This window comes from Cucumis sativus, unplaced genomic scaffold, assembly GCF_000004075.3.
Source record: "Cucumis sativus cultivar 9930 unplaced genomic scaffold, Cucumber_9930_V3 scaffold53, whole genome shotgun sequence".
Classification (NCBI taxonomy): domain Eukaryota; kingdom Viridiplantae; phylum Streptophyta; class Magnoliopsida; order Cucurbitales; family Cucurbitaceae; genus Cucumis; species Cucumis sativus.
In genome coordinates this window covers 96467-157414 of record NW_022279553.1, presented here as the reverse complement: position 1 = coordinate 157414, position 60948 = coordinate 96467, and the positions used below count along the sequence as shown (strand labels likewise).

At 34.6% G+C, this 60948-nt stretch overlaps 2 protein-coding genes and 1 long non-coding RNA gene across 10 annotated transcripts in view; 1 reads left to right on the top strand and 2 right to left on the bottom strand.

The window, feature by feature from the left end:
- Positions 1 to 1542: 1542 nt before the first annotated feature.
- Positions 1543 to 27091, bottom strand: LOC116405987. 7 transcript variants are annotated; one of them, XR_004219075.1, is made up of 15 exons: positions 26451 to 27071; positions 24617 to 24645; positions 24079 to 24481; positions 23944 to 23986; positions 23774 to 23859; positions 22955 to 23048; positions 21797 to 21937; positions 21615 to 21715; positions 21096 to 21155; positions 20034 to 20130; positions 19869 to 19958; positions 19724 to 19782; positions 19306 to 19371; positions 19143 to 19219; positions 1543 to 1740 (listed from the first exon to the last, which is right to left on the bottom strand). XR_004219075.1 is itself a non-coding variant. In XM_031889702.1 (6 exons), exons 3-6 carry the CDS (start codon positions 24120 to 24122, stop codon positions 22904 to 22906), a joined length of 318 nt encoding a protein of 105 aa, XP_031745562.1. In that variant the 5' UTR covers positions 24123 to 24481; positions 24617 to 24645; positions 26451 to 27073; the 3' UTR covers positions 22672 to 22903. The 7 variants fall into 7 exon arrangements, 2 of the variants coding, with proteins under 2 accessions (XP_031745562.1, XP_031745563.1); XR_004219076.1 differs by lacking the exon at positions 1543 to 1740 and adding an exon at positions 6662 to 6825; XR_004219077.1 differs by lacking the exon at positions 1543 to 1740 and adding an exon at positions 13354 to 13371.
- Positions 27092 to 29120: 2029 nt separating this feature from the next.
- On the bottom strand, positions 29121 to 32521 carry LOC116405985 (U11/U12 small nuclear ribonucleoprotein 31 kDa protein-like). The gene is made up of 3 exons (XM_031889700.1): positions 32284 to 32521; positions 31651 to 32188; positions 29121 to 29212 (listed from the first exon to the last, which is right to left on the bottom strand). Exons 1-2 carry the CDS (start codon positions 32479 to 32481, stop codon positions 31685 to 31687), a joined length of 702 nt encoding a protein of 233 aa, XP_031745560.1. The 5' UTR covers positions 32482 to 32521; the 3' UTR covers positions 29121 to 29212; positions 31651 to 31684.
- A 27817-nt stretch (positions 32522 to 60338) lies between these two features.
- Positions 60339 to 60948, top strand: part of LOC116405982 — a 1315-nt gene continuing 705 nt past the window's right edge. Inside the window, exon 1 of one of the 2 annotated variants that reach the window (XR_004219068.1) lies at positions 60339 to 60507. This is a non-coding gene — a long non-coding RNA (uncharacterized LOC116405982). The other variant, XR_004219067.1, reaches the window with a different exon arrangement.

The following is a 60948-nucleotide window of genomic DNA, read 5'->3' as shown; positions in this document are numbered from 1 at the left end:
TCTCAGAGTCATTAAACGTCACATATGGTCACCTCTCAGAATCCATATGATTAAGTGTGCTTAGGAGAGATATATCTAGAAGATTTCACTTATAAAACGTATAGAGCTTCGCAATTAAGGACAACAACCTCTCGGTGCCTAATGTCCACACTTGTTCATCTCTTGGTATACAAATGATGGAAGTTATCTCACTAAGGTGGAGTTTGTCGCGAAACTCCCCCTTGCACGTATTAGCCTTATCCTTGCTACTTGCCCTCTCGAGTAGTTGGCGATTGACGTTGGCTAAGCGATGAGCATAGCCTAACTAATGCGACGAGAATTATAAACTAAACTTCTTATCAATAACTTATCGCTAAATTAAACTACTAATAACACATTGACAAGTGAAAAATATCTAGTATTGAATTGAAAAGGTACAAACATGTAATATATTAAAGAACCAAGCGCATTTGACCCAACTGGCTTAACTTTTCTGCTTCGGCCAAGAGTGAAGAGTTCCCTACGAAAATTTTAATCCCGAAGGAACTCGACGCATTCTAACCTAATTGGCTTAACTCTTCGACTTTTACGGGCTATTTTTGCTTCCGCCAAGAGTTAAAAGTTCCCTACGCAAGTATTGATCCCGAAGGAACCCATCGCATTCTGATCTAATCGCTTCAACTCACCTACTTTCTACAGAAAATTGTTGTTTTCGCCAAGAGTGAAGAGTTCCCTACGCAAATACTAATATGGAAGGAACCGATGCATTCCGACCTAACCACCTTATCTTTCCTACTTTTTACGTGTTATTGTGGCTTCGGTCGAGAGTGAAGAGTTTCCTACCAAAGTTTGATCCTGAAGGAACCCGATGCATTATGACTTAATAGGCTTAACTCTCCTACTTTCTACTAGCTATTGTGGCTTCGACCGTGAGTGAAAAGTTCTGATGCAAGTTTTGATCCCAAGTGAACCCAACGCATTCTAACCTAACAAGCTTAACTCTCCTACTTTCTACGGGCTATTGTAGCTTCAGGCAAGAGTGAAGAGTTCTCTACACAAGTTCTCTACTTTCTATGGGCTTTTTATTATAAGTGTAAAAAAATAGTGTATGATGCAAGTGAAGCAAAACAATATTACAATATAAGATCTTTTTACCCTGATATTTATTAATCAACTAAGAAAAATTTGCGTTCAAAGTTGACCAAGAATCCAAGACTTTCAATCGGCAAAGGTAATATTCTGAACATGGTAGTTGGATGTGTTCCCTTTAGCATACTATCTTAAATAATCACTTTTTGTTATTTGAGAAAAACTCCATTTTCTCTTATTACGGAAAAAGGATTTGATAATAGGTAAGTATAATTTAATAGAAATTCTAACTAAAGAGAACTAATTATAAAAGAAAATAACGTCTAAAAAGAATAATTAAAAAAATAACTAAGGCAACTATACAATACAAATCTACACTTGGTAATCACAACTTTCGATCTTCCTTGTATGGAGTAACATATATTTTAAAGAGGCCGAACTAAGATAAAGATCTAAGCGAAAACTTCATCGATGGCATAAGAAAGATGGATGGAAACCTTATAACGATACATATTCTTACAAATCCAGATGTACGGGTGCTCGTGTGTGTTCAATAAAGTAAATAATAGAAAACTTTTCAAGCAAAAACCAAGCATAATAAATTTCTATGACCATTAAGACATACATATTCTTATCGCTTCTCTCCCACGTTTCACGAAGGCCCTCAGCCATCTGCCAATTCCATTTGAATTATTTTTTATAAAGCCCATTAAAAAAAAAGTTCAAAATGCGTGAAAAATGCACTTTGAGACCTAAAATGACAACCAAGTATGCAAGTGAAACAAACTTAGTCTTAAACAAGTCCCAAAATGGCAATCAAGTGGGTAAGTCAACAAACTTAGTATCTCTTGATTTGAAATTTGAAAAATATTTGTAAGGTGTGATAAATTCAAAATCAAATCATTTTATGTTTATGTTGTTGAATTTAAAGAAATCAAATGATTATAAATCAACTTTTAAAAAATTAAAAATTTGTTTCTAAACATCCATATTCTTACCGATTAAAATTCAACTTACATATTCTCTTTTTTACTTAATATCTAAAATTTACATATACTTTAAAATTTATTTCTTCTCTTTTCATTTTTTAAGATTTAAATAGTTTTTTTGTTTTATCTGTACTTTTTTTGATAGGTTATGAGTTATGAGCTTATAGTTTAGCATTGTTAGGTCGTTTTGAAAATTCAAGTGATACTCCAAGGTTATTCTTGGAATATTCTTTTACATTATATTTGTTAAATCACTATTTAATTTATTAAGAGCTTGATAAATAACCACTAAACTAAAACCATAGAGGATAATTGATAGACCACTAGTACATGTTCTATCAGTAACTAACAGACGGTAAAACTTTGTTATATTTGTGAATATCTTCAGCAATTTTATCATTTAAGACAATTTTTCGTATAATATCGACATGAACATCGTAAGAAAACTCAAACTAAGTAAGTTAAGTTAAAAAAAAAATTGTATGAATGTTTCGAGAACCATTAATTATAAATTCAACATTTTTGAATGAAAAATTGGATTGGTTTGTGGTGACGGCTAACATGCATGTCTAACAATTATTTTCAATTTCTAATACTTTCATCCATTGCCAAAATTGGAAACTAATGTTTTTATCTTATTAAATGAAATTTCACATTTCTTGAAAATTTTGGATTATAATTATTTGAAAAACAAAATATATATTTTTTGCTTTATCGTTACTGAAAATTTTATCTCGTAAAATTTGATTTTTTTAGTCTAAATTTTAAAAACAAAATATTTGTTTTAGTTATAAAGAAATTTTTTTGGGTTTTAAATGGGTTTTATCACAAATAATTCAAATATATTTTAATCCCTCATCTCCCCTTCTCTCTCACTCACGTTTCAAATTTCTTCCCCTACTTCTTCTCTAACGACTCTCTCTCTCTCTCTACTTTCTCGTCCTCTCCCATTCTCTTATCTTCTTCGTCTTCCTCAAAATCGCCCTAACAGCGCCAGATTTCTCAACTGTCGATCGAGTGACAATCATGCCTGCCTAATTTGAAATTCCAGCGGAGAAAGTCGAGAGCTCCTTAGTTGATCACAAATCCTTCAAAATTCTTTGTTCGTAGACTAATTTGAAATCCTTCCAATATGGATCCATGCTGTCTTTTATATCCATAAGATACCAATTAGATTGTGTTAATTATTGTTTATAAGAAAATATTTGTGTCAGAGTTGCAGTGGGTAAATCTTAATGGCTGGCAGAAAATTGGTTCGGGATATATTACTCTCAACACAAAGTATTTTTTATCAGTTTACTTCCCATCGGGTATTTGCTTTTCCTATGCTTTGTCCTTATCCCATCTTTCTCCGCTCAAGTCTTCATAGGATGGATTTCTGTGGTGTAAATTTATTCATCTAGTTTGTTTGATTTATGGTTGCATCTAGGGAGAAGATAAATTACATAAGCCAAAGTAGTTATGGAAAACATCTCCAATTTACAGCAAGTTAAAGAAAAAAAAAAAGAGAGAAAAACAGCAGTTCAAAAAAACTGGGCATCTTGCTTCTTTTTTATTGAAAGTTCTGCCGTTTCTTTCAAGTCAAATTGACCACAAAATGCTCAAATGAGATTCTTCAATAGGAATATGTAACAAAAATATAATATGTAAAAGAATTTTTGTGAAACGTCGGAGAGAAGCGATAACATTATCCTTCAAAAAATTCAGGAGTAAATATTTATGTGAAAGGACATATTATTTGGCCATTTGACCTTATTTGTTATTGAACTATTTGGTTGGAAATGATAAACTACACATTATTGTTTGCTTCAGTTGTGATCTTGATTATGGGCTATTTGGTATTTTCCCTACAAACTGTATAGTTAATTATCTGTTAGCTTTTGTTTTCATGTCACAACTTTATGTTTATGTGGCTAATTGTAGCCGAAAGTTTTATTTATCGATCTTATTTTTCACAACATAAATGAAACTGTGTTTCAAGAACAAGGTGCCGCTACATCATTCAAGGAAATTCGTCGTAGAGGTCCGTAAGTTTTTTCCTTTGGAGCTGTGATACTAACCTGTTTGAATAAAGGAATCTGACTTGGTCTTTTCGTCTTTAACATTATGGATTAGGTCTTTCTCTTTACCAGATTTCGTAGCTGAACTTTAAGAAGTAATCAAACCGGTGTTAACTTCTTATATAAAGGTTGCTAACTGCTAAGCTTATTTCTATGATGAAAGATGCTTTTATCCCCTCCCCAAAGAATATCATTACTATTTATGTTGTGTTTCTGCTAACTAATTCTTGCATAGCATCTGGTTTGATAATTAAAGTAAAGTTTCTGACATGGAGGTTTTCAAGTTGTAATATATATTTTTATGTTTTAGGTAGATTCCCAAACTTTGAAGAAACACTACAGTACTGGGGTAATTGAATGTTGTAAGGCAGAGCATCGGGCTTTCCAGAGCCAAGGTATCTTCTTCGATAACAAGGTAAGGATAGTCCTGATACTACCTTTCTTTTGTTATTGAAGTTTATTGTTCCTTTTGTTGGGGGCTTGGTGGTTGTGCACCTATATTGATTTGTACTTCTGTTAATTAATTATAGTCATTCTCTCTTGTCTGAGTAATTATTGTCAACCATTTTGTTAGCAAAGGCTTCCCATGGATATTCAGTTTGTTGTGCTGCATGTCCACGATGATTTTCGTGATTTTAGTTCTAGATACATAAAAAGGGCCTTTGCATCACAACATGAATGACTATTTTTTAATATGAACCTACAATGCCCCAAATGAATGCTGGATTAAATTAGATACAGGGTAGATAGAGAGTGAGATGGAGAGTGTTTGTGTGCTTTAGAGCCATCTGTCCCTAAAACATAGTTTCTTCCCCCCCCTATAAGAAGTAATTTTATTGATGTATGTAATTTACAAAAGGTTTGGTAGGTTATGAATTACAAACTTGTATTGAATATTTGTTAGGTCGTTTTAATAATTCAAGTGATGCTTAGAAAATGCAACCGAGCTTTAAACAATTCTGCACATTTTTCTAAAATTTTTAGTTTAACCTTTTAAATAAAATCGGATGCAAATTCTTGTTTCTTTTTGTAGAATAAAGGAAAATGAAATATAACCAAACTTGGGATCTTTGCAAGCAAGCTTCCATGAAGAAACTAGGTTACAAGGGGAGGTCTTCTGTTCTCCTTTTTTCTTTTTTTTTTCCATCCGTAGAATCTTGCTTAAAATGCTTTGAGGACAATGCAAATTTTTAAGTGGGGGGTGGGTTGTAGCCTTGCACATTCCATGTCCTTTGGGAAATTTTCATTTTGCAAATTTTGCTAAAAATGTCAAAATTTAGAAACTTTTGCAATGCTCTATGCTTAGAATAAGTACCATGTCTAGTTCGCTTTTTAGCATAAAAAAGCATGTATGCCTAACGCATGAGAACGGAGCTCGGATTTGTGATTGTATTTTTTATTTGAATATGTTACATATGTTGAAAATGCATATATTGATAGCTTAGAAATGAGTAGAACACTTGGTTCATTTTCTGAATATTGTGAATTATGTACATAATAATATGTGCGGTTGTCTTTTTTATCTCAATTTTAATCCCCTTTTTTGCCATATTCTAATGCATTTTTTATATTAATTTCAAATCCCTCTTTTGGTCATACACATTTGTATAAGATTGTTTGAAAGCAAAATATGATTAAGCAAAGTTGGCAAGTTCTTAGAGTTCTTCACCCAACATAACAGCCGATAAAAACAAAAGAATACGACCAAGCTGCTGAGGGTTGCAAAACCCGACCCCCGCCTAGTGGGTCACTAGAGTTCCCCAGCATGGCAGCCGATAGAGAGGGAGAGAGAAAAAAAAGAGGGACCCAAGCCAGCCGCTTAGGTCAAGTAAAATGCGCGCCGAGATCCCCCGGTTTCAGAGTTTTCGTGGGGATCCTCTCCGCTTTTCTTGCCTAAGCAAAACCTGACCCCGCCTAGTAGGTCCTTAGAGTTCTTCACCCAGCATGGCAGCTTGTAGAGAGGTAGAGAGCAAAAAAAGAGTGAGCCAAGCCAGCCGCTTAGGTCATGTAAAATGCGCGCGAGATCCCCAGGTTTCAGAGTTTTCGTAGGGATCCTCTCCGCTTTTCTTGCCTAAGCAAATCCCGATCCCGCCTAGTAGGTGCTTAGAGTTCTTCACCCAGCGTGGTAGTCTTTAGAGAGGGAGAGAGAAAAAAAGAGGGAGCCAAGCCAGCCGCTTAGGTCAAGTAAAATACGCGCCAAGATCCCCCGGTTTCAGAGTTTTCGTGGGGATCCTCTCCGCTTTTCTTGCCTAAGCAAAACCTGATCCTGCCTAGTAGATGCTTAGAGTTCTTCACCCAGCATGGCAGCCGTAGAGAGGGAGAGAGAAAAAAAGAGGGAGCCAAGCCAGCCGCGTAGGTCAAGTAAAATGCGCGCCGAGATCCCCCGGTTTCAGAGTTTTCGTGGGGATCCTCTCCGCTTTTCTTGCCTAAGCAAAACCCATTCTTGCCTAGTAGGTGCTTAGAGTTCTTCACCCAGCATGGCAGCCGGTAAAGAGGGAGAGAGAAAAAAAAGATATCTTTTCCACTTATCTAGTTTAACTTGGATTTTATCTATTTCTTAAAATTACATAAGGAGTAGCGAGAGGGCTCCAAGCCGAAGTAGTTGTGGAAAACATCTCTAATTTATAGCAAGTTGAAGCAAAAAAAAAAAACAGCAGTTCAAAAAAACTGCGCATCTTGCTTCCTTCTAATTGAAAGTTCTGTTGTTTCTGTCAAGTCAAATTGACCACAAAATGCTCAAATGAGATTCTTCAATAGGAATACGTAAAAAAAAAAAAATACGTAAAAGAATTTTCAATGTTTAATATAATATGTAAAATAATTTTCATATATAGGTTGTGCACCTATATTGATTTGTACTTCTGTTAATTAATTATAGTCCTTCTCTCTTGTTTGAGTAATTTTGTCTACCATTGTGTCAGCAAAGGCTTCCGTGGAAATTTAGTTTGTTGTGTTGCATGTCCAAGATGATTTTTGTGATTTTAGTATTAGATACATAAAAGGGATTTTGCATCACCACATGAATGACTATTTCTAAATATGAACCTACAATAACCCCAAATGAATACCGAATTAAATTGGAAACAAGGCAGATAGAGAGTGAGATGGAGAGTGTTTGTGTGTGCTTTAGAGTAGTTTTAAACACATTTTTTTAGGTTTGTTTAAGACTAAGTTTGTTTCACTTGCATAATTGGTTGTCAGTTTAGGTCTCAAAGTGCATTTTCACTCATTTTGAACTTTTTGTTAGTTTGTGAGTTACGAACTTACACTTAAGCATTGTTAGTTAATTTAAAACAACATTTTGTGTTTGTTTGGAACTAAGTTTGTTTAGACATTTGATTGACACATTGAGCCTCCAAGTGCTTTTTTCCACACTTTTTGAAATTTTGGTAGGTTGTGAGTTACGAACTTACGCTCGAGTATTGTTTGGTCCATTTGAAAGCTTATACACATTTTGAACTCTTTTTAAGATAACTTGAAACTAAGTTCATTGCACTTACATACTTCGTTGCCGTTTTGGGTCTTGAACCTTTTTCACACTTTTGAAATTTTGGTAGGTTGTGAGTTACAAACTTACACTTAAGCATTACTTGGTTGTTTTGAAAATTCAAGTGATACTTACACACGTTTTGAATACTTTTAGGTTAGATTGAGTTTGTTGCACTTGGTTGTCATTTTTGGTCTTGAAATGCTTTTTTCAACCTTTTTGGTAGATTATGAGTTACGAACTTACACTTAGATTTGCTTGGTCGTTTTGAAATCTCAAGTAATACATGGACACGTTTTGAGCACGTTTTAGGTTGGTTTGAACTAAGTTTGTTACACTTACACACTTGGTAGCCATTTTGGGTCTTGTAGTGCTTTTTCACACTATTGGAACTTTTTTCGTAGGTTATGAGTTACGAACCTACACGTAAGCTTTTTTAGGTCGTTTTGAAAGTTCAAGTGATACTTAGACACGTTTTGAACTTGTTTTAGGTTGGTTTGAAACTAAGTTTTAAACACATTTGATTGACATGTTGGGTCTTGAAGTACTTTTTCACATTTTTGAAATTTTGGTAGGTTGTGAGTTACAAACTTACACTTAAGCATTGCTTGTCGTTTGAAAATTCAAGTGATACTTACACAGTTTTGAATTCATTTTAGGTTAGATTGAGTTTATTGCACTTACACACTTGGTTGTCATTTTTGGTCTCGAAATGCTTTTTCAACCTTTTGGTAGATTATGAGTTACAAACTTACACTTAGGATTTGCTTGGGCGTTTTGAAATCTCAGTAATACATGGACACGTTTTGAGCACGTTTAGGTTGGTTTGCATTAAGTTTGTTGCACTTACACACTTGGTTGCCATTTTGGTCTTGTAGTGCTTTTCTTACAATATTTGAACTTTTTCGTAGGTTATGAGTTACGAACCTACACGTAAGCTTTTTTAGGTCGTTTGAAAGTTCAAGTGATACTTAGACACGTTTTGAACTCGTTTTAGGTTGGTTTGAAACTAAGTTTTAAACACATTTGATTGACATGTTGGGTCTTGAAGTACTTTTTTCACACTTTTTGAAATTTTGGTAGGTTGTGAGTTCAAACTTACACTTAAGCATTGCTTGGTCGTTTGAAAATTCAAGTGATACTTACACACGTTTTGAATTCATTTTAGGTTAGATTGAGTTTGTTGCACTTACACACTTGGTTGTCATTTTTGGTCTCGAAATGCTTTTTCAACCTTTTTGGTAGATTATGAGTTACGAACTTACACTTAGGATTTGCTTGGGCGTTTTGAAATCTCAAGTAATACATGGACACGTTTTAGGTTGGTTTGCACTAAGTTTGTTGCACTTACACACTTGGTTGCCATTTTGGGTCTTGTAGTGCTTTTTCACAATATTTGAACTTTTTTCGCTAGGTTATGAGTTACGAACCTACACGTAAGCTTTTTAGGTCGTTTTGAAAGTTCAAGTGATACTTAGACATGTTTTGAACTCGTTTTAGGTTGGTTTGAAACTAAGTTTTAAACACATTTGATTGACATTGGGTCTTGAAGTACTTTTTTCACACATTTTGAAATTTTGGTAGGTTGTGAGTTACAACTTACACTTAAGCATTCTTGTCGTTTTGAAAATTCAAGTGATACTTACACACGTTTTGAATTCGTTTTAGTTAGATTGAGTTTGTTGCACTTACACACATGGTTGTCATTTTTGGTCTTGAAATGCTTTTTTTCAACCTTTTTGGTAGATTATGAGTTACGAACTTACACTTAGGATTTGCTAGGTCGTTTTGAAAACTCAAGTAATACCTAGACACGTTTTGAGCATGTTTTAGGTTGGTTTGAACTAAGTTTGTTGCACTTACACAATTGTTTGCCATTTTGGGTCTTGTAGTGCTTTTTTCACACTATTTGAACTTTTTTCGTAAGTTATGAGCTAGGAATCTACACGTAAGCTGTTTTAGGTCGTTTTGAAAGTTCAAGTAAAACTTATACACGTTTTTAACTCGGTTTAGGTTGGTTTGAAACTAAGTTTGTTGACCTTATCCAATTGGTTGCCATTTTCGGTCTTGAAGTGCCCTTTTCACACTTGTTGAACTTTTTGGTAGGCTATGGGTTACCAACTTACACTTAAACTTTGTTAGGTTGTTTTGAAAGTCCAAGTGATACTTAGACACGCCTTGACCACTTTTTAGGTTGGTTTGGAACTAAGTTTGTTGCACTTGCGCACTTGGTTGCCATTTTGGGTCCTGTAGTGTTTCCTTTTTTCCATACTTCTTAAACTTTTTGGTATGTTATGAGTGACGAACTTACAAATAAACATTCTTAGGTCGTTCTGAAAGTTAAAGTGATACTTAAACACGGTTTGAAATTTTTTTAGATTTGTTTAAGACTAAGTTTGTTTCACTTGCATACTTGGTTCCATTTTAGGTCTCAAAGTGCATTTTTCACGCATTTTGAACTTTTTGTTAGCTTGTGAGTTACGAACTTACACTTAAGGATTGTTAGGTCGTTTTAAACACATTTTGCGTTGGTTTGAAACTAAGTTTGTTGCTTACACATTTGATTGAAATGTTTGGGTCTTGAAGTACTTTTTTTCAATTTTTGAAATTTTTTTAGGTTGTGAGTTACGAACTTACGCTTGAGTATTGTTTGGTCGATTTGAAATCTGAGACACGTTTTGCACTCTTTTTAGGATGGCTTGAAACTAAGTCCGTTGCACTTACATACTTCGTTGCCGTTTTGGGTCATGAAGTACCTTTTTCACACTTTTTGAAATTTTGGTAGGTTGTGAGTTACAAACTTACACTTAAGTATTGTTTGGTCGTTTTCAAAGTTGAAGTGATACGTACACACGTTTTGAATACATTTTAGGTTAGATTGAGTTTGTTGCACTTGTTGTCATTTTTTGGTCTTGAAATGCTTTTTTCAAACCTTTTTGGTAGATTATGAGTTACGAACCTACATTTAGGATTTGCGGGTGTTTTGAAAACTCAAGTAATACCTAGACACGTTTTGAGCACGTTTTAGGTTGGTTTGAACTAAGTTTGTTACACTTACACATTGGTAGCCATTTGGGTCTTGTAGTGCTTTTTTCACACTATTGGAACTTTTTTCGTAGGTTATGAGTTACGAACGTACACGTAAGCTGTTTTAGGTCGTTTTGAAAGTTCAAGTGATACTTAGACACATTTTGTTCAAGTGATACTGTTTTAGGTCGTTTTCAAGTGAACTTTTTTCTTTGTATTGATTTTTACTATTTCTTCATGGTTTGTATTCATGGTAATTTATTTCGTAATGAATCTTTCATGTTCTGGTAAACATTGTAGAAACACATAATTTCAGCAATCTGTCAAAGAGTTGAAGGAGAAGACAGAAGTACTTAAAGGTCACATGAAGACCTAAAAGTTAGGTAATTTTTTGAAAACTTTTTTCTTCGTCTTGCTTAGTTTTAGTGGTATTTGTTAACAGGCTGAGACATACTCTTGTATGCCAAGGCTGGGTGGCCAATTCAATGGATGGCCTGAGACGGTGAAATGACGAGTGTAGAACAAAGTAGACAATCGAGCAGATTTACAAGCAGGAGGATGGTGTTTGGTCTTACTCTAAAGCTACTGCTAGAAAGGTGATTCTCCCTTTATTTACACATGTTATCTATATTTAATTACTGTTTTTATGTGATGGTGAATAAATATGTAAGTCGTTTCAAGTTTGTACATCATGCTTGAGTTAATACATTTCCCAACTCGCACTAATTTTAAAGTTGAGACTAAGTTTGTTGCACTTACACACTTGGTTGCCATTTTGAATTTTGGAGTGCTTTTTCTACATTTTTTGAACTGTTTGGTAGGTTATGAGTTATGAAGTAACACTAAAGCATTATTAGGTCGTTTTTAAAGTTCGAGTGATACTTAAACATTTTTTGAACACCTTTTAGGTTGTTACAAACTAAGTTAGTTTTACATACAGCCATGGTTGCCATTTTGAGTCTTGAAAGATTTTTTTTCACACTTTTTGAAATTTTTGGTAAGTTATGAGTTATAAACTTACACTTAAGCGTTGTTAGGGTGTTTGAAAACTTATACGTGTTTTCAATACTTGTTAGGTTTGTATAGAACTAAGTTCGTTGCACTTACACACTTGACATTTTGGGTTTTGGAGTGTCTTTTTCAAAAATTTTGAACTTTTTGCTAGGTTATGACTTATGAACTTGTATTGAATATTTGTTAGGTCGTTTTGAAAGTTCAAGTGAAACTTAGACACGTTTTGAACTCGTTTTAGGTTGGTTTGAAACTAAGTTTTACACACATTTGATTGACATGTTGGGTCTTGAAGTACTTTTTTCATACTTTTTGAAATTTTGGTAGGTTGTGAGTTACAAACTTACACTTAAGCATTGCTTGGTCGTTTTGAAAATTCAAGTGATACTTGCACACATTTTGAATACATTTTAGGTTAGATTAAGTTTGTTGCACTTGGTTGTCATTTTTGGTCTTGAAATGCTTTTTTCAACCTTTTTGGTAGATTATGAGTTACGAACTTACACTTAGGATTTGCTAGGTCGTTTTGAAAACTCAAGTAATACCTAGACACGTTTTGAGCACGTTTTAGGTTGGTTTGAATTAAGTTTGTTGCACTTACACACTTGGTTGCAATTTTGGGTCTTGTAGTGCTTTTTGCACAATGTTTGAACTTTTTTCGTAGGTTATGAGTTACGAACCTACACGTAAGCTGTTTTAGGTCGTTTTGAAAGTTCAAGTGAAACTTAGACACGTTTTGAGCATGTTTTAGGTCGTTTTGAGTAAATGGTATGTATGTTGTGATTGTTTGATTGCATGTATAATACCTTATTGAGATGTTAATGCTTGATTGAGAAGCTGATAGAACACCAAGTAATGGTTCTTATTTGTTCATTAAGCAACCAAACTATTACAGAATACAATACTCAAACCAGTCTTGAAAACACAGAACAAATAAGTACTATTACAGACAATAACCAAGTACAAAATAAAACATTCAAACATCAAAAGTAGTTTACGATAATGGAAAACACTTTCTAAGATTAAAGTAACTGAACAACTTCTGTAATTCTGCTCTCCAGAAAATACAGCCCCTCCACTTCCATAAACTGATTAACCAACCCCCATCTTTCCTTCCATCTCTCCCTTTTAACCTCCCCCTGTAACTAACTGTTGTCCCCACTAAGGTGGTTTCCACTTCCTCCAATTCCATCACCTGTGCACGTGCAATTCCACTTGTCTTTCTTCTGCTATATTGTATTGCAATTGGTGGTCTATCATTACTCTCCCTCTCCAAAGACACCTTGTTCTCAAGGTGGGAAATGAGGAAGCTTTTGTGTAAAATCATCACAATTCTCCCATGTAGCCTCATGAGGTGGTATTCCTTTCCAACTAACAAGCACTTCCCACTTCTTTGTTGCTGGATTTTTAGGATAGCCAAAATTGTCTGCTGTAGTAACTCTTGAAATGTAGGAACATCATCAATTCCATATAGTTCGGTAAATGTCATTCCTCCCTCCATAGCTCGACATTTTGTCAAGAAACCGTAATCAGATGGTGTCCATGTCTCCATCATGTGTTACAGACTCACTCTAGTCTTTGTCAAACTCGGGTCACCCCTTATAACAACATTCTTTTCATTTTGTATGAAAGTTAAAGTGAGTTTCCGCCAATCCACTTCAGTTACCCCAACGTGTGCAGCCATTGCATTCCAAGGATGACATCACGATAGAACACTGATGTAGTGTTTCTATTATATTGACAATTCAAACACAACTTACAACATAAGCAAACCGTGAACCTCAGAAAATGAGTCACGTTACATATAATTCACAAACATCAAACAAAGAAAACCTCCTAATCCAAAATTCCAACAACAAAATACTAATAAGCAAACCAGAATATAGAACACCAATCTTCTGCTTCCCCTGTCTTTCAAGGAGTATTGCAGACCTTTTCCTTCACTCCGAAAACTCACTTTAACAAAGAGGCAGCCACATTTTCAGGTACAGAAAATAAAGTAGGTAGTATGTAGGAAGGCTAACCAGAACTGAGTTGCATAAGGTTTGTCTTCCGCTCTAGAGATGTTATATCTTTTCCACCTTTCAAGTTTCTTGTGAATTCGATCAATGACTGGTTGCCAAAAAACTTTTGTCGAGGTAGCCTCTCAAAGGAGACCTAAATATATAATCGGAAGCTGGAATAAAAGAGAAGAGTATCATCGACAAATTGAAGCAAAGGGAGGTGGATCAAGTCTTTGCCAACAAGGAAACCTTCAAACTGGCTGTTAATATGAAGCTTGTTTATGATTTCTCCTAAAACCTCACTTACTAGGAGGAATAAAAAGGGGGAGAGGGTCCCCTTGACGGATACCTCTAGATGCTGTTATCCGGCCTCTAGGCTTACCATTGATGAAGACTGAATACTTTGGATTTTTAGGCAGCCCATTATCCATGATATCCATTTGGAACTAAACTTTTTCAAAGATAAATTTTTTCTAAAAAGTTCCAATTCACCCTATCAAAGGCTTTTTCCAAGTCAAGTTTTAAAATCCATCCTTTTTTCCGTTTTGCCCTATAATCTTCCACGGCCTCGTTAGCAATTAATATTGGGTTAAGAATTTGCCTACCTTCAATAAAGGCGCTTTGAGTGGGGCTTATAATTGCATCCATAACTTGTTTTAGACGTTCAGATAAAACCTTTGCAACAACCTTGTATGCTAACGTAGTAAGGCTGATTGGACGGAAATCCTTGACTAGAGTCACATTCTCTTTTTTCTGCACTAAACAAATGAAGTTTTCTTGGATGCAAGCATTTAATCTTCCATTTCTGTGGAAATCATACATTAGTGATTTGAAGATATCCTTGAAAATAGACCATTGGGTGATTAGGAACTTCACTGTGAAGCCATCCGGGCCCGGAGCTTTATTGTTGCCAAGTGCCTTTAATGCCTTAAAGATCTCCTCCACTGAAAATTGGGTAACAAGAGCCTCATTCTGAATTGAGGAAACACAAGACCAATTACTGTTAATAGGGATGAATCTGTCCCCCGGAATTCTGGTATAAAGTGACTCAAAAAATTCCAGCACAAGCCTTTCAATGTCGCGGAATGAAGTCGAGACAACCCCATCATCATTTTTTAATTCAGTTATGAGGTTCCTTCTTTTTTTCGCATTTAGAAACCGGTGGAAGAAGCTCGTATTCTCATCACCCAAAGAAAGCCAATTGAGTTTACTCTTCTGAATAAAATTACGCTCTTCGTTTTGATAAATACTAAGTAATTCCGCTTGCAAAGCAGCTCTAGAATTCAACTCTTCTTGATTTAATCCAATCAACTCAGCCACAGAATCATATTTTTCTAATTTTGACATCAAGGATTTCTCTGTTTTTTTTTTACCTTAGCTTGCGCAGCAATATTCCAAGCTTTTACTGCCAATTTAACTGATCTCAACTGCTCATGAAGAATGAAACCAGCCCATCCCTGGAAGTTAGAGTTGCTCACTATTTCAACAATAATCTGATTAGAATCACTGGACACCAACCAGCTGTTACAAAACCGAAAAGGAGAGGGACCCCAAAGAAAAGAACTAGCCTCCAAGAATAAAGGAAAGTGATCCGAGAAGATGCGTGCTTTTCGAGAAACCCGAGAATTTTCAAAACAAACATCCCACGTCTGATTTATGAAGAATCTGTCTAATAATGATCTTCAACGAGAATTACCGTCTCTAGACCAAGTGAACCTTCCATTTTGCAATGGAATTTCCATGAGAGAAACCATGTCAATAAACTTATTGAATAATGACATTCTCTAGTACTTCTGCCAAAAGGAAATCTTTCCCGGGAACGCAGTAGATATTAAAATCCCCACCTATGCACAAGGCCACGACCGAACAATCAGCCAAGGAAGACAATTCGGGCCAAACCAATTTCCTTTCTCTGCAACCACAAGGGCCATAGACATTTGTGATCCAACAAACCTTTTTGCACAAAGTGAGGCATTTGATTTGACAAAGAGAGGCGTCTTTTAATGACCTCTGTTACAGATATTTTACTGTTGTCCACATTGGTAAGAATTCCCCCAGAAGATCCAACAGAAGCCACATAATCCCAGCCATATTCCTTAGAACTCCACAATGATTTTATAAAAGCCGAGTTCAAGGTGTTTAGATTCTTGAATCATGACTACAATTGTTGATGAATTTTTTAAGTGCTGCTTGGCAGTTTAGATGAGTTGTAATATGCATTATGCATATGTGGTTCTGAAGTTTTGTATAAATATTATTTCTTATAGTGTATTTAGTTTCTTTAAAATATTAATAATAATAATAATAAATATAAAAAACAATTTCTTTTACGAAATTTTATACACTGTCCAACTTTTTACTGAATCAAACCTTTTTTCTTAAATGCGCTTCTCACGCATATTGAATTGTGCCTCTTGGCACTACCCATAATGATCCTTCTCATTATTTAAGTGCATTTGAACTTCTAAGTCGATCTCTTGTGATAAATGGACATGATACCTTCTTACAGAAAGACAATTGTACCAGTTTGTAATTAGGTTCTGCGTTGAAGACCTTATTTGTAAAGCTCTCTAGAAAATAGATGAAAACGAAGTGAAAGAATTTCATTTTGATGCTTCACTCAATTTTTTGAGGTTGAAAAAGAATTGAAGGGGTACGATCGACCCACGGGGTGTGGCTCATGGTGGTTAAGCTAGTGGCTATCTCATTGCTTATGAGAATTTCACATTCATACTCTTCAGAAAGGTTTTCTCGTATTTGGCATCCAACCTGAATGACATCTAGAATGGTTAATAATTTCTTCATGCCTTGCTTAGCTTCTTCCTGATTCCCAAACTAACGACACAAAGGCAAGAAAAGAGGTTCAAAGAATATTGATAGTCGCGGCAAAGGTTGAGGTCTCAAGAATCTTCCCCTAATCTCATCTACTCTATGGTTGTCCTATATTCATGTATATCAAGAAAAGCTACAAGATAGACACCCATTCACTTGTCTTAGTGTACATAAAGTCAAATTATTCGATCTAACATTCTTCCATTTCCTAAAGTCCTAAAAACAAGGTGCGTGCAGACGCGAGGTTCTAATTGATCAGTAGTTGAAGGAGAGAAAGTAGCTTATTTCTAAGAAATTCTTATTACTATGGTATGATGAACAAGTAAGAAGGAGGGAAGGAAAAAGTCCCAACAAAAGGAACCTACGACAAGGAAGGAAAGCCTATTACCCACAAGAGTGCAGAATCAAGGAAAAGCTGCGGGTACGAGCTCTCTTTCATTCGTCGAACTCAAGCAATCTCCGTTTTACACCTCTACTAAACTGAATTAATTGGCTTTTCCAAACTAGTAAAAAGACTAGAAACCTTGGACCTATGGCTATCCAACCAGGTCTTTCCACATAAAGGGGAAAGAGGTAGAAAGGAATAGCGAAGATCAGTTAAAGATCAAGAGGCATCAAAATGAAATTCTCCTTATATCTTTTCTTTCGAGATGATTAACTTCCTTATTTTTATATCTTGAGTCTATCTTCTTCTTTCTTTATGTAGGACCCAAACTTGGGTAGTGTAGTCTTTTTCAAAGAGTTTAAGAGGTTTGAAAGAAGGAAAGTTTTTGGTTCAATATCAAAGAATAGTACTTTTTAGGCGTATTGGGTTGACTTGGCAAAATGGTTTTAGAGGTTAGAAAGGGTTTTGAGTGTTTAAGGTTGGCAAGAAAGAAGGATTAAAGAGGTTAGGTGTTTTAGCTAACTTCAGAAAGGAGTTTCTCACAACTCGAAAAATTACACTCAATCTAGACTTGAAAATTCAAAATTTGAGTCTAGTTTATTGAAGAAGGTTGCTGGACGTTTTGGATATGAGAAAGTTGACGTTTGGACAAAAGAAGGCAAGAGGGTTAGTTTGCGAGTGAATCTGAGCAAGCTACACTCATAGAACGCTACAGAATGCATCGTTTGGCGTTTTCTTCCCTCAAAATTTCAGGAAAAATTTTTTAGGGAAGAAACCACATTTAGAGAAACTTTGTAGAAGAAAGTTTTGTCAAAAGAGTTATGGATTTTAAGTTATAACTTTTCTAAGTTGGGTTATGTAGTTTGGGCGAGAAACTAGGTGAGATGACCTTGGAAGTTAACTATGCGTTTTGGACAACTATGTGGCATGATAAGGGCAAGCGGTTTAAGGTTTTAGTGAGGTGTAAAACCTTGTTAGCATGCATTTTAAGGTGTAAAGTAAGTAGGAGGTTCCTTAAGAAGGTTTAAGGTGAATTTAAGCAAGGATGAGGTGTCAACTTGTACTCATGCAATGAACTCTATAAATAGGCCAAATTTAGTATTAAGTTTCTCACAATCCACTCGAGTGTTTTGAGTGAAATTAGTCTTAAAAGTTTTCATTTTGAGTCTATTTTCTAAGTTGGGGTTTTTGATTTAATTTGAGTAACGAGAGTTGCGTTTTGGCGGTAGAAAGCAAGAAAGGTCAGAATACAGGTGGTTCTGAACAATGTGAACTTCCAGAGGGCTGTAGAGTACATCCGTTGGAATCTGAAGTTGAAAATTTTAGGTATGAATAACAAGACGTTTTTCAACAACTTTGTAGAAGGATATATGTTTATTTGAGTTCTGGATTTTAAGTTCTAAAGCTCTTCCTAATTATGGCTGATTAATCATTGATGTCCTTAAAAGTAGAAACGTGACATATCATGTATGCCCTTAAGTATCTCAGGCTTGTGTAGGCCAAGTTCAATAAAGAAAATCAATTATGTTTAATAAGGAAGAAATAAAATATAACTTGTACAAATATTCTGAAAATCAAATGAATAAATGGAGTAAACACAAACTACAATTATAAACATCCAGAAGGGTCAAATGTCTACGAATAGACTAATGAGATTCAAAAATACCAGTCATGCTTGCATAACTGACTGAAAAAAATGTAATGTTTCCAAAAGATGCCGCATATCTCAAGTCCATTATAAGAAAACCTAATGTTCTTCAGTTTGTAGTATCAACAATGCATGAGTAGTACTAGTGTTAAACATGTCATCTCATTTAGTTTGCGAACTACTATGGCCTTCCTCTATTCTCATTCATTCATCATCGATCAAACAAAGTTAAAGAAATTTGATCACAAAAGCTCTTTCAAACAAAAAAATAAAAATAAAAACAAACAAATAATTCAAAAAAAAATTAATTATACCAAACAAGGAATAATTAACTAAACAAAATGTAAGGGATGAATCTTAAGAAAACAAATTACTAAAACCATATCTGATACAAATTTAGGGGGTTTTTTGTCTATCAAATAAACCAATAAAACAATGAACTTCAAGAATTAAAATTCACAAAAATAATTCAATAAAAAAATGGCAAAAAACCTCAATATCACAAAATTAATAAGACGGAATAGATGCATTCTACAAACTTGTTTTATTGCATGCTCACCACCCCTTCCAAAATTTATTTGATAAAAATTTAGTAAACTTAAAACACAGACAATAACAAAATTGTTGCAAACCTGCATTTACTGGTCAATGTCTTTAAATAAGCATTCTCTGACGTCAATTCTTGATTTTTAACTTCATAAGCATCCACCTAACCATGAGACAATTATGAGAATATTTTATTTAACACTAAATCATGCTCATGCACAAACATTTAAAATAGAGGTTTTAACATACTATCCTTTTATAGAAATCGTTATCAGTTTTCTTGCCATTCCAAGTTCCATGTCGTCACCCCTCTTTCTGTTCATATCATACATTACAAAAGCCAGTAAATGAAAGGAATGATCCATTATGGGTAAAATATTGATAAATAACTAAAATATACTTGTAGCAAATTCACTATCTCCGTTCCTGATATAGATTCTTTCTTTTTCTCCATTAAGACTTGACTTGGTTTAGACATACAAAAACTCCTATATAACCTGAATCTATGGTCTTGGTGGAAGGGTTTGGTAGGAATTCTTTCTTTTTCTCCCTTAAGACTTGGTTTAGACATACAAAAGCTCCTATCTCAGCTGTAAATAATAAACACCTCTAACAGAGTCCAACTTGAGCCTAGAACCGAAAAATAACTAAAAGGTATCTCACACACAATTTGATGTACTCCTTTTCTTTCTTCTTCACCTCAGGTATTTGTTGAGTTCCTACTTGCTTTGCACACAAACAGAAAACAACATTAGTACTAAAATTATTACATAGAAACTAGTATCTATCTCACAGCATCCAACTACCATAACCTGATTGCCAATAACCCTTCTCTGGAGTTCAACATTTTCCTACTGTAGCTTGTCAATTTGAGCTTTAAAAGCAACCTTACCTTTGGCTTCCTGTGGAAAAGAACTTCCTTGTTCAATGTTAAATAGAGAGAAATCATAGAATTTAGGTAAGTCTCGAGATTGTACTATTCGTGTAACTGTTGCAATCTCCATATCTTTAACTTGTACTACCGACTTTAGCCTCTCAACTTTGGTCTCCAACCTTGATATATCTTAATGTAGCCTGCCACAAGAAAATAAAGGTGACTGAATACAAGGAACCATGGTTGTGTGAAGGAATATTAAAAAGCTTTGCAACATTATTACCCTGAAATGAACTACATTTATTCCATATCTTAAACCAATCTCCCATAACAAGAAATGAACCAAAATTAGACAACAGGAGCTCTTTCAACACTACCGAAAGACATAATCTCACGAAGACACTTAGCTAAAACTTAACTATGCATGGATAACAGAGTAATTTTTCTTTCCATTCCAACAAATGCAAAATGAAACTCAAAACAATCTCACATAATACAAATAAAAAATTCTTCCATTATCTTCTTAAGAACACAAGCATCTCTAATCTCCACCATCGACAAAGACCCAAGACATTAAAATTAAGAACATATAGAATCAAAAGCAACACAAAAGACCAAAGAGAGAGAGAAAAAGATAGTTAAGATCAAAACCATAATGATAGAACAATCAACAACAAACTAATCTCATATCTCATCAATTTTTTCAAAAAAATAAATAAAAGAAAACAAGTAAGAATCAGACAAGCCAACATACCATGTCTATTTTTCCATTTGAATTTTTCCTACCTCTGTTAAGTTCCAAACATGTTTTCGAGTCATTGGAAATTACTTTTTATGTTACAAAATCACTTTTAAAAGTATACACACAAACAAACTTTAATATGCCATGAAAATCACTTTGAACAAAACATTTATTAATAAAAATCAATTTTGTTAACTAGTTTCTAAAAACACTCTCAAATATGCCTTCCATAACCTGGTTTAAGTTTTCAAGAAAAATGACTAATGGGCCAGGATACTCATGCCATGGAGTGGCAAAAAAGAGGTTGAGCTTTGTATTTTAAGTATCATGATGAAGACATGTAAAAGGTCTTATGATACATATCAGTGGAGAAAACAAGTAATAATAGAGAAATATTTGAGTGTATCAAGAAAGCACCAATACATGTAAAAGGACTTTAGCCTCTCAACTTTGGTCTCCAACCTTGATATATCTTAATGTAGCCTGCCACAAGAAAATAAAGGTGACTGAATAAAGGGAACCATGGTTGTGTGAAGGAATATTAAAAAGCTTTGCCAACATTATTACCCTGAAATGAACTACATTTATTCCATATCTTAAACCAATCTCCCATAACAAGAAATGAACCAAAATTAGAAACAGCAGCTCTTTCAACACTACCGAAAGACATAATCTCACGAAGACACTTAACAATATTACTTTTCTTAGGGCTTCTCTGCTAGGTAAATAAAGCATCTCCATATAAGTTTGAGTGTAAGTTTTTCTCAAGCAAAAACTTGACAGAAATGAAAATCACAATGCTCCATGCAAATCCAGTTCAATTATAGTTTCTTCACCTCTGCTTCCACAAGTCTCCAACATAAAACAGACCGTTGGAGAGAGAAAATTGAAATACAAAATGGAAAATCTAGGCACATTATAATTTTTAAAGAGATGACTAACCTTCTTGATGTTACGTTTTTCACCGTCAAATATGTCCCATTGTATATTTTGTGTAAATTCAGAATAAAGTCATACCACTTGAAATCCTGAAGAATTACTACCTGCAAAGAAAAGCATCACATAGTTAAGAAGACAAGGAAGGAAAAAGTGATCAAATAAAATCCCACAGAAACGAATTATACCTCTAGACTCCTGTTGGAAGGATCGGCATTTGGCACAATTTTCATACCACCGCCAAAGTATTTAGCATTTCCAATGCATAGAGCCAGTTACTTGTGGATACAGCTCCCATTCACCGTCATCAACCTGTGAGTTATGGCATTCTACATAGATGAAATTAAATAAGATGGTAAAAATGCAGTCACCGCCCCTCCAAAATGGTCTACATTTTGAAACCACCTTGAGACGAATAGGATCGGTATTAGGGGTTATTTGGGTATGAGGGCATAAATAGTTAGGGAGTGGGTTATATTTGGTTATAAATAGAGGGATAGGGAATGGAGAAGAGAAGCAATATTTGGGTTTTAGGGCTTGAGATTGTGATCTCAAGAAGGGAGGATCCAAGTACCTCGAATAACTTGATTTATTGTTTAAATCTATTATCTTTTAGTTTAGGGATTGGAAAGAGAAGGATTGTGGAGTTTGTGATAATATTTTGGTACACTGGAGCTGGAAACAAAGAATATTAAAAAAACATACTGTTATACACAGTCTGATAATAATACGAATCACTAGCTTTTCTTCTTCTTTTTCTTTTTCTTCTCCTTTAATTTTTGTTATGGGTTTTGTATTGAGTTTTGTTGTTTAGATTGTGAAGTATGGGGTAGCTAAACTCTTAATCCTAGGATAGATGAAGACAAAGTTTATGAATTACTCTTTGTAATGCATCTCATTATTTGCTCTTAATCTTTTCATTTTTTATCGTGAATAACGTTTATAATATCTTGATCACAGATTAATTGTTGATTGGCCATGAACCCTAATCTTTGCATGACTAGAGTAGTTATGAACATGGAAAGAGATAATTAAGGATCCCTGAGGAGGTTGTTGAAAGAAGTGGACCTAAAAACTTTTGTTTATTAATAAAAAGAAAAATGAACAGAGATTCATATTCATTAGGGGTCTTGATGTTTAATTTAATTTAAATTGTGTATGAATTTTTAATTACGAGAATTTTAATATGTTGCAAGAGCACTATAGCCAAGGTATAGAGTGAGAGGGATAAGGTTTTATGTCTTAGAGAATGGAAAGATGGAATTTGTGCTAAAATTATTAGTGTTCAAATACAATTATGAATTGGGTATAGTTGCATTCCCCCTTCTGGATTGCATAGCACACACCTGAGACTCTGTTTGTGTTTCACTAAAGCCATCACATATGCCCACAGTCCCATCTTCAGTAGTAGAATTGCCGACATCTTCTTTTCTTTCAGCTCTGAGAAAATACAAGACACAAAGGTCTCAAAAACCAAGTTACAAAGGCAAAATTGAATTGTGTTCGAACATAATAGTCTTTCTCGAAAAAACACTAAAGCTTGCATTATGCTAAGATCCACTTAGAATACAGGGATATTTAATGGCTAGTTTTTAAAGAAATAACCTACTGCCTTTATTTCCAAACCTGGTTTTTCTAAAATGAAAAAGGAAAACTATATTGGGTGGCAAATTAGTTTAGGTATTTTGCAAAAATGTCTTTAAGGTTTGTGATTTTGAAAATATAGCAAAAATAATCAAATCCAGCTTTTATATGGGTGGGCTGGACTTTATTTGATCATTTTCACAAATAATAAAGTTATAACTTGTTTTACCATTTTTGCAAATGTCCCATGAAAAAAGTTAATGCTCAAGGATAGCATTTATTTGTGAATACTGGTTTTCAAGCATTGCAAACGGTGTGATTTGAGTTTTATAATTAACACTATTACTCAAACGAACCTATTTTGAAAGAAATTATAAATTATATTGTTCTAGGAAGCAATTCATCAGTAGAGACTAAAAGAATATAAAAAAAATATTTCTCTTATAGTGAAAATAAACTCTTTCATAACGACTTCGTTGAATGGTCTCACTATATTTCCAGGCAGCGACCGTTCTTGTTAAACACTTCAATTCAGCATGGTCTTTCCATAAGAAGATCAAGGAGACAACGGCAAAAATTACCTTTTTGACCACTGGTTAGATAAAGCACCAATTGGAGAAGTTTCTGAATGGTCTTGACCAACAAGCGAACAGTCTGGTAGGAAAATCTGGTACCATTAAGGATTAAACCAAATGCAAACGAAACCAAAAGTTTAAACATAAAAAACATCAATCCTAATAGAAGGATATACTTTTATCGCAGCCAGTCTTTCCAGGTGACTTCTGATCTTGAATCTTAAAAAGAAAGGAAAACAAAAGGATTTGAAGGAAAAAATAAAATAAAAATGGAATGAAGTAATGGAATTGTAGCTCAAACCAGATTTTACCTTAGTTGTCTGCTCCAACAAGTCCTCAATTGCGGAAGCGACATCAGGAACGTGTGAAGTTACTACAGAAGAATTTGATGTAGTTTGTTTTGTGGAATTCAAAATGCAGTCAGATTGAGTGGATCTGTTTCCAACAAAAGTGAATGCTTTTCTATGGCTTCGTCAAAGAACTTGCGCTTTTCTTCGTAGAACTTATTCGTTCAGCTGCTCCTATAAAGCTACTGTTAGTTCCAGCTGATTGGTCTCTCGGAATGGCAGAATGGATAGGAAACTGGGATATGCTTTCATTGGCTATCATTGGGGCAGCTTGAGTAGGAAATTGGCTGACAGTGCATAAGCCTGTCGCTCTGTCTTGAGCTTTAACTTCTTTTGGGCGATACAAATCAAGAGAGACAATCTTTCTCTGAAAGTTTTGTATTCAAACAAAATCATTCCATATCTAAGAGAAGAAATATCAACACAATGGGTCTAGAATTCTATCAGGATATGCATGTACGTGAACATATATAATTGAAAAGCAACAAAATCGCAAAGGTACCTGGCTGACACACTCATATATCCATTCAGCTGTAATGCATTGTTTCCCCATTTACAAGCAGCCTCATACTTTGTCCCATCGGTGAACTTGCATATTAGATGGGTTACCTTCTTTGTCAGCTTCTCCACAAACTTGGCCCCAAGTACAAAACACAGATTTCTTAACAATACTCTGTCTTTGTCATCATATTGTGAAACACAAAACCGTATGTTTTCAAATCCAGGCAAAGGGACACAGCAAGGAAGAGGAGAATAGAAAATGTGCCCATTGGTATCCCACAAACATCCATCCTTCATAACGAGTTTATTTGAAATAGTCAGTAAACAAATAAAAACAAGATAAATATTCAATTCTCATTTCAAATATCAGTTAAACATAATTAGGCTACGAAATTAATAATAATATAAAATTAAAATTAAAAATCATCAGTAGTATCAAATTTCATCAATAATGGCAGTTTCTACGCCAGCTATCCATTCAAAATTGGCTTCAAAGCCGTAATTTAACGCATTTAACAGAAGTGTGCATCAATACTTTCTCAATTCCAGAGAAAAATATATAAGAAGCATCTATTTGTTTGGCACAGGGATGGAGTGCAAACCTTTGGAGTTCAAGGGACAGTCATAGAAAGACTTCTTCAAATGTTGAACTCCAATTAATTTTGTCAATAAAGAAACCTCTCACACAATGATAGCACTCATATTTCCAAAATGTAGACAGAGTGAAGAAAAAAGAGAACAACCAAATATGTTTTCCAAGATAGACCACCCTTTTCTTTTCAGACCAACCTTAATGGATAGTCTGAGAAGGTAAATTTATGTTACCACCTTCCCCTAAACATCAAAAGGTCAAAATGATAGAACTGATTGAATCTCCATTTTCCAATTTAATAGTATCCACCATTTATGCCAATTGTTCTATACAGATGCAGAGTTAGGGAAACAAGTAGTAGAGCAGAAGCAGAATGAGTCATCGACCAGCCGCATCTGGTGGCCCAAAGGGAAAAAATAAGGATGTGACCATTTGATTGTGTGATGCCAGTTGAGGACAAGATCATGGCCATCACCTCATCAGACCAACAAAGCTGGGGTGGCAGAGACACTTGATGACTCAGTCACTATCACTCAGGACAAGAACAAGATCAACATCAACTCCAATAGCTACTTCTCCAAGAGGAATCTTAAATACTTGGCTAAGAAGAATTTCAAGAAACACAACATTAGAGATTGGCTTTGAGTTATTGCTTCAAACAAGGAGATGAATGTGTACGAATTGAGATACTTTAACATTGCCAAGAACAACGGGCGAGGGAGAAGACTGAGGTTCAAGTCCTATATTTCGGTACCGCCATTTGAGGTAGGATCAGTTGTAGCAGCCCTTTTCATCTAAAGGCTGTTTTAATTTATATTCCCATACCTTGTCTGCTTTTCCTATACATCAGCAAGAGTTCTCGAGTCCAACTCTAATTTACTTTTGATGATTTATTAACTATAAATCTTGCTCACATATTCCCCTTCTTTTGGTTGGTTTGAGGATACCTTTTTTTACACTGGGACGACAGTTGTTGTAATCTTAGAAAACTGATGTGCGTTTGGTTTTGGAAAAAACAGTATCCATCCTTCATATTATAAGAGCGTGGCTCAACAAAAACTAAAGTCCCTCAAAATTCAAAGCTCCAACCCAAACACAATCCAAACTTGCAGTGGCTAAATGAAACAAAATATGCTATTCAACCTTGTGTGGACTTTTATGTCCAAAAAGGGAAACACAAACAAAACCCAATAGTAGAGCTCTAAAACGGAAATCACAAATAAGACAATTAATTATCGCTTACCTCTAAACATGATCGAACCCGATGACTTGACACATAAGTACTATGAACGTCTGTACTCCTTGGTATCCCACCATGACATTCAACAGTGAAGTGCACTTTCTGCTTCATGTGATCTTCAACAACCTCGCCTCCCCCTTGATTTATCCATTCAACAATTTCAGCTCTCTAGTAGGAGAATTTCAAATATGATCTCAAAATATACATAAAAAATATTTGGGATTATGGAAGTCAAAAGTTGATGCATGTTTGTTAGTGTTCAAAAATAAAATGTAAAAAAAATTTGAAGGCATATTCCTCAAATGAAAAATGAAAATCGTAATTATTTCACATGCTAAATGACATTTGGCACTATCTTAAATTTTTTAGGAAAATTACTCCCCAAGTTTTGGTTTTGAAGAACACGTGTGTTTGGTTCTTGAGTTTTAAAAATGTACATTTTTAGTCTCCAGGTTTAGAAAAATAGACCCATTTGGTCATGCACCTTTTTAGTCTCTAAGTTTATAAAAATTGGTTTAGAAAGTCCCCAGTATAACTTTATACATTTTTAAGGTAGAATAACTTCTTCTAAAAATTGGTTTTGAGAGTCTCCAGTATAACATTAAGCACTCAAGGATTAAAAGAGTACATTTCGAAAACTCAAGGACCAATAAACCTATTTCTATAAAATTGGGGACTAAAAAGACCAAGCCAACATACCATGTCTATTTTTGCATTTGAATTTTTCCTACCTCTGTTAAGTTCCAAACATGTTTTCGAGTCATTGGAAATTACTTTTTATGTTACAAAATCACTTTTAAAAGTATAGACACAAACGAACGTTAATATGCATGAAATCACTTTTAACAAAACATTTATTAGTAAAAATCAATTTTGTTAACTAGTTTCTAAAAACACTCTCAAATATGTCTTCCATAACCTGGTTTAAGTTTTCAAGAAAAATGACTAATGGGCCAGGATACTCATGCCATGGAGTGGCAAAAAAGAGGTTGAGCTTTGTATTTTAAGTATCATGTTGATGAAGACATGTAAAAGGTCTTATGATACATATCAGTTGAGAAAACAAGTAATAAAAGAGAAATATTTGAGTGTATCAAGAAAGCACCAATACATATAGAAGCTTAAGCTAATGGATAGAGAGTAAATTTAACATAACATCCAACACTCTTCTCACTTGTGAGTTTGAAATATGAAAAGTAGAGCCACGCTAAGTGAGAATGTAAGTGCGTATATTCATGAAATAAGATGTTAGCTCGTAAGACATTGATTTGAAGTAAATAAGATATAGCAATATAAGAATAGATACGTTGTGGTACGTTATACCAACACATAGATTTTAACTGTTAAATCAAAAAAGAAAAAAAAAACAAAAACAAAACAAACAATAAAAGGCATTATTAAGGCGTAGTTAAAGTTTTGGTAATTAACATTTTTAAGCAAAGCTAGATGGACTCACTGGCTACAAGAAATAGACAATAATTTGGATAAAGGCAAGGCAAGGAAGGGATCTCGAGTGATAGAAAAAGAGACGAATGGTGACAATAAGGGTACCATAAAAGTAATGGAAATTTTTAATTGGACAAACCATTCAACGTAATTCCCCCCCACGGTAACTTGGTCCATAAATTTCATAAATCTAATCACTCCTTCCAACCTGTCCCCATTCATCTAAATTCCCTTTGACTCCTTAACAAAACAACACATTATTTGCTTACATGATCAATCATCATTTATATTCCCTCTCTTTTTCTGTGTACAAAACACCTAGATTCTCTTCTAATTCCACCCTAAGAGAAACCTGAAATTTATCACCTACTGCACAGCCTAATATCTTCCATTGTCATTGTAGCGTTTAGGCTTAGAGGTAGATGACATCCAAATGAAATACTTTAAAAGTACGAAAGTACAGCACTTGGAAATACCAATCTAAGATGTATAAGATCTCTACTCACCCCTAGTAAGCACAGAAATACTGAGAAATTAAAAAGAAACTGTAATAAGAACACAAGAAGAAGAAAATATTACGTATTGTTGATGAACTTACTTTGAGTCAATCACGAATTCAACACATCTCATCTACCATTTAACTTTGTTGGCATTTCAAACATGATGAACATTTCAATTCAACTCTTTTGTCTCTTGAGTACTGTAAGCTTTAGACTGATGATTATGTATTCTGCCTCTTCAAGGGAATTCTATGGTCTTGGTGGAAGGGTTTGGTAGGAATTCTTTCTTTTTCTCCCTTAAGACTTGGTTTAGACATACAAAAGCTCCTATCTCAGTTGTAAATAATAAACACCTCTAACAGAGTCCAACTTGAGCCTAGAACCGAAAAATAACTAAAAGGTTCTCACCTGCAATTTGATGTACTCCTTTTCTTTCTTCTTCATCTCATGTATTTGTTGAGTTCTTACTTGCTTTGCACACAAACAGAAAACAACATTAGTACTAAAATTATTACATAGAAACTAGTATCTATCTCACAGCATCCAACTACCATAACCTGATTGCCAATAACCCTTCTCTGGAGTTCAACATTTTCCTACTGTAGCTTGTCAATTTGAGCTTTAAAAGCAGCCTTACCTTTGGCTTCCTGTGGAAAAGAACTTCCTTGTTCAATGTTAAATAGAGAGAAATCATAGAATTTAGACAAGTCTCGAGATTGTACTATTCGTGTAACTGTTGCAATCTCCCTATCTTTAACTTGTACTACCGACTTTAGCCTCTCAACTTTGGTCTCCAACCTTGATATATCTTAATGTAGCCTGCCACAAGAAAATAAAGGTGACTGAATACAGGGAACCATGGTTGTGTGAAGGAATATTAAAAAGCTTTGCAACATTATTACCCTGAAATGAACTACATTTATTCCATATCTTAAACCAATCTCCCATAACAAGAAATGAACCAAAATTAGAAACAGTAGCTCTTTCAACACTACCGAAAGACATAATCTCACGAAGACACTTGGCAATAAAATCGAATCTTTAACGCATCACCATTCTCATCAAATGTTAAACAAATCTCCTCTTAATTCCAATTATTTGATAAGCGAGAAACAAAATAGATCATTAAGTAACACAAATTCACGAAAAATCAAACATAATAGATCATTAAATTGAAATGTGACGGTAGACTTGACTAAGCCTGATCCTCTTAGCTCAGAAGACAAGGACGGGTCGTGTTATGAGAAATGTCAAGGTAGACTAAATCTCATGTAAGTCACTAGTCAAATAAACCAACAGCTAAAACAAAGCAAAACAATAACAAAAACCCACAAAGATGTTGTAACGACAGTAAGACGTATTGGTTATGATAAACATATACTACTATGAGTTAGGAAGATCATGGATCCAGCCAAAATTATAGATGAATCAGTGATAATCAAAAGTTGAAATCAGTGATATCGAATATTTCTTTAACCCAATATGTTTAAGGTTGCATTTTGTTGTTTCCACACACATCTTGTGACTATGATCAAAGCATTGAAAGTGCAAGAATATAAGTTATAGAATAGATAGATTCAAATATATTAGCAATATTTTTTGCGGTACATCAGAGATTTAGAAGTAAGAAATTATATGAATGATAAATCAAAATAGTTCAGAGACATGGCACCTTTTCCTCACGTAGCTCCACTAAAACAAAGTGGTAAAGGGGAGAAAGCTAAAATGTGGCAAATGCCTTCTTCGCTAAAATGTGGCAAATGCCTTCTTCTTTCAAACATGAAGAGATTGATCACAAAGTCAAGTTGAAAGCTAAAAAAACTTAAGCCTCTATTTGGCAACAATTTTGTTTCACAAAATTATGCTTATGAAAATTACTTATGACTAAACTTCTTTGAACAATTGATAAAAATGTTCTTGAAAACTACTTTTTCTTTCCTAGTCTTTGAACAGAAGAAAACAAACAAAACTAAAAGCAAAATTATTAGAAAATGTGCCTAAATGGACAAATAGTCAGTAGGAAGAAGAGGATTACAATATATTAGGTTAAAATGTTGAACTATGATGCTAACTAGAAGAGAGCAGACCACCTAACACTGATCCAAACCACAAGGTATGAACCTTAAAATTGGTGAACGTGTATCCACTTTAAAGGTTTAAGTAATGACTTCACTCTCATTATCGATTGATGTCATTGGATTGATTTTTCTCCCAAGTCCCTTGGGTTTTCTGGAGTTCCCCACCCTTGCTTTTCATCTAATCTTAGTGAAGAGTTCTCTTTTGGCTCATCTGAAACAAATGCCACCATCGTACTTTCAAAGATAAGGAATCCGACTTCACTCACTTTTCGATCATCTTTTGTATACAACCTTCACTTGGTGTAAATTCACCCCACACTTTCATTATTACAATCTTACTTCTCTTATATCACAATGGAATAATCTTTGTAATCTCTCGCAGCATATGTGCTCTTTTGTAATTTCATCCCATCAATGAAATTATTTATATGTTTCTGATAAAAGAAATGTCTCCTCAAAAAGAATAATAATAACAATAATGTTTGATCAAAGAATCCTTTGGACAAGTCTTGGCACATTGGGAAATCAAGCCCTTGGCATTAAACGCCGAGATCATGATATGGGAATTCCAAAATGTACAAAAATACAAATATTGCTCATGCTCATGAGATTGAATAAGCAACTTATACTCTCTGACTGCAGAAATCCTTAACTCTTAAAAGAAAACAGGAGGCATTGGAAGATGAGTATTTATTACCACTTCCAAATTCCAGTGTAGTGCTCATATACTGTTAACAGCGGTGCCTAAATCCTTGGGTATTCGGTAGACCGTCATCGGATGAGATTGTAATGTAATGTAATCAATAACCAATGGTTGGATTCAGCGTTTTAGAGCCGATTTGTAATTAAACTCATACATTTCAGCTCTCCAAAGAGAGTCTTTGAATTCAACATAACATTTCTAGTTTCAATTACTAACCTATTGGTGGAGAGCAAGTGCCATAGGTTAAGAGTTAGTATTCCAATCCTGACTACTCCTGACATTACCACGAAGTGTAGACTACATACCTGTAACTCATTATTACTTATCGCACCCGGCAGCCCAAAATCTAAACTCTGTAAGCTTTATCTCATCTAACAATGCCACCCAAAAATCATGCACCAAAATCAACCAGAAATAGAGGTTCAAAATATAATGGAACGGCAGATAAAAACAATACAATAGTAAAAACCACGCACCTTTTACAAACTCTTCCCAAAGAGACAGGCTCAGTTAATCATCTTCGTCGCTCTCGTCACTGAAATAACTTGCTTTCTTCTCTTTTTTCTTCTCTACAATGTTCTCACCGCCAGTCAGGAGTCTCTGGTCTGCATCTCCGTCCACCACCGAGGCCCAATTGTCATCCTCAAACCCTTCTCCAACATCCGATCCCCAATCCTCCTCGTGCCTAGCACCAACTCCACCCCTTCTTACCCGCTTCGGTTCTGGTCGCTCCCTTGGCCCCAATTGATTTTTAGGGCATTCATAAGACAAATGCCCATCAATTGCGCCGCACTCGTAGCACCTACTCTTATCCTTATAAACCCTCTTCCTTATAAACTCAGCGGCACGACCATTATCAGTCGCTATAGCAGCCTTAAGAACACGGCCATTCAAAATCTTCCCGTGCATCTGTTTCGCGGCCTTCACCGCGTCGTCCTGAGAAATAAACTGGACGAAGGCAACGCCGCGAGACTTGCGAGTCTGTCGATCTTTCAACACCGTAACACGAGCGATCTTACCAAAGTTGGAGAAGAGAGTGTGGAGGTCGGAATTAGTGAGTGAATAGTCGAAATTGGAAACATAGAGAGTAGACTTCGAAGGAACCAAACCTCCAGAACCACCGCCAGACTTAGTGGAAGAGTGTGAGTGTGAGTGTGCGATGAGTGCGATTGCGATGAGAAGTGCGACTGTGAAGACGACGGCAGCGACGGGTCAGAAGAGGGGGCGGAGGGATACCGGTAATAGAAGGTTTCGTCCTCGTCGCTGTCGCTAGTAGGGCTATTGGTTTTCTTTCCCTTGGGCGCCATTTTTTCACCCGAGTGCTGTAAACAAAACCTATAGAATGAAAATATAGACTTAAGGTTTAGGAAATCGACCAAATCTAGGAACGAGACAATTACTATGAGCGGTTTGTTTTATTTAATATTAAATAATAAATAGATTTGGTTAATTTCGATTGTTTGAATTGATTTTTTTAAAGTCAATGCTCACTCCTAAGTTTCACTAACTTTTTGCAATATCACTCTCTATAAATAAATTGTTTCTTCATCTTTAGAGAGACATCATATTCATATAAACAAATTCTTTTAGGAGAAGTTTGGTGCATAGTATTATAGTTTAAGTTGTTATAGTCGTGTTTAGGGTACATAATATTATAATATTAGTTATTATAATTTGTGTTTATGTGTAAATTATTATAGTACGAGTTATTATAATATGTGTTTGAGTATAAATTATTATAATCCGACAAAATTGAGAATCAAAGTGACCATTCTTATTTTGAAAAAGAAAAAAAATCCAAAAGAAGTCAAAAGGAATAGAGAAAATTGTTCAGTCAAATGTTAGTTTACTTTTATTACAAAAAAATTATTTATCTTTTGGGTTTAGGCTAATCTTCAATGATCATGGTCGGCCAATCTCCCACCATCATCTCTAGTGACTCCATCGACGAACTTCCGATAATCAACTTCGACGACCGTTGTCATCGATTAGTCTTGAAGATTTTTTATAAAATATTTTTTAGTATATATAACAAACAAAAGAAATTTGTACGTATAAATATTTTTTAAAATATATATTTTAAAACACGATTGTGTTTTTATTTTAAGAAGTTTTTAGAAAAAATGTTAAACAAAAATGAGTTTTTTTAGGTTATTCAAGAAAATACTTTTAGTTTAGTTATAACAATATTTTATAAAATGCACTTTTTCATACTTTTTTTTCTTTGTAATATTCTCCTAAAGATAATGTTTGACCAATCCATGACTTGATTTGGACTATTATTCGATAGTAAACAATGTTGGTATGTTGCTTTTTATTTTATGTTCATGTGTTGTTTGAGTTCGGTTTAAATTTTGTGATTATGGTCACTACGTTTGTATTGTTGCATTATATATTTAAACTTGGTTAACCATATTCTCACTGTTCACACGAGATTTCGAATAAATGTATTTCGTGGAATTGAACTTTATATATTGATGAATATTGTGCATACAACCTCTAGTATTTACTCATTTGATGCTTTCTCTCGAATACAAGTTAAAACTTATAACTTTTTGATCTTCGATCTTTAGGATATTGTAGTTGCAAGTTGATTTGAACTTCGATCTTATGGAACCCAAGGAAAGTTTAATCTTCCAACTTTCAGAAGTTGTTGATCTCCAGGTTGATATGAACTTTGACGTCTTGAGAGCTTGTAGAAGTTTGAATCTTCAATTCTTCAGTACTTCAGAGGTTCAATTCTTTATTCAACCAAAGACCCCTTTTAAAATGAATGGCAATGGTCTCTATTTATAGAGAAATTTCATGGGCTTTAGGTGAACTTGGGCTCATTTGCTTGCTAGACTTGGACTTGGGCCCATTTGATTGTTGGGCTTGGACTTGAGCCCATTTGTGAGTTGAGTTTGAACTTGGGCCCATCTGCTTATTCGACTTGGGCTTGAGCCCATTTTTTTGTTGGATATGAATTGAGTTGGGTTGAGTAAACTTAATTATCCAAACTCAAACAAAAGTATAATCATCATCATATTTATTGTGATGATGTGGCGTAATTTAATTGGTCAAAATTTCTTGCTCAACAAATGTCTCCTTTTAGAGATTTGTGCACGTTTATATGATGGGTGAATCTTGAAAACGATAAGCTGAAATAAGTGAATTTGTTCTTGGATTTGGTTCTAGTTAATATGTCAATTTAATCATACTATGCATTTGGACATAAGTGTGATTAAAATGTTATACGAAGTTTGGTCAATTTATATGGTGGAGCACACCAAGCTTGATCGAAGACAAAAATGGAGATGGAGATCCGATCGGCTGTAACACATCGAAGACGAAAATAGAGATGGAGATCGATCGGCTGCGACACATCGAAGACGAAAATGGAGATGGAGATCTGATCGACTGCAACACATCGAAGACAAAAATGTAAATATAGATCCAATCGACTGCGGCACATCAAAGACAGAAATGGAGATGGAGATTCGACCGACGGCAGCACATGAAAGACCGAGATGGAGATGAAGATCCACATATCGAAGATGGAGATGGAGATCCGATCGGCTGCAACACATCGAAGATGGAGATCCAATTGACTGCGACACATCGAAGACGAAAATGGAGATGGAGATTCGACCAACTGGAGCACATGGAAGACGAAGATGGAGATGAAGATTCGTACATCGAAGATGGAGATGGAGATTTTGATGACTGCGACACGTCGAAGATGCAGATGGTGACGACTGCGGCACATCAAAGATGATGACAACCGCATCGAAGATGCAGATGATGATGGCTGCGACACATCAGAGATGCAGATGATGATGACTGTAACACATGGAGATGGAGATTCTGATGGCTGCGACACATCGAAAATGTAGATGGTGACGGCTGCGACACATCGAAGATAATGACGGCCACATCGAAGATGCAGATGATGACAACTGCAACACATCAAAGATGCAGATGGTGATGACTGCAATACATGGAGATGAAGATTCTAACGGCTGCGACACGTCGAAGATTCTGATGGTGACAGCCACATCGAAGATACAGATGATGACGCCTGCAACACATTGAAGATGCAGATGATGACGGTTGCAACACATCAGAGATGCAGATGATGATGACTGCAACACATGCAGATGGAGATTCTGACGACTGCGACACGTCGAAGATGCAGATGGTAAGGTTGCGACACGTCGAAGATGCAGATGGTGACAACAGCGACATATCGAAGATGCAGATGATGTCGGCAGTGACACATCAGAGATGTAGATGATGACGGTTGCAACACATCGAGATGATTGATCTTCTCGTCTGCAACACGTGGAAGAAGATGATGATGAATCCTTTGGCTACAGACATGAAGATGAAGATGAATCCTTTTGACTATAACACGTGGGAGAAGATGAAAATGAATCCTCTCGGCTGTAATACGTGGGAGAAGAGGAATCCTCTCGGCTGCAACACATGGAAAAGATGAAGATGAATCCTCTCGGCTGCAACACATGGAGAAGATGAAGATAAATCCTTCCGACTGCAACACATGGAGAAGGTGAAGATGAATCCTCTCGGCTGCAACACATGGAGAAGGTGAAGATAAAGATCCTTTCAGCTGCAACACTTGAGAGAAGATGAAGATGAATATCTTTTCAGCTGCAACACTTGCGAGAAAAGGTAGAGCTCGCTACTTTGACTTTGCCCCATTTGTCCCATTTCTTTTCTGTTGTAACTGTTCATGAATTTCATTTTCTATTGAGATTACATCATCACGATGAAGCATTTTTTTTTTTTCGTGCGACTGAACTTAAAGTAATCTTTAAGCTGCCTACGTATCCTTTTTATAACACAGAGATCAAGTCATAACGTAGTTCAATTGAGTTGTTTTTTTTTTTTTTTTTTTCATTCACCTTTTAAGCTCTTGTGGACTAAGAGCATCATGCAATTTAGGCTCTTGCGATAAGGAGCTTTACACATTTAACAAATATTTTCGTAAAAAATTTGTTCACCTTCTTCATTTGTAGAATTGGTGAATATAATAATTTTTGGCTTCACGATCAAGGGACCTTCTGTGTTTATGTCAACAAATAACTTCCTCTTCATGCGTGATGAGACACAACTGCGTATCTTCTCGCCATTATTTTCTTCATGAAGTGATTTTACCTTCAAAGTTTTCATCTCTTTTTCATGTTGATCACTTGTCATTTTAGTCTATCAAAAACAGATGTTGAAGGTTGATATTTCTTTGATGTGGAGATACTTAGCCTTTTGAAAGCTAAAGTTTGAGTGGAAGTAGATGTTAAACATTGGTTTTCTTCTTCTTTCATGGTCATACTCAATCTTTGAAAAATTGAAGATTGAGTAATTGAAGGCTTGATACGATCAAAGACAAAAGTCCTTTGCTTAATTTCATTTGAATTGTCGATTTCTTCAGAAGATGCATAATTGTTGTCGACTTCTGTTATACTGACAACATGACATGCAAGGGACTTCTAATACTTTCTTTGGATGATCATCAAGGAAGCTTCTTGGGAGAAATTCTTTCAAAGTTATCGACCGTCGATGTCGGATGAAGTCCTCGTCTTTTCCTTTGATAGGCTTAGACTTCCACATCTTATTTCTTTTCTCATTTTTACGAGAGTTGCTTCCTTTTCCATGCTTCTGATGGAAGTGCGACTTCGTTTGTACGAAAATTGATTGTCTCCCCTTTTTACGAGTCATGACTATCCATCCTTCGCAAATCATCTTCAATAGGCTTTTCTTTGTTTTGAGATTTCTTTGTCACGATCCTTTGTTGGAATCGAACATGTACAGGTTCAAAAGTCCCAAACTGGACCAAGTTTTTCCATTAATCATAAAGGTTTGTTGATGGCGGAACACTTGAAGTCATCTCAATTGCAACATGATTTGTCTGAGCTACTTCATCCATATCTAACTCGATCTTCTTTTCACGAGCCAACTTTATAATCAGCTCCTTCAACACGAAACACTTTCCAACAGGATGACTAATGACCCGATGGTACTTGCAGTAGTTAGGATCATCTACTTTCTCTGCTTGTTTCGGTCGTTTGCATTCTGGCAGTTGAATAAGTTGCTTCTCTAACAGCTGCTCTAACATGTCTGCAACATCAGAGTCAGGAAATGGATAAAAATTTTCTTGTCTTTCTTTAAGGGCGTCGCTTTTCCTCTCTATCATGCTTTCCTTCAAATTTTGTTTCTTTTTTTTAGAGAAAGATTTCAAAGGGGTTGCATGAACAACCATAGACTCATTTATGACACTATCTGTAATCTTTTTAGTGTCATCAATTTAATTCTTGTCACTCCTCATTTTTTGAACCAAAAAATCTTTTGCTCCTCTACGAGTGATACTTAGTTCCATATCATGGGCACGAGTCGCCAACTCTTCAAACGTGCGTGGTTTTATCCCCTGCAAAATATAGAGAAGTTCCCAATGCATGCCTTGGGTGCACATCTCGACTACAGACATTTCTATGAGCTTGTCTTTGCAATCCAGGCTTAGAGCTCTCCATCGGTTTATGTAGTTGATGACTGGCTCCCTCTTTCGCTATTTGCTATTTGTCAACTCCATCATGCTGACGATACGCTGGGTGCTGTAAAAGCGATTGAGAAAGTCCCCCTCAAGTTACTCCCAACTATCAATGGATTCATGTTCCAGGTCGATGTACCATTTGAAGGCGTTTCCTTTCAGAGTTCGAACGAACTGCTTTATCAACAAATCTCCTCTCGTACTAGGAGTTTCACATGTTTCAATGAAGTGAGCAACGTGTTGTCTTGGGTTACCCTTTTCATCAAACTGTTGGAACTTGGGTGGTTGGTATCCATTCGGCATTATGAGATTGTCGATCCTCTTCGTATATGGTTTGGAATATAGAGAGAGAGTTTGAGCAAGTCCATCATATTGAGTTTTGATGGAGTTTGCAATCATCTCCTGCAATTGCTGAATAGATATTGATGCAATTGAGGTTGAATTTTGTGGTTGACTTTCTTGCATAATTGTCTTCCTTTTGTCAGTATTTTTGATAGTATGTGTATGACTTGATTCAGCATCATGACGTTCGATGTGATTCTTGAGAGATGCAATCTCATTATCCTTTTCTTCAACGACCTTCATGAGCTGTTGATCTTCTTTTTAAGCTCAGTCATTATGTCTTCACTTGTATCCACGTCAGTCACCATAATCGACATGATATTTGGATGAGGCATCTTCTCATTCGAGCGTTCACAGGAGGAAATTTGTTCGTCAATCACAGGATTTTCTTCGACTATAATTCCACCTTTTGGTGGCTTGGACAGTTGCTCCCAAATGTTCTTTGCGGCCTCAAAGGATGGCATTTCCTCAGATGATTGAGTCTCCCTTGAGCGGCTGTGAGTATTTGGCTGCTTGCCGATGTCATTTGTTCGTCAATCGACATGATTTCTTTAGATGTTCTTCAAAAGAGAAAGAGATGAAAGGTAGAGATTGTCTCACTGGACGTGTCAAACTGTTCACACGAGATTTTGAAGAAATGTATTTCGTGGAGTTGAACTTTATATATTAAAGAATATTGTGAATACAACCTCTAGTATTTACTCTTTTGATGTTTTTTCTCGAATACAAGTTAAAACTTAGAACTTTTTGATCTTCGATCTTCAGGATGTTGTAGTTGCACGTTGATTTGAACTTCGATCTTCTGGAATCCAAGAAAAGTTTAATTTTCCAAGTCTTCAATCTTTCAGAAGTTGTTGATCTCGAAGTTGATACAAACTTGCACGTCTTGAGAGCTTGTAGAAGTTTGAATCTTCAATTCTTCAGAGCTTCAATTCTTCTTTCAACCAAAGACCCCTTTTAAAATGAATGACAGTGGTCTCTATTTATAGACATTTCATGGGCTTTAGGTGAACTTGGGGTCATTTGCTTATTTGGGCTTTTGGATTTGAGCCCATTTGCGAGATGAGTTTGGACTTGGGCCCATTTGATTCTTGGACTTGGGCTTGAGCCCATTTGTTTTGTTGGATCTGAATTGGGTTGGGTTGAGTAACTTAATTATCCAAACTCAAACAAAAGTATAATCATCATTATTTACTGTGATGATGTGACGTAATTTAATTGGTCAAAATTTCTTGCTCAACACTCACATTTTTGTATTGTTTTCCATTCTAAATAATTCATCTATGATTTATAGAGATTTATCTCTTACATAATTTAAAGCATAGTATTAGAATAATGTTGAAAATCATTTTATCTATTTGTTAAACTTGTTAATAATCCTATATGAAATTTTCAAAAAATTGATATTTTATATATTGAATATATGTAAAAAAGAATAGAAAAAAACTGTCACAAATAATAAATTCGACAAAATATTTACTAGATTATATTAATAATAGATATTGATAAGCCCTTATATGTTTAGTGACATTGATCGATCTATCGAATATCAAATTTTAAAATACCTTATAAATATTTTAATTAATTTGGCTATTTTTAATAGTAATAATAATAAAAAAAACAATATAACACAAACAATTATACTTATATTGTACTCCAAAATTACAAGTTCCTAAACATAAATTAGAGTTAGTTGGAGTTTGGTTTAGAGATAAAATTTAAAACGGGAAAAAGAAAGAAGAAGAAAAAAGAAAGAAATGAAAAGAAGTAAGCCTGATGTCACATGTGAAGCTTTGACCCCAAAAATCACTCGCAAAATTGCGCCAATACGTGCCACGACTCCTTTAGCATGGCCCAGGAGTAGCCCAACATGGTCCCGAGAAAGCCCAAGGGTGACCAGGACATATGCCCACAACATTGGCAGGCACCTCTCGAGGACAGCTCACAGGCCCCGCACGCGTGCCACGAAAAGGGTTGCTTGCAAAGAGTACAACTAATGCTCGAGCGGGGATTCAACTGGTATGCCTCCCCTATAATACATTTTGAACATTTTCAGCTCTGGCAGGCTTGCATATGAAAATGCCGAAACGTCACACCCAAGCTTTATGACCTAGAATGAAAAGCAAACACCTATGGTGGGATTTTAATTTCCATATTAATCAATTAACATGCATACAATACAATATAACCTTTATATCATACATTTTAATGCATGAACATGTTAACCTATGGTGGGATTTTAAATCTATATGACATTCAAAATGCACATACAAATTTAAAGTAATTTAATCATACATCACATGCATAAATAAAAAAAAAACACCCTAAAATGGACTGATTTTTGGCTCCTAAATTAAGCTAAGTACTAAATTATTACATAATTACTTTGGTGTAGTACAGAACCACTCCCAAAAACTTTGAACCAGCTGAAAAACCAACCGAAACCGCTTGAACCGGCCCAGGCGCACACGGGTCGGGCGAAGGCAGGCGCGCGGGCGCATGCGGGCGCGCAGATGCATGCGGACACAGGCGGGTGCGCGGGCGCAGGAGGGCGTGCGGGCACAGGCGGGTGCGCGGGCGCAGGAGGGCGTGCGGGCATGCGGGCGCGCGGGCGCGTGCGAGTCGCGAAGCGGGTCAAGGCGGGTTTTCGGGTCTGTGACCTTCTTTTCTTCATTTTTTTTCAATTCTCTCACCCGGTTGAACCAGTTACAGCCTAACTTCAACTCTAATGACTTTTTTTTTTTTTTAAAAAATTACAAACACTTTGCAACAATAAAAATAAGCCATTAACAAGGCTAATTACAATAATTAGAACAAAAACACTTAATCTAGAGCCAAAATCATAATATATCCATTTTAGTTCAAACCAAAATTTATCTAATAAATATGAACCCACCACATGCAATTGGGTAAAAATGAAGCATGCTCTGATACCACATGATAGAACTAAGTCATGCACAGCGGAAAAAGAATCGAATTTCTACCCTAATTGCCACAATTAACATGTAACCATAAACTAATCAAATTAGGGTTTTAAGAAATATTACCTTTGAAGCTTTCAAAAGGTTTGATATCTTCTTACCAATTCTAACCGAGACCACCACTAGTACTCAACTGCTATCCTCTAGACAAAGAACCGGGTTGTGGGACCCAATTTTGGTGTAGAAAGTAATGGAGATAAAATGAGATTGGAAGCTTTCTTTTTTCTTTTGTTGAGATGATGAAAATGATAAAAGAGGCAAAAGTTTTTTCAACATTTGAAAACACCTCTATTTATAACCTAATTACATGAAAAAATGCATGCAATTCATTTGCCAAATCTCAACACCTAATGTTCCACTAACAATTAGTGGAACTTAGTGGGCTAGGTGTCTATATCTCATATAGCCACATATCCCACTAAGAGTTAGTGGGATTATCCAACAAAATGTTGGATTTTCCCACTAACTTAGTCCAAGGGTAAAATGGTCATTAGATATTTCTAGTCAAAAGTCAAACTTTGACTTTTCTTAGTCAAAAGTCAATATTTTGACTTTTTACCATTTTGTCCGTCTTGACTAATTCCAACCTCCCGAGCATGAATCCGCATTCATTTTTCCAAAATTCAAATCACATTTGAATATAAGGCCGGTCAAAGTTTGACTTTTCAAAGTCAAAAGTCAACATTTTGACTTTTTACTATTTTTGACCAATTCTATCAATTCGAGCTTCTTAGTATGAATCCGCATTCATACTTATAGTATGTAAAACATAAAGCTCTATTTCTAATTAGAAGACCGACGACTATATCACTATATTTGTCGGTTTCCCTTTCTTCTCCCAATTCGAACAATTCGACTTATTTCATCACACTGTTCTAAGTTTAATCCATATGAGCTAGCAGAGGAACCTAATGGACCTATAGATCATGGGCTCCAACGATTCAAGATTAACTAGCTAAACTCTTTTAAACCGAGTTAATCAACATTCGTTAACTAACGGGTCATTCCACTAAAGTCCCGTAGTTGCACTCCCCTCACTATAGATATATTTGTGTCCATTTGATAAAACCATAATCAGTAAGTTAATCCTTCACAGGTTGCTCGTAACCTTGGCTAGGTCAAAATACCGTTTTACCCCCAAGATTACATCTTGCTCCTTAAGTCCCACTAATCCACTATTGAACAATTGGTTTAAGGTTCAATCCTATAAACTTAATCCCTCTCGGGCCAATGAGAGGGTGGGGCCCCTTGTTCAAGACTTGGATTCAGTGCTTAAGAGAACAACCTATCTACTAACCCTAAAGCGGGTAGGAGTGAATTCCATCTTGTAACACCTATGTTCCCAGCTATCCACCCGATCTTACCCCTGAAATGGGAGGCTTATTGGCCAACGCTGATGAGCTGCCCTCACCTATGCAGATCTAAGGATAATCTCGTGTGAACAGGAGTTCATAGTTAACTCAGGATTAAGTCTAAGTTACCTAGGTCATCAATAATTGAGATAGTCAGTTTTAAACAGTAAACGGTGTTATAACGTAAAAAAGACTAATTCATGGTTCAGTCTTATGTAAACATTTTACATAGGATGCCCCCACTTTCATGTCTCTACATGAACGATTAGGATCACCTCGTTTGTACTACAAAGTGGGCCGCATCCATAGTTTCTCTAAATAAGGCGCCCAACCTTTATTTCATATACTATAGACTATTTAGGCTATATACTCGAACTTGATCCACGTTTATGTTTACACATAAAGTTCAAGTTTATTCAAAAATAGCCTTGGAACTTGATTTATTGGATTTAAGATTATGCCAATACACCCGAACACAAGAACGTAGAAATTTCTTGATTGTCGAATGGACGTGGAGAAGTTTCTTGATTGGATCAAGAACGTAGAAATTTTTTTCGACTATGCCAATACACCCGAACATAAGAAGGTCCGATTAGTTGCTCTCAAACTTCAAGGTGGCGCAAGCGCTTGGTGGGATCAATTACAAAACAATAGACGATTATTCGGTAAACAATCTAAAGATTAACTGAATATCTTATAAAAAGATGTTGTCGTAGGCTTAGTGGTGACAGGTGAGAAAGTAAGTTGTGTCTTTTATGACTCTTAAACGTTGAAGTCAACCAATGAGTTCCAAATCCAACCATAGTTTATGAAGTTCAATCCAAATTTTATAAATTTTCTTTAAATTTGAAAATGCAGAAAGTGATTAGTTGTCAAATAAGTCTAAAAAGATTGGAAGCAAGGACTGAATTCACGAGCTCAAGCCAAAAAATAATTAAATGCAACAAGTGAAGAGATCACAAGTGGAGAATGACTCTCGTTCTATGAAGCTATAATAATATATTTATAGATATAATTGATCTAATTTTTACCCCATAAGTTTTTATCTAATAAATACAATTGGTTATTTTTCTAGGCTCCACCTTTTAAGTGGTACATTGGTTTGAATCTTGACAGTAAAGCTCTTTCCTATGAGGCTATTTTCTTGATCTAATTGTGTTTGCCCCTATTTGATGTTGTTGGTGTCATTTGTTTCAAAATCATCCCCTAAAGAAACAAAATCCTAACTAAATATTTTGAATAGATAGCAAAACCAGCCAACATAGTCGGATACCCCCAATCCGACACCAAAGAACTATTGGTAAGTTGCAAGGGCTCTTGGAGCATGAAACCATATGAACGAACATAGATGATTTTTGCCCCCAATTTTCATGGTACAACCTTGAGGAAAGGACAAGGTTCATGTGAACCCAAGATATTGCACATGTAATAATTAAGTTAGGAATGTTTTGAGGAGATTGTTAGTAAACGTGGAAAAAAAATATTACATGCTTCTTCAGTTGGGCTTTTCTCTTTTGGACATTTCTTCCTTGATATCACAATATTTAATTGCATATATTCTCAAATTTGATACATCAACTACTAATGATGCCGCTTGTAAAAAAAAAAAAAACGATGCCCAACTTCGGTGAACATTCTAGGGAGGAGGTTAGATATATTCGATATTATATTAGTAAGTGTTTCAGCTATATATACATATATCTAAGTATAGATAGAATTGACAATCAGACACACTAATTAGATTTGCACCAATTATTCAAATTGGAAATTATTTTAAAGGGTGTGGAATTCCTACTTCCACATCGCATTTAAACCTCTAATTGTCCTTCTATTTGTAGCAATTTGGCTTCAACCATTTTCCATTTGTTGTTGTTTGGATGTACTTTCAAAGATGCTCACACCAATCCCTACTTCAAACTCATCCCTTATGTGATACTCCTTCACCTGTACAAGTTTGGAATATGATGTTCTTTTTTCTATTCTTCTCAAACTCATCTCAATTTTTTGTTTTGGTTACCTTTATACTAAGGCAGTAACGAATATTCGACAAACTTGATGTACGAATAGGGGACGGAAGCAGTAATGCCATCAGAAAATTCAAAAGAAATAGTCTCACCAGACCGTACAAATTCCCTTTGTATTATTAGATTTTTCAAGTCATTAGCTAATATATGCAAGAACATGACAATCATCTCTTCTACATCTGTAACTTATGTTCCAACTAATCTAGCAGTCGTCCTAAGTAAATGGCATAAAATGGCAAAACATATTCTATTCATTATTGTACTTTGACAACAGGAAAGATCATACTCATGAATTAGTCGAAAATATGATAATTGTCTACTATCAAATGATGTATGTTCTATCATCTTATGATCATCCAATAATAATTAAAGTGTCATAAGTAACTCATGTTTGGAAGTTGTAAATACGGTAAGTATCATAACTAGTTATTGTGGATCCATTATGTGGTGACAACTGATGACCTTACACATCAAAGACAGATCGCAAGACGACAAACAAGAAAAAATATGTTTATTTTACTTGGCCATTTGCTTATAATAATATTGCTATGGGAATTTATTAGTAAATTTATAAATTTAGCAGTAATATATATCTAATTTAGCCAAACTTCTTAAACACTCTATAGTTTGTGTGTTATTCATGGTTTTTATACCAAATTATAATAGCCCAAGAATAGAATAGTTTGTGTAATCAAAGTAAGTTTATGTGTGGTTGATCTAAAGAATTACATTGCCTAAACCTATGAATTACCCTTTTAAAAAGGTAGACTCTATAATGTGTGATAAAAATGTGTAGTAAAGTTTTCTAATTAATTTTTTTTTTTTGTAATTAATCATCGTTGAAAAAAATAGTTTGTGTGTTATACTTTCAAATGACAATTTTAGTTCAAATACTTAAATTAATTTTAAATTTATCACATAGTCTAATTGTTCAAATTTGAAAGTAAATTATTGAATTGAAAGTGTTATTCTCATTTTCAAATATTTGAAAAACACCCCCTAAAATGCATTACAAATTATTTTTAATATTTGTTTTTCTAACGACCATATTTGTAATTCATTACTTTCCTAGAATGATTTCGCATTTATTATTTGTAACTTATTATTATCCACGGAAATTGTGCAATACTAAATCATGTGTGTTTGAAAATTATTTCCTAACTTAATTCTACATAGTTGATATGCGGAACAAATAATTTGTAATGAAATTGCAAAGTCAAATTTTCTAAAGTGTACATGGAATAAAGTTTGGAATAAAGTTTTGCACATTTTCTAAAGTGTAGCTTTGGATGGAACGAAGATTATCAATGCATCGTTGTAGAGCGAGAGTTGTTTGATAGTTGGGTCAAGGTATTAATTTCACAGTACAATTTTATGTACTTTTATAATCCCAATCATCATCTAATATGTCTTAATTATGTTTGTATAGAGTCATCCTGGAGCCAAAAGCCTTCTACACAAATCATTTCCACATTATGATGATCTGTCCTATGTCTTCGGCAAAGATCGGGAAACATGAGCATGTTCAGAGACCTTTGCTGATGTGGGATGTAATGTGCATTACAATTTTAATGATGGTGTTCCCTTGGGTGATTCACATGATCAAGACATCCCGACAATGTATAGCCAATGACTTGATATGTCACCAGATGAGATGTTAGAAATACGTGCAGGTTGATCAGATGAAAGAAGAAATTATTGAAGTGAAAGTAAGAGAAAAAAGAGTGGCCAACAATATGAAGGGATAGATGTGATAAGTAATGCAATGGAAGTTAGAAATGACAATTAAAAGCAATTGCAAATTGACTTAAAGAAAAGTGTGTAACAGAGGTTGAATTGCGTGCTAAAGTCGTGAAAGAACTGCAAGATATCCCTGAACTATGGAATCGAGACAAGGTAAAGCTTATGCAAATCATATTCCATAGGGTGGATGCCATAGAGGTAAAACTTAAATTGGAGTATTGCAAGGTTCTCTTAAAAGATAATGTTGGACCAGTTGTCGATTTGATGACTTTCTACTTTTATTTTGTGAACTTGTTATCTTGGTTTGGTTTGTATTGTCCTAAGTTTAATTACAAGTGTTATATGAAACTTTATATATTTATATTTCACTAAGCACATATTTGAGCTTTCGACTTCATAAATTAAAACAAAATAAATTGAGAGCCACTCTTTTCAGTGGTCTTTTGTACTTGGGAGCTTTCCTCTAAAATCACTCTCTTTATATAACCAACTTCTTGCATGTTTTGGTTGGGTAGAATTTTTTTTATAAAAAATTTAGCTTTTTTCTTTCTTTCTCTATTATTATTATTACTAATTTGTAATGTTGTGGTGAAGGTGTGGGGATCTGCCAAAAGTCTAAAATGGAGTTTATTGTAAAAAAAATGGATAAATGTGATTAAAGTGGAATTTTTGTTTTCTTCATAAACCTTGTTTCTGTGTTTCTTTGTGGGATAGTTATAGTTAAAGACAATATGTTCTTTTTTCTCTATTTCTACAAATTTCTATTTACTATCAATTTTCTACATCAAATTATTGACTAAATTATACCATCAAGAGACTAAAGTATAATAATAACACATCCATTCATATATCTTTTACCATGATATTGAAAGGTAAGCTCTCTTAATTATGTTTTTGAAAGGTAAGATTTCATCTGCTTAGTAATTATTTTAATTTCTTTTTTTTTAAAAAATTAAACTTACTTTCTTCCATTTTTTTACTATGTTTTGTTGATCTTTTAAGCATAAGAATATTGTGTTTGTAGGAATTAGTCAAAATTCCAAAATTTTAGTTGTCAAATTTTGAGTTGGTTTTTCTATAAAAAAAAAAAAACATGGATATCGAAGTACTTGATTTAGAAGTGAAAGATGTATTTTCACCTTCACTCTCAACTCTTTCACTCACTGTGAGGGGTTGCTTAGCATTTAAGAAATTTTTGCATGTCAACCCTGCAAATCATGGTACAAGTAGAATTGAACGCTCATTGGCATAGACATCAAAAGTACAGTAAAAGAAAAACTCAATCATACAACAAAAAACAAACTTACATATGAGCTTAAGCAACCAGAAAGGTATAGGTCAAGAATTGGAAGAAAAAAAAATCAATTATGTTTAATAAGGGAGAAACAAAATCCAACTTGTACCAATATTTGAAAAATCAAATGAAACAAATGGAGTAAAAAGAGTTAAAGAGAACAACATTATCCCAAATTAGGGAGGAAAAAGAAAACAAAAGTCCTTACAGCGATCCTCCCTAATCAACAAAAATACATTTTATAAAGACCATTAAAGGTTTCAATAGCCACATGATAGAGGTATGAGAGATTGAGGGTCTCTAAAAGGTTCAATCCTTGGTGGTCTCCAATCCAAGGTCAAACGTGACATAGAGACAATAGACTTTTTAGAGAGGTTTTGAGAGGTCATTAATATAACACCTTTGTGAGGGACTCGACCACTAACACGTTCTGTACTAGTCTATTTGGCCTAATTATCTCTTGTAGTAGTTTGGACTCCTTTGGTTGGCTTTTCATTTTCTATGTCCCAGTGCATTCATTTTCTCCGTGAAACTCTTGTTTCTCATTTCTGGAATTTAAATACACGACGGGTACTATACATAGAAAGGTAATAAAAAGAATTTGGCCATCCTGTACAAATAATTTAGCTCGCATCATAACATAAGCGGTCAAATTCTGGTTGCAACATGTTTATTGCTCTAATGATTTCAAGATACCTACTATTGATGAATGCATAAAGTATTCATAAAATGCACGAGACGAAGTGTATCAATGGAATGCACGCCAAGCCAAACATAATGTCGAACCTAGTTGTGCATCAATGATCCACGACTTCAATAAATGTTCTTGTTTGCTGGCTAAAAGTAAGATTAAGGTAATAATCACATAAACATAACTTGTAATACAGGACCTTGTGATTTAATATGACTTTCCACAATGTATCAAACTCCCAGCCCCTAAGAAAAGGCCAAATATGGCAGTACTTCCAAGTGTTGTTTTTTATCCAATATATCTAATTTTCAATAGTCCTAACACCTGCAACAACAGATACAAGTTTAGTCAATAATTCATTCTCATCTATCATCATCAAAAACTGTTTCAAGTCTTTTTTTTTTTCTTTTTTGTAAACCTTTGGGCTTTTAAAACTAAAACTTAACATAATAAGAATGGAATAATTGAACCAAACGTAGAAATATTCAGGAATACGAATAATTTCCTATAATCTATGAGTTTTCCTCTCCTCAAAGTCATTTAGAATGACATGAAGAAGAATATAAAAATATGAGAAAAGATTATGAAATTTGTTTCGACAAGGACAAAATCTGTAGTATTTTATTTTTCACTTCAAAGTTGGTTGAGTGCGAATTTTGATCCCATGCTAATAAAACATAACTTTGGTAATCTCCCATGATAATAGAATTCCTAGCAAGGCAGTGCCGAAATCTCATATTAGTTTCAAGATGCTTAGATAAAACACTAGTTAACTGGAAAAAGATTAACTATTCATGATAATTTGATGAGAAACTTTAGATTGTCATAACAGAGTTAGAGAGCCATGGTTGAATTTATGGGAGATAGTATTACCTTAAATCTAATGGCCTCATACCATAAACAGCACCTAGAAAAAGAAAAAGAAATCTGTTAGTTCTAGAATCCTCAGCCAACACATACTACATACTTCAAAATTCAGATCAAAACATAGAAAGAAAAATATATAGAGAGAGAACTTTGATCTAATATTGATGTCATCAAGATTGTTGCACTAGCTAGTTCATAATGCTCGACACTCATGGGGAGTTTGATACTTAAAACTGGAATTTATCACATCCAAACAACCAAAAAGGTTTATTAGCATGGGAAGTTGTACTAATAACAAGGAAAGCAACTGATTAAATTCCAACATCCATGATTCATGACTTTGAGGTGGTCTCGTTCGTTACAGTTTAGGTTGGTTTCTACACAACCAACACCATCAATATTATTACTATCAACTCCACCTCACGGTAAACGAAGAAACTTCCAAGAATGTCAAGTTTCTAGAGTGGCATAATTAGAAGCAAGGACTTTGCGTTAGGGAGTTAACATTATAGATTATATCAGATATGCTTCCTATAAAAAATGATTATATATAGGGACAATCTTCCTTTGTGTTTGGACTGCACCCATGCATTTATAGCACGAGAGCATTTAAGGAATTAGATCACATCGCATCCTTTAGAGATGGCAGTTTGCTACCTTGATTTCCAACTTTTGTCGAGCCCTTTAGAGTTAGTTTGGTTTGAAATAGAGATTGTAGTCTTATGTGATCAAGGTTGTGAAATATCTCACTAGATTTTTTTTTAATGGAACATGTGACTAGAAGAGAGTAAGGGTTTTGAGAGGTCTTGGGAGGAGTTGAGACCATTGATGGTTTAAGGCATTTTTAGTTAAAAACATTACTTTATCTCTCGTATATCTAAGACAAGCCAAGCTTATTTTCTTCTTAAAACATACTATAATTAGTCAAACAAAAATTGTTAATACTCAAATACAGTTTTTATTTGACAATTAATTGTGTTAATTACAACAATAACTATAAAAATTGGTTATCCTCCTGGTTTGTTTAAAAATCAAATCAAGAGTTTAACTAAATGAAATGCACTACAATGATAATTATGCTATTATCAACAATACACAAACCTTGGATATTGAGTGATGAGGATCTCGAAGATTGACCAGTAGATTATCACTTTTCAAATCAAAGTGCACAATATTCTTTTTGTGTAGGTGTTCCATTCCAAAAGCCGCATTCATAGCAATCAAGAGGTGCTTCCGCTTTTCACGACTCCTGCATCAATTGTATTTTATGCTTAATATAAGGGTGAAGATACATTATACTGCAACTAACTTCTAACAAATTAAATTAAACATATGAAAAGTGAGAACAATTGTTACTTTTCATTCTTCAACAAAGCATTTATGAGCGAACCATTAGCCATAAATTCTGTTACTTCTAAAAATCTTCTCACTGGTACAATATAAAACAATAAAAAGGACTTGAGTCAAGGAACAAAAAGAAAAATACACAAATAACAAAAGAAAAGAATAGCCAATTAAACAGCAAACAAATGAGAACAATTGTTACTTTTCATTCTTCAACAAAGCACTTATGAGCGAACCATTGGCCATATGTTCTGTTATTGTGGCCATAGATCTCCCAAGCCCATCATGCACGACACCATAAAAAGTACCACATTTGGGTGGTGCAAATCAGCAAACTTAATTGCTTCATTCTAAAAATCTGCTCATTGGTACAGTATAAAACAAAAAAAAGGATCTGAGTCAATGAACAAAAAGAAAATACATGAATAACAAAAGAAAAGAAAAGCCAATTACTTAAAATGAACAACCTTGCGATCTTGTTTAGAAGGCTTCCCAACAAAACACCTATCATCGACTCATTTTATAGCAACATTAGTTCCCCTCCATTTTCCATGATAAAAAGTGCCAAAGGTGCCGGACCCCAATTCTCTTAATTCTTCAAGGTCACTATTCTTTATTACCCGAAGGAAAGAAGAAAAAGAAAAAAAAATATGTTCGGATGGACAATTTAAACATAAGGTGCAACCTTAAGGTTGAAAATGGAAAACTAAGTATTACCTGCAAGCAGCCAAGGCCTTTTGACAGTGGAAAACCAAGATTTGCTTTACCTGAAAGTCTTGTCCTGCCATCGTGGGCAAACATGAAACAAGAATAATTATGGCAAAAAACGTGACATATTCCCGTTGAATAGCCAAATGAATGATGTGTATGTTGCATCTTGTTTTGGAGAATGTTCAACATTGTATTGGTGTCTTATTTACACTTTGTATAAATTAGTCAGATGTCTTGAATGGTGCTTTTGCATTGTTTTGTTTGCATTCCACTCTCAGATAATGGAAGACAATAAAAATAATCCTCTTGTTTTACTTGTGTTTTAGTATGCTTCCTTTTATCCATTGTTTGGAACTTTCCTTCAAATGGTTGAGCTTCCGGTGTCAAAGTACCATCACATTTGTTGTAATTTATTGAGGCTCTTTAGTTATTTTATTACTCTAGTTGAATGGCATAACTTTCGGTTAAATTTACATTCAAATCTAATCTTACTTTAACCACCAGTATATGTATGTATATGTGTAAACAAAATCTTGTAATATTGTGTTATCTTATTAACTATGTTGTGAAGTTTATGTAACATTTCACTAGATTGTACTTTTTTTAAAAATAGGACTTTTTTTCAAACACAACTAATATCTACTTGGACTCCTTGTAAATATAGTGTATTCTTGATTAACTTAAATACTTAAATTTGTTTACAACACATATCAATTACTAAAATTTCATAATATCAAAATTCAACATATCCATAAGTTAAAAAACATATTTTGTAATAATACTCGAAATTTGGGATGGGTAGTCTGGGTTGTTAGTGTTGTCAGTGTTAGAATACCCCTAGTGGTTTGTGTAAAAAAAGTCTCCTTTTAAAAGTTGAAAGATGCCCTTAAACTTTCGAAAACGGTTCAAAAATACCATTGTCTTTGGTTTTAAATGAAAGTTGCTAAAGTTTTGTTTAAAAAATAATCATCAACTATTGAAAAGTTTTGTTTAAAAAATATTGATGAATTATTGAAAGTTCCATAAGTATCCATTTAAGCTTAAAAAAAATTCAAAAAAATGTTCATCAATCCAATTCATACACCTATTTTTTTACACTTATAATAAAAAGCCCATAAAAAGTAGAGAACTTGTGTAGAGAACTCTTCACTCTTGCCTGAAGCTACAATAGCCCGTAGAAAGTAGGAGAGTTAAGCTTGTTAGGTTAGAATGCGTTGGGTTCGCTTGGGATCAAAACTTGCATCAAAACTTTTCACTCACGGTCGAAGCCACAATAGCTGGTAGAAAGTAGGAGAGTTAAGCCTATTAAGTCATAATGCATCGGGTTCCTTCAGAATCAAACTTTCGTAGGAAACTCTTCACTCTCGACCGAAGCCACAATAACACGTAGAAAGTAGGAAAGATAAGGTGGTTAGGTCGGAATGCATCGGGTTCCTTCCATATTAGTATTTGCGTAGGGAACTCTTCACTCTTGGCGAAAGCAACAATTTTCTGAAGAAAGTAGGTGAGTTGAAGCGATTAGATCAGAATGGGATGGGTTCCTTCGGGATCAATACTTGCGTAGGGAACTTTTAAGTCTTGGGGGAAGCAAAAATAGTTCGTAGAAAGTCGAAGAGTTAAGCCAATTAGGTTAGAATGCGTCGAGTTCCTTCAGGATTAAAATTTTCGTAGGGAACTCTTCACTCTTGGCCGAAGCAACAATAGCCCGTTGGAAGTAGAAAAGTTAAGCAAGTTGGGTCAAAATGCGCTTGGTTCTTTTATATATTACATGTTTATACCTTTTCAATTCAATACCTCTTTACTTTTCACTTGTCAATGTGTTATTAGTAGTTTAATTTAGCGATAAGTTATTGATAAGAAGTTTAGTTTATAATTCTCGTCGCATTAGTTAGGCTATGCTCATCGCTTAGCCAACGTCAATCGCCAACTACTCGAGAGGGCAAGTAGCAAGGATAAGGCTAATACGTGCAAGGGGAGTTTCGCGACGAACTCCACCTTAGTGAGATAACTTCCATCATTTGTATACCGAGAGATGAAAAAGTGTGAACATTAGGCACCGAGAGGTTGTTGTCCTTAATTGCGATGCTCTATACGTTTTATAAGTGAAATCTTCTAGATATATCTCTCCTAAGCACACTTAATCATATGGATTCTGAGAGGTGACCATATGTGACGTTTAATGACTCTGAGAGGAGCACTTCTTAATTATAAGTTAGTTGAGCGAGATATATCCTATTAAAGTTGTCGTGTTACTTAATCGCATTATAACACAAAGACATTCCTTTGCTCTTTCTTGCATACAAGTTAGTTCCCATTTCTATTTTGTCATCCATATTCCCTTTTATAGAATCTCTAAGCGTAGATATCTAGTGGTAGTTTGTTCTTGTATTTCTTTTATACCATTCGTTATTCTTTAATTCTTTTATACTGCCTAGATGATAAGTAATACCTAAAATTAATATCTTGAATCAATTCCTTATGTTCGACCCGGGATCACCCCGGTAAACCTACCATTTCACTTGCACTTGGACAAGTAGTAAGAAAACTTGTACTCAAGAGGACTTAGTTGCCACACGATATGAAGGTCTAGTGAGCAATTCACATGCAGTTAACATGCTTAGTGATATATCGCCTAGATTGAGTATAATTTTCATTCACCATTTACTAACACTAAGTCCTGATTGTTGAAGAGAAACAACACCTCAATAACCGGAGCGATCGACTTCTATCTTTAGTTATTCGATCTTGAACCTTAATTGCACCGAGAGATGGCCTGGGATGAAACAAATTTACCTTTATTTTATTCAGTCTCGAGCATACATTGTCCTAAGATGCTACATTATGAAAGACTTCTGCCTTTAGTTATTCGATCTCAGGCCTTAATTGCACTGAAATGGCTCGGGATGAAAGAATTCTGTCTTTATTTTATTTAATCTTGGGCATACATTACATTGAGATGCTCCGAAATGAAATTTTTTTGCCTTTAGTTATTCGATCTCGACCTTAATTGCATCGAGATGACCCGTTATTAATAAATCACAAAGAAGATATAAATCGCAAGGACGTCTATGGAATTTGTGAAAAAATAATCTCGCATCATGGACTTTTCTTATTTTGTTATACGAACCATAAATATTTTGGATTTTTCTACATTTATGTAAATTACTCTTAAATTAATCTAATTAATATTTAATTGGAAATCACCGCCACTTGGATATAGGAATACGGGAGCATCCCACATTCTCTAAATAACACCCACATATGGAAGTTATTATCTTAATTTAAATTAATGATCACAAATAGCAAAAAAGTTAAAACTATTTACAAAATATAGCAAAAAATTGAAACTATTTACAAAAAGACTCAAATGTGCTATAGAGAATTTAATTATTATGCTAATTAGTTTCAATTTAATTAGTATATTTGAAAATTCCACTTAAATTTGATTAACACTAAAATAATTAGTTAATATATATAATAATTATTTAAAATCACATTTAAATGAATATCTCTCACATAACCAATAGTTTTAATTTAATTAAATAGAATTAAACTAAATTATTAATTAATTCTTCAATTATTTAATTTCTAAATTAAATATTTTATATTTGATTTAATATAGATTTGAATCATACTCATATATGAATTTCTCTCATAACCTATTGTTTGAATTTGTATCATATACGTATTAAATTTTAATCTATAGTTTTATTACAAATTTAATTCATATTAAATTAATATTTGAACTCATTCAAATATTTATTATTTCATAAATTAATTTTAAATCATATACAAAATTAAATTTATATAATAAAGTTCAATTAAAAGATAAATTTTATATTATAATATATCACCATACATTATACTAATTTTCAAAGTAAATATGAACATTTCAAATTACAGTCAATATGTAATAACCTTAATACCCTTTACATACTAGGAAGGGACCTAATAAATTTACATTTCAAAGTGAAATCAATTTATTTACTTTAGTTGTCGTATTATCCTTAAGAGCACCTCATGCCTCCACATCAATAATCATTTTATCTCATTGCAACAATCACCCATATAAATATTGAATCAACATATGGTTCTGTACCTAATGATGAAAAACTTGGCACTGAGCCAAGTATCTCCCCCAATAATCGTAAAGTGATTCATCCTTTCCTTGTGTGATGCCATAGATTTTCTTCCTCACACTAGTAGCATAAAAGGTTGAAAAGAACTTTTCCAAATATTGTCTCTACATCTACTCCCATGAAATAATGCTCCCTGGTGACAAGTAATAGAGCTAATCTTTCACTTCTTCGTGTTACGAGAAGGGAAAAGCTCTCATGTTCGTCTCCTCAAGGGTTATAATGTGAGGACTCATTCCATTGCAAACAATATGGGGCTCGGCTATCGAGAATAATATGGGGCTCGACTATCGAGAATATAACGACTGAACCCTAAGTGGAAGTCCATAAGTTCACTTTAGCAGTTAGCTAAATGAAAATCTACTTATAATATGGAGCAAACACTAGAAGAAATTTGCTCTTTATTGTCAGTTTAGAACCGACATTAATGGCCTTTGGTGTCAGTTCGGAATTGACATCTATGCTAGCGTTATTAAAGGCCTTTAATGTCATTTTTGCTTTGATGTCAGTTTAAAAATGACATCAAATGCATCATTGATGGCCACTGATGTCGGTTTTAAATCAACATTTTTTATGGCGTAATTGTTGACCTTTACTGTTGGTTTTCCTTTAATGTCGTTTTTAAACCGACATCAAAGCCTTGTTTGTTTTTTTAATTTATTTATTTTAATTATTTTTCATGGTGTCGAAATCGACATTATTTGTTACGAATTACGACATGAAATGTTCGTCATCGAATATTAAAAAAAGTATAAAAAATAATTGTTGCATGATTGCTAGCTGTCTACCACTCCATGGCAAACCTTATATATTACTTCCATATTTCACCTGCAAGGCAGAAGATCAACACCTACAAAACAAGCATACACTTCCACACATCCAATGGCAAACTAATACTATTTCTAGCTATATAGAATTCAAACCTACAAAACCAGCACATACACTTCCACACTTCGATGCAAACTAATAATATTTCTAGCTACAGAATTCAACACCTAAAAACCCAACATATATACATTTTTCCACACTTCCATAGCAAACCAATATTTCCATTTCACCTACAAGGAAGAAGATCAACACCTACAAAACAAGCATACACTTCCACACATCCAATGGCAAACTAATACTATTTCTAGCTATAGAATTCAACATGTAAGAAACCTACAAAACCAACACATACATTTCCACACTTCCATGGCAAACCAATATTTCCATTTCACCTACAAGGAAGATCAACCCCTACAAAACCAGCATACACTTCCACACATCCAATGGCAAACTAATACTATTTCTAGCTATAGAATTCAACATGGTAAGAGGCCACAAAACCAGCACATACACTTCCACACTTCCATGGAAAACTACAAAAATACACTTTTCCACACTTTCATAATACTACAAAAATACACATATCAATCAAGTAAATAATATGTAAAGTATTAAAGTATGTGTACAACAAATTCCTCCACTAATACACACTTTCCACATAGTACTACAACAAATACACTCTAAAGTCAACACCTAAAACACTACAATACAACACTTATTCATAAACTACTACAAGCAGAAAACCTCAAAATTAAAGTATGTACAACAAGTAGTACTAGAATCTCGCAGCTTATATATTAAAACAATTAGTATTAGTACTAGTAACTTATATACTACAAAAAAAGTGTAAAAGCTTACACAAATCGGCTAACAAAGCTTGCATATTTTGTTCGAATCTCGTCAATCTCCTCTTGCGTATATGCACTTTTTTGTATTAAACTACGTAAAAAGAAAGGTATGAAAAGAATAAGTTTAGATAATTTATGTAATTTGTAACATATAAAAAGTGAAAGTAGAAACTTACAAGGCTAGTGATGGGAGTACTAGAAATATGCACGATTTCATGTATATACTTTTGGACATAATACCCACACCCAACCGAATCCAATTGACGAGGACACTGCATGTATATAAATTACATACAAATTATTCTTATGTTTCATTGAAAATAATTATGTGTCAATGCAAATTACCTTTATAGGTTTCCATTTCGGATTTGACCGATAATGTTGTAAATCATGCTTAGCTTGCCATGTTTTTAATCCTCTATACATTTGGAAACATTAGAATTAGAAGACAATGAAGTCAAATAAGAAGTAAATCATAAGTCACATTTATGACTCCATGGATGTCTTCGTTAACTTTACTTTGAAGAGAGTCCAAAACATAAACACAGTTCTCTCGAAGATCGATGACATGCAACATCCAATGAAAACTACAATAAACATCTTCAATGTGAGTATACATTTAACCTCAATGAAAAACATAATAATGTGTTAATCTTATTTATTTACCCAGTATTATACGGAATTAGAACTATTTGTTCCAAGGTAGCCGCTTCTAACTGGTTGGCAAAATTTCTGGATCGAAGATCGCGATCCTTGATATGTGATGTTATTTTTGCTTGGTCATAACAAAAAACTTGCTTCCACAATCACATTCATCCCAAAGATATCTAAGTAAAAGCAACCGTAGTTAAAAAGGAACAAAATAACTATAGCTATAGTATTGGACATAAAGATGAGTAAAAGATGTTTACTTACGTAATGTATGCTAGGATGCACATATAGCCTATTTCTACCATGCCGCAATAATGGAGCAAGTCCTAACGAGCTAAATAAATGAATTTGTTTTTACCGAATATTAGCTCGTTCATTAGGATGCGAACCATATCTACATCCTTCATATTGTTCACGACATGTCCATATAAGAGCTTAATGGTTCCATTAACATTTATGTAATTTGAAGAATACAGAACATCCTTTGGGGTTGAATGCTCCAAGCACAAACAAAATAATATCAAAACCTAAAATACAATCACAAATAAATATCAAAGCTTCAATAGCACATAAACAAGTCAACGAGGTCATTCAACAATATTACCTAATGCTTGATTTAAAGTCTCTATCTTGCCCTTCATTGGAATAGGTAAACTACAATCTCCTCCTGTGAGCAAGTCCACCAAAGATTTTAACATTGGGACCACCATTGCTATCATCAAGTACGGTTGCTATTGCAACAATATTATTAATTGTTCCTATAGCCAATTTGCACGGTGTTTACTTTACAAGTATTAAAAGCATCATTAAGAACAATTTATCCTATAAACATTAAAATTTTAAAAGTGACAACAAAGTTAATTACCTTCACTCCTTCGTTCATAGGTGTGTTGCCCAAATCCTCATCGGCATAGAGATCTATGTTAACACTTCTGATGGACGATCTCAAGTGATTATGACCCTTTTTGTAACTTTTGCTTTTTGAGTCATCTTCTACAACTTGAGAACTTGCAATTTTCTCTTTCCCTTTCACTGTCTTGAAATATAGTGATTGAGAGACAAAACCACCCATGCCACGTACACGTCCACCATGCTCCTTAGAGCCCAATGACTCAGTCAATATGTCCTCATCTCTATGTGTTTCAGCTAATGCATCCTATAGAACAATACAAGTATTCATCATTAACTAAGTTAACAAAAGATTAAATATTGTATATAAGTAAATCGCAAGCAAACTTACGATTCGAGAGACACAATCTCGAGTAGCATCATCAAAATAATCATTGTTTTTTCCTTTTCTTGCACACGCACACGCACACACCCACACACACACGTGCACACACACGAACACACGCATGAACGCATGCACACATCCACAGACACATGCACGCAAACACGCACGTCCATCCATACGGGCACATGCACACTCACACACACGCACACCCACCTACACGGGCACATGCGCGTACAAGCACATACACGCGCACAAATGCGCATGCACACACGCGCTCACATGCACATGCACACACACGAACACATACGCACACACACACACGTGCACACACATGCACTCGCACACAGCACCGACCCACACGGGCACATGCGCACTTGCACACACGCACCGACACACATGCACGCACGCGCACCCACACGGGCACATGTGCACTCATACACACAAACACACGTACACCCACCCACATTGGCACACGTGCACTTGCACACACACATGCATACATCCACACACAAGCACGCCCATGCGCATGCACGCACACGAACACACGCATGAACGCACACACACATCCAGACACGCACGCGCACACACACACATACATGTACGAACATACGCACACCCACCCACACAAACATATGCGCACTTGCACACATGCACACACACACACCCACACACATGCACGCACGCGCACATGCACACTCATGCACACGGACACATACGCACTAACACACACGAGCACACACACACCCACACAGACACACGCACACTTTCACACGCACACACAAGCACACGCACGCGCACACGCATACGTACACACCCACATACATGCGCACATGCGCATGCACACACATCTACACACACATACACACATGCACACAAGCACACGCACATCAACCCACACGGGCAAACGTGCACTCGCACATATGCGCACACACACGCACACGCGTACATATGCACAAAGATGTGAAAATGAATTAAATTTAAAAAACAATTACATTAATTGTGTTGAGAATGACTTTTAAACTATATTCATTTAACTTAATAACATTAATTAAATTATAATTTCTATTAATATTGATTTAAGAGTGTCATTAGTGTAATTATATCAATATAATGCGATCTTATCCAATTTTACCAACAAAAAACAAGTCAAATATGGACTAGTAAATCCACACTCTTTGTCATAAGAGATATAATAACGTTTTTATGGGTCATTTTAAAAAATGACAAAACAACTTTTTCTTTTGAATTTTAGCAAATAGGATTTTTTATCTGAAAAAGATACATCAACCCATAATAACACTACAACAAATCTGGGTTGTAGTGTCAGGTGAAAAAAATGAAAAATTGTCTTTATTGTCGTTTTTGAAAAGGTGGATCAAACCGACATTAATGATAAGGGTTTAATGTCGTTTTTAAATCGACATTAATGATTTTATTTTTTTAATTTTTTGTATTTTGTAAAAACTGACATTAATGACCCCTCATTTTTAATTTCTTTTTAAAAAATTGTTAGGTTTTAAAAACTAAAATTTTCTCTCTTTTACTTTTCTCTTTCTTACTTTTCTCTTTCTTACTCTACTCTTTCCCTATCAATTTTTCTTTTCTTTCTCTCCAAGTTGGTTTCTAATTTTGTTCTCTTCTCAATCTTTGACCCTAGATCGCGAACGGCAACCAATCTTCATCGTGCTTCCGCTGCAAAAATCCTTGGGTTTCTTCATTTGATTGTTAACTTGTGACTGCTAGGTAGCATTATTGATTATTAATTGTCTTTATTTTTTCAAATGTGCAGCCTTATTCATACTATCTTTTGTTAGAAAAATGAAAGAAGAGAAGACATAGAAATGAGCTTGGTAACTACCATTCTTGTAGGTGGATTTGCCAAAATGGAAAATGTAGAGTAAGTAATTTTGGTATAGCTATTTGGAGTGTTATGTGAAGCACAATATCTTCATAATGTAATGCGTTTTGGTTTTCGATTGAGATCAATCTTGGTAATTAATTGTTTTGAATTGTGTTTTATTTTATCTTTTAGTAGTAAATGTTTTTGTTTTCTTTAGTTTAGTTTGAGTATTAGTCTGTTTTGATATATTTGTAGGTTGCATCTATTTATCCATATATTTATCTTTGATCAATACCTAGCTAGTGGAGTCTCTTCTTTTTATGGGCTTCCTTATATTCCATGTT

Excerpts from the sequence above, each read along its gene's own strand:
- LOC116405987 (XM_031889702.1), bottom strand. The coding sequence starts at position 24,122 with ATGTCGCTTCCGCAATTGAGGACTTGTTGGAGCAGACAACTAAG. Across the intron at positions 23,987-24,078 it reads TGTTGGAGCAGACAACTAAG|ATTCAAGATCAGAAGTCACC; the intron begins GTAAAATCTGGT and ends TTTCTTTTTAAG. Across the intron at positions 23,049-23,773 it reads TCTAACCAGTGGTCAAAAAG|AGCTGAAAGAAAAGAAGATG; the intron begins GTAATTTTTGCC and ends GTATTTTCTCAG.
- LOC116405985 (XM_031889700.1), bottom strand. The coding sequence starts at position 32,481 with ATGGCGCCCAAGGGAAAGAAAACCAATAGCCCTACTAGCGACAGCGAC. Across the intron at positions 32,189-32,283 it reads GTCTGGCGGTGGTTCTGGAG|ATCGCTCGTGTTACGGTGTT; the intron begins GTTTGGTTCCTT and ends AACTTTGGTAAG.